A 72089-nucleotide genomic window follows, 5' to 3' on the forward strand; every position below is an offset into this window, starting at 1 on the left:
GGGTGCTTGACAGGTAGGACTCAAGCACCCATCGCGGCCCATCAGTTTGGGTCGTGACAAAATGGCATCCTCCGGAAGGCATAAATCCCGTATGGACATGTGAATAAGGTCTTCTCTCTGTCCTCTGGTGCAATGGAGATTTGGTTGTACCTTGAGTACCCATCCAGAAAACAAAAGTGGGACCTCCCTGCCAATCTGTCAAGCATCTAATCAGTGAAGGGAAGTGGGAAGTAGTCTTTCCGGGTGGCCAGATTCAATTCCTGTAGTCCAAATATATTCTCCAACCCGTGATGGTTCTTGTAGAGATCAGCTCATTGTTATCATTTTTACCACCGTCATACCACCCTTCTTAGGAACACATTGCACCGGGCTAACCCAATTGTTGTCAAAGATGCGGAAAATAATTCCCGCATCTAACCACTTAATGATCTCCTTCTTCCTCACTTCCTTTATGTTGGGGTTCAGCCTTTTTTTATGTTCCCTGGAAAGTTTGCGCCCCTCTTCTAGTAGAATTTTATGCATACAATATGCCAGGTTGATCCCCTTAATATCTGCCATGGTCCACCCAATGGCAGTCTTGCACTCCGTGAGTACCTGCAAAAGCTGTTGTGCATGCACATCTAACAAACTAGATGAGATAATAATAGGTAATGTAGAGTTAGGTCCTAGGAACGCATACCTAAGATGGGCGGGCAGTGGCTTCAACTCCAGCTTTGGTGGTTCTTCTATGGATGGTTTGGCTGGAGTAGTTTCTTTTTTTTCTAAGTGCAGGGGCTCGAATTCAAGTGATCTCTCCCAAAAGCCTCTGCCCTCAAGAGCCAGCACCCATTCTGCGAATTCTTCCTCATTCACCTCATCTATATTCATAAGACATGCATCAAGATGATCCTCAATAGTCAATGTCTCATCATCCTCTTCCACGATTACATCCACGGCATCAATAAGAGAACAATTGGTTAATTCACTTGGTGGCCTCATAGATTTATACACGTTGAATGTTATCTCCTCATCGTTCAACCTCATCTTGAGCTACCCAGTTTCACAATCAATGAGGGCTCGCCCTGTGGCCAAGAATGGCCTTCCCAAAATTATGGGAATTTCTTCATTCACTCTACAATCCAGAATCACAAAATTTGCAGGGAACACAAATTTCCCTACCTGTATCAACACGTCATCCAAAATACCTGAGGGTCTTTTCACAGTTCTATCAGCCAGCTGCAACAACATAGACGTGGGTCTAGCTCTTCCAATCCCCAACCTCTTATAGATTGCTAGGGGCATAAGATTTATGCAAGCCCCCAAATCACAGAGTGCCTTGGCAAAGGCAAAGTTACCAATGGTGCAAGGAATTGTGAAACTCCCTAGATCAGACAACTTTTCAGCAACTGGTCTAGTCACTACAGCATTGCAGGTCTGAGTTAGAGTCACTGTGGCCAAGTCTTGGAAGTCGAATTTTCGGGACATCAAGTCCTTCATCATTTTTGCATAACCAGGCATCTCCTTCAAAGCATCAATCAATGGAATATTTACCTAAATTTGTTTCAACATCTCCAAGAATTTCTTGTATTGTTCCTCTTTCTGGTATTTGGCTAGACTCTGTCGGAATGGTGCTGGAGGTCCCTTCTTCCCAGTGATTTGGGTTTTCTCTTTGTCAGACACAACCTCAACTACGGGTTCCTAGGCTGTCTCACCTTCTTTCTCAGCCTCAACCTATGAGTTGCTTTCTTCTTGAGCAGGTTGTACTGTCACCTCTGTCATTTTTTCTGAATCATCTAACTCAATGGGCACTGGTATAAGTGTCTCAGCCTTTCTACTTTCTGAATCATCTAGCTCTTGCTCCAAGTGTAGGTCTCTACCATTACGTAAACTCACTGCCATCAACTGCTTTAGGCCTTGATCTTTTGGATTTACCTAAGTGTATGCATGCAATGTCCCATGAGGACGATTATTCAAAGACATCGAGATCTGGCCCATTTGCACTTTAATATTCTTTATGGCTAACTCATATGCATCTACTCTTTAACTTATTTTTGCATTTGACACAATAACCTACTGCATCATTACCTCGAGTCTGGGAAACCCATCTTCCTATCTCCCACCATGTTGCTGCTGAGGAGGATGATAACCCTACTGCTGATTTTGGTTGTTGTACCCCTGTGGTCTTTGGTAGGGCGCCACATTATTGTGAGGTCGCATGGCTCCCATATTTCCATTGTTGTGTTGTGGCTTGACTGGCATGTATGGCTGATTCTGTTGGCCCCAATTCTGACCACCCTGTCTCTGGCCCCCATAATTAGACACATAATTCATATTCTCAGGGTAATGATGATGATCACTTTCTGCATTCCACTGGCTACCAATTGTCTAACTAATGCAAGATGTGCATAAGCCCCCATTGATTGTATCTACAATGTGCACCTGCTGCTTCTGCCTTGACTCTTCCACCTTTTTGGTGAATATGCTCATTTATGTCATTAAGGTGGCCATATTTTCAGCAAGAGTGTTGGCCGGATCTAAGTCCACTGAGTGAACTACTAGAGTGATCGGTGCATTCTTGGTTATCCACCCCGAATTCTGTGCCATCTTGTCAAACAGGATCTGGATTTCTCTTCATGATTTGCTCAAGAATGCTCCACCAGATGAAGCATCAACATTAGCCTTCACGCTATCTGTTAGACCCATGTAAAACCGCTGCCCCAACATCTGGTCTGGAATACCGTGGTGCGGACATATAACCAATATCCCTTTAAATCATTTCCATGTTTCTTACAATGTTTCCATTGGTTTCTGTCTGAAGCTCAAAATTTCATCAATTTGATTAGCAGTCTTGTTGGGTAGATGAAACTTATTCACAAATTGCTTGACTAACTCCTCCCAAGTCACGATGGAATTAATAGGGAGTGAATTTAGCTAAGTCTGGGCAGCTCATGTCACTGAGAATGGAAACAACAACAACTTTATTGCTTCCTGAATTACATTGGGTTGCCTTGAATTTTGCAGATTGATAGGAAATTCTTCAAGTGTTGTTGAGGATCTTCAATGTATGACCCCAAAAATAGTCCCTTGTTTTGCAACAAGTGCAACATGTTGTTTGTGATTTGAAAAGATTCAACCTGTATCTGCGGGACTAATATCGTTGTGACCAAATTCTCTGTTGTGGGTTGCGCCCAGTCATATAGATGAGCCTCTAGAACTAGAGGTGCCACTACCTGCGCAGTTGGGTCTTCCATGTTATCCCCGTTGTTGTCTTTGATGTTTACCTGGTCTGCCATGTCTAGTTCAGGTTGTTCAGTTGATTGTTGTTGTTTGTTTTTCCAGTTGGCCTGATTCAAGGCCTTGAAAACTTTCTCGGAATATGATAATGCTTCAAACACTTCACCAGTTCTCGATGAGTTTCTAGGCATGCACATGTACAACCAAGTTAGCAAACATTAAAATTTCAATGTATGGATTGATAATAAAGAAAATTGACTACACTAAGAATTTTTGTATTTCTTTCAATTGTAATTGATAACATCATTAATTCCCTGGCAACTGTACCAAAATTTGATCACGCCCAACTATGCCTTATAAAAAGGACAAGCGGTCGTTGCAAATATAATCTGGGTATTAGCCTAGAGTCAAATCCCACGGGGAATTAACCTACCAATTACTTTTGTCAAACTCACTCAATTCTCCGTAATCAACTTCCAGATATTTTGAATAACAGCTGGTGATATTTCTACTAACTATAACTGAATAAAATTAAGTAAACTAAAAGCTAACTATGACTGAGTTGTAAACAAATAAGAGAAGGATCTAAGGTTGTGATTTCCCCTATTGATGGAATCCCTTCATGTTATGTTTCGTATAGATTTGCCTAATCGTCTCTATCGATCATGAGCACTCTTCCTACCGTAACTCTCTCCCGAGTAATTACGACAATTTACTAAACGCATTCTCCTGAGTTACGCTAGTTGGCTTTTATTACAGCTCACTTAGATCTCATCCAAGGTTTCGTTATCCCTAATCCCACCTTTAAACCATCGGTTATTGATTCCTTATATACTTTGGGAGTGGTGTTATTCATCAACTACCAAAATATGAACTCTCTCCCGAGTAATACATATTAAATAGGCACAGCTAATTGAGGATCCTATCAATTAACTACAACAAGAATGTATATGAACAAATAGAGATTAAACTGGGCAAACTATATTAACACAACGAGAAGTTCATCCCTCAATAGGTTCCACCAAAACCCTAGACTAAATAATTAGCTACTTATAATCATGTTCATAATAACTATAGCAAAATTTATCATGAATGATAAAAACAAAAAGAAGAAAGGTAGAACTCGATGTTGAATTATCCTCCTTGTTTTTTGCCTCTTCTTGCCTTGAACAAAACCATAAAAACCTTGATATCCTCTTTTTGGGCGAGCTGGACCTCTTATAGGTTAAGTAGATTACCCCCAAACTTCCAAGATTACCCCTAAAATTTCTGCGCTCCAGAATGACTAGCGCGGCTGCGCTAGTGGACGCGCATATGGCATTCTATACTGTCTTGTTTCTTCTGCTCTAGCGTGGCTGCACTAAGGCCGCGCTCAGCCCACGCTAGAGTGGATCAACTATTTCTCTCTTCTTTTCTTTCTTCTTTCATATGTACTCAACTCTGAGGGGCTTTCCTTGCTTTAATTTAGCTCCGAACACTGTCCTGAGTCCTCATAAGCACGACTTGCTCCTGCAAAACATGAAATTTACAATTAGAGCCATTTTATCGTCATTTAACCTTCCTAGAATGGTGAAGCATAGTCAAGTTGGGGCATAAATAGTCGTCAAACTACATGAATCTAGCCTATTATCATTGATATTCTGGAGTCCATTCGAAATTGTCCTTCTTCTTCAGAAGTGAGAAGAAGTGATGACATTTTATCGAGGATCGAGAGATGAACCTGCTTAGAGCGGCCAATCACCCGGTTAGCCTTTGGACTTCTTTCACACTTGTCAGCTGGTCTGGGATGTCCTCGATGGCTTTTATCTTGTTGGGATTTACCTCGATCCCCCTTTGTGAAATCAAGAAACCCAAGAACTTATCGGAGCTAACCCCGAACGCACATTTTTGTGGTTGAGTTTCATGTTATGATTCCTCAAGATATCGAAGGTTTCCTAGAGGTGTTTTAAATGGTCACCTGCATTCAAAGACTTGACCAACAGGTCATCTATGTAGACTTCCATTATTTTACATATTTGTTTCTCGAACATCTTGTTTACGAGCCTCTGATCAGTGGCTCTGATGTTTTTAGCCTGAAGGGTATCACATTATAATAATGTGTGCCAAAGTTTGTTAGGAATGAAGTCTTTTCCTGATCCTCCGAGTTTATCTTAACTTGATTGTACCTAGAATAGGCATCAAGGAAACTCATTAACTCCTGCTTGACCGTTGCATCAATCATTTGATCAATGTTTGGCAGTGGGAACGAGTCTTTAGGGCATGCCTTATTCAAGTCTTTGTAATCTATGCACATTCGAAATTTGTTATTCTTTTTTGGAACTATAACTACATTAGCTAGCCAATCAGGATTTTTCACCTCCCAGATTGTACCGATGTCAAGTAATCGAGTTACCTCTTCCTTAACAAATATGTTTCTGACCTTGGTTATTGGGTGTTTCTTTTGCATCATCAGAGGGATGCTTAGGTCCAGGCTTAGCTTATGCATGACCACCTCTAGCGAGATACCTATCATATTTGAGTGCGACCATGCAAAACAATCAATGTTAGTTTTAAGGAAATCTATAAACACCGACTTGATCTTACAATTGAGTCATGTTCCCAAGTGAAATTTTCTCTCTAGGAATTCCTCAAACAAAGCTACTTGTTCGAGCTCTTCTGCCATGGACTTGGTTGCGTTTGTTTCTTTCGGTACCTGAAAGTATCTCAGTACCGATAGGATTCTGATGCCCCTTTGTCTTTATCATATTCGCTCGGCTTGGGAGTAGGCGTTGGCTCATGTAATTGCTATTTGTTGGGTTCCTTCCCCTTACTGTTGGAAATTGACATTGTGTTCATTTCTCTCGCTACCGGTTGGTCTCCTCTTATTTGCTTGATTCCCTCTAAGGTTGGGAATTTCAGTAGTTGGTGATATGTTGATGGTACGACCTTCATCTCATATAACTATGGTCTACTGATAATTATGTTGTAGCCCATGTCGTCGTCTACCACCTTAAATAAGGTGGTCTTCGTGGCCCCTTCGGCATTCACGGCAATAGGATCTCTCCTCGAGCTGACACACTTACCAAATTGAGCACGGCAAGAAGTTTTTTTGCCATAATGATACTTTCGGTTAATTTGGCTTGCTCAAGCACTCTCTATTAAATGATATTGGCTGAACTTCTTGGGTCAACCAAAACACATTTAATTTAGAAATCTAGGACATTAAGAGAAATTATCAGGGCGTCATTGTGTGGGAGAAAGAGTCTATCGGTGTCTTTCTCCATGAAGGTGATGTCGTATACGACGACTTTTTGGAGTCTTTTGCTGTGAGTTACTGATACCTTTGTTTTCTTAGCTACCGAGAAAGGTACACCATTGATCTCATCATCCCCCCAGGCAAAATCATATTGATAGTTAGTCGAGGAGGGTCTTCCCCTATCTTTGAGGGTTTTGCATTATCTCAATTGCGGCCATAATTGTTCTGGCCGGTCACTCAAGAAATCATTGAGATGGACGTTCTTTAATAACATTGCCACCTACTCATGTAGATGTCGATTGTCCTCAGTTCTGTGACCATGAGTTCCATGATATTCACACCATAAGTTGGGATCCCTGTGGCTGGGATCGGATCTGATTGGCCTTGAGAACCGCACTTCCTTGTTGTTTCTCATTGTCGATACCATCTCTACTATGTTGATGTTGAAATTATAATCTAACAACCTAGGATATGAGGAATCCTGGGACCCCGGTACCTCTTTTTCTTGTAGTGGTCTGTAATTCTACCCATGGTCAGTTCTTCTATTGGGAGAGAACCTATCTAAGGACCAGAACCCTTTGTTGTCGCGTCCTTCGGCTCTCGCGTAAGGCAAGAATCGGCCCTTGGAAGATTGTCGGTCTGCATCAAAGTCATCCTTGAACTTATCCTGGTTCTTGTCTTGGTCCCATCCCTTAGTTTATGTCGGGAGGCCGATCTGATCATCTTCTAATCATAGCGGTTATGGGCATCCGCCCATGTGGTATCTTGGAACTCGAGTAGGCTTTCCTTCAATTTTTGAGAGGCGTTGGAGCTTTTCGGGTTCAAACCCTTAGTGAATGCCTCCACTACCCACTCATCTGGTACAACTGGTAACAACATTCTTTCTTTCTGGAATCTGATCACGAACTCTCATAGCAATTTGTACTCTCCTTGTGCGATTCTGAATGTCTGCCTTCCGGGCTTGGACCTTCCTACCCCTGCATGGGCCATAATAAAATAATTTGCGAGCATTTCAAGAGAATCTATCGAGTGCTTGGGTTGAAGTGAATACCATGCCAGTACCCCTTTCGTAAGGGTTTCCCTAAATTTCTTCAGCAGAGCTGACTCAATCTCATGCTGGGCCAAGTCGTTTCCTTTCATTGATGTTGTATAGATTGTGATATGCTCCTAAGGATTTGAAGTCCCATCGTACATTGGCATATATAGCATCTTGAATAGTTTCAAAATCAATTCCGATGCTGCGTTCGGCTTAAACGGTAACTGTGTGTACTTCTTCTAATCTGGTCCTTCAAAACTGATGGTACGCCCAGAATTTGATCCATTCAGCCGTGAAACTCATTCGCGTTATGATCCATATGCTCACTCATTTCCCTCATGAATCTCATGAGTTCGGTATTGAAGAGATCATTACCATTGTTGTCACTGGATCCATTGTTGGTCCTTCCAGCTCCATCGAAGTTGACCTCACCACTCAGGGTGTTGTTATCAACTCTTTGAGCGGTTTGATTTGCAGGACGTTAGGAGGAACTGGGCCTCTTCCATATGTGTTGCTGGAAGCGCCTGATAATGCCTACTTTAGTTCTGTCATGACCTGGTCCTGCCTTGAGAGATGACACATGTTGGCCTTTTGCTGCTCTCTAAAGATCCTTACCATTTTCACAACATGCTTGTCGTCGGTGTCATCAGGAGTCGTCTCCCGCACATGTTAGGGATATCGTTTGCCATGGACCGGAGTTGCCACATCCTCCTCATTGTAGGTGTTACTAATTGAATCTTCATGTTGACATAGATTTTCATGTGCCTCAACATTGTGTATGATGAAACAAAGAATCAAATGAGTTAGTAACAGATGCAAGAATCAACTCAATTACGCAATTGCCTAAGCCCCACGATGGGCGCTAAATTGTTTACCCATAAAATGATACAGTTGAATTTGGTACATGGTTTATAGACAAGCAAATTTATTTGCCAGATGGTTCACCAATTGTGCATGGCGTTGACTCTTGTCGCATTTTTGAACGAATGCCTTTGCGTCTTGTTCCATCCGGGTCCAGTAGTATCTTGCCCTAACCAGTTTTAGCACCGATGAATTTGCACCTGAGTGGTTCCTAACATTCCTTCATGTACTTCTCTCATTAGGTAGTCTGAGGCTCCTTAACATCAGACCAATAGGCCTTGGAAGAATCTTCTATATAACTATCCACCCAAGAGGCTATAACGCCGCTTTGGTTCGTAGTGCCCGAGATGACTTTGGGTATTTAGGCAACTTGCCATGCTAAAGGTAATCGATAAACTCATTCCTCCAGTCCCATACTAGCTTGGTTGTGTTTACTTCACAACAGCCGTCTACATCTAGTACTGAATGCATAAGTTGAACGGCAGTGCCGGAATCAGATCCTTTCATCAACGTAGATAACCCCAAATTGGCCAATGCATCTACTTCTACGTTCTCTTCTCTTGGTATGTGTATGATTGACTACTCTTTGAATCGTGTAAGCAAAGTTTGAACTTTAATCGCGTATTATTGCATGCACTCCTCCTTTCGATAAAAAATTCCATATACTTGGTTTACTACCAGTTGGGAATCACATTTGATTTCGACAACCTTGGAGCCAAGTCCCCAGGCCAGCTCAAGTCATGCAATCAAAGCCTCATACTCAATTTTACTGTTAGTCGACAAAACAGTTTTATGGCCTGCCTGAGGATCTCCCCCGAAGGAGTAATTAGGACCACCCCGATCTCGGACCCTTTCACATTAGAAGATCCATTTGTGAACAAGATCCAAACTCCTTGTGTTATTATTTCCAACAACATCATCGCTTCTTTTGCAGCCGAAGGCAATAACCTAGGACTGAAATCAGCCACAAAGTCATCCAAAACTTGTGATTTTATTGCAGTCTTAGGTTTATATTCAATATCAAATTTGCTAATTTCAACTGCCATTTGTCCAACCATCCTAACCACTCAGGTTTATGAAGGACATTATACAAGGGAAATATTGTTATAATGGCTATCAGGTGGCACTGAAAATAAGTCCTAAGCTTCGAGAGGCGACTACGAGAGCTAAGACCAATTTATTGAGGTGCGGATAACAATTTTCCACTCTTGACAAAAATTTTCTAACATAATAGATAAGAGATTGCGTACCTTTATCCTCTCGGACTAGAACAACACTTACCTCTACCTCAGATACCGCTGGGTATATTAGCAGATGTTCGCCTTCTCCTAGATTTGATAGTAACGGGGGGCTCGATAGGTAACATTTCAAGTATTTTAAGGCATGTTGATATTTTGAAGTCCATTCGAAATTGCTCTTCTTCTTCAAAAGTGAGAAGAAGTGATGGAATTTTTTCGAGGATATAGAGATGAACCTACTTAGAGAGGCCAATCTCCAGGTTTGCCTTTGGACTTCTTTCATGCTTGTTAGCTGGTCTGAGATGTCCTCGATAGCTTTGATCTTGTCGGATTTACCTCGATCCCTCTTTGTGAAACTAGGAAACCCAAGAACTTACCGGAGCTAACCCCAAACGTGCATTTTTCGGGGTTGAGTTCCATGTTATGCTTCCTCAAGATATCGAAGGTTTTCTTGGAGGCGTTTTAAATGGTCACCTGCATTTAAATATTTGACCAACGTGTCATCTACGTAGAATTCCAGTGTTTTACCTATTTGTTTCTCAAACATCTTGTTCATGAGCCTCTAATAAGAGGCTCCAGCATTTTTCAGCACAAAGGGCATCACATTATGACAATATGTGCCAAAGTTCGTTATGAATGAAGTATTTTCTTGATCCTTCGGGTTTGTATTAAGTGATTGTACCCGAAATAGGCATAAAGGAAACTCACTAACTCGTGCCCGACCATTATATCACTCATTTGATTAATGTTTGGCAGTGGGAGCGAGTCTTTCGGGCACGCCTTATTCAAGTCTTTGTAATCTACGCACATTCGAAATTTATTATTCTTTTTTGGAACTACAACTACACTATCTAGTAATCGAGTTACCTCTTCCTTAACAAACCTGTTTCTAACCTCGGCTATCAGGCATTTCTTTTGCCTCGCCGGAGGGATGCTTGGGTCCAGGATTAGCTTATGCATGGCCACCTCTAGTGGGAATTTTTTCATCTCCGAGTGAGATCATACAAAATTCTCAATGTTGATTTTAATAAAATAATTAACCTTGACCTGAGCTCGGGATTGAGTCATGTTCCCAAGTGAAATTTTTCTCCATGAATTCTTCAAACAAAGCTACTTGTTCGAGCACTTCTGTCACGGACTTGGTTGTGTCTATTTCTTCTGCTACCTTAAAGTATCTCGGTACCTAGTGGGATTCCATACCCCCTCGTATTTATCATTTTTGCTCAGCTCGGGAGTAAGCATCGGTTCCTGTAATTGCTATTTATTAGGTTTTTACTGCTGGAAACTGACACTACAATCATTTCTCTTGTTGCTGGTTGATCTTCTCTTATTTGCTTGATTCTCTCTAGGTTTGGGAAATTTAGCAATTGGTGATAAGTTGATGGTACAACCTTCATCTCATGTAACCATGATCTATCGAGGATTATTTTATAGCCAATATCCACCACTTCAAATAAGGTGGTCTTCATGACCCCCTCTGCGTTCGTGGGCAGCAAGATCTCCCCTCGAGTTGTCACACTTTCTAGATTGAACTCGGCGATAACCTTTGTCGCCGCAATGATGCTTACAGTTAATTTGTCTTGTTCCAACACTCTCCATTGAAATATGTTGGTTGAGTTTCCTGGGTCAACCAAAACATGTTTAATCTTAAAATTTAAAACATTAAGAGAAATTACCAGGGCGTTATTTTGCGGTATAAGAAGTCCGTCGGCGTCCTCCTTCGTGAAGGTAATAACGTCTTCAGCGACTTCCCAGAGTCTCTTCATGTGGGTTACCGATATTTTTGTCTTTTTGGTCACCGAGTAGGTTACCTCATTGATTTCACTTACTCCGAAAATCATGTTGATGGTTAGCCGATGAGGGTCTTACTCTATCTTCGAGGGTTCTGTGTTGTCACATTTGTCGCCGTAATAATTCTTGGCTCAGTCGCTCAAAAACTCCCTAAGATGGCCAAAAGCGTTGCCCCCTCCTCGAGTAGATGGTGGCAGTCCCTAGTTCCGTAGGCATAAGTCCCATGATATTCACACCATAATTTGGGGTCCCGTTGGCTGGGATCGAATCTGGTTGGCTTCAGGAATAGTGCCTCTTTGATATTTCTTATCACCGATAGCAACTCCATGACGCTAACGTTGAAATTGTACTCTGAAACTTAGGATAAGTGGAATCCCGGGACCTTGATACCTCTTTGTCTTGCAATGACCTATTGTTCTAGCCGCGGTCGGTTCTTCTATCACGGGAAAACCTATCCGCAGACCGGAACCCTTTGATGTCGTGTCCTTCGGCTCTCTCGTACGGCAAGAACAGGCCCTTAGAAGATCGCTAATCTGCATCAAAATCATCTTTGAATTTATCCTGGTTCTTGTCTCGGTCCCGACCCTTGGTTGATGTCGGAACCTGAGATCATCTGTTATCCTTATATTTGATTCATAACGGTTTTGGACATCAGCCCATGTGATTGCTTGGAACTCGAGCAGGTTTTCCTTCAACTTTCAGGAGGCGTCGGAGCTCTTCGGGTTCAAACTTTTTGTGAGTGCCTCAGCTGCCCACTTGCATGGCCGATAACAACATCCTTTCTTTTTGAAACCTGATCACGAACTCACGCTACAATCAGACTCTCATTTTGAAATTCTAAGTATGTCCGCCTTCCGGGCCTGGACCTTCCTGGACCCGGCATGGGCCTTAATGAAGAAATCTACGAGCATTTCAAAAGAATCTATTGAGTGCTCAGATAGAAGTGAATGCCATGTCAGTGCCTCTTTCGTGAGGATTTTCCCAAATTTCTTCAGTAGAACCGACTAGATCTCAGGTTGGGTCTAGTCATTTCCTTTCACTACCATTATGTAGGTTGTGATGTGATCCTAAGGATCTGAAGTCCCATCGTACTTTGGTATGTCCAACATATTGAACCATTTCAAAATCAATTCTCGTGTTGAGCTCGTTTTAAACGGCAACTGGTGTACTTCTTCGAATCTGGACCCTTCAAAACTGGTGGTGCGCCCGAAATTTGACCCATTCGGGCGTGGAATTCATTCGCGTTCTAATCCATTCGCTCGTTCATTTCCCTCATAAATTTCATGAGTTCTGTTTTGAAGGAATCGTTATCATTGTCGTTATCAGATTTGCTACTGGTTTTCCCGGCTCCGTCGAAGCTGACCTCACCCCTTGGGGTATTATTCTCAACTCTTTGAGCCATTTGATTTGCAGGAACACCCTCTTCCACTTGCATTGTTGGAAGTTCCTAATAACGTCTGTTTTAGTTCCATCATGACCTAGTCCTGTTTGAGAGAGGACCCATTATGGCCTTTTCCTGCTCTCTCAAGATCCTTACTGTTTCCGCAACATGCTCATCCTTAGCGTCATTGGGAGTCATTTCCCACACATGTCAGGGATATTATCCGCCATGGACCGGAGTTTCTAAGTCCCCCTCGTTGCGAGTATTACTAGTTGAATCCTCATGTTGAGGCAGATTTTCGTGCGCCTCTGTCACGACCCAGACTAATGGGCCGTGACGGGAACCTGGTGCCTTACTCAACCGAGTACCAATATAACGTATCTTTCGTATCATATTATCATAGGTAATGAACCAGAAAGGTTGTCATGAGATGACTAGAATAAAGCATGAGGAAGTACTCTATACCGACCTATACATATGACATACGGGCCTATAAGACCAAAATGATCACTCGTATACTGAACATAGGCCGACAAAGCTATACAATCTTTCATAAACATGATATATATCTACAAGCCTCTAAGAGTACATAATATCATAAAGGTCGAGACAGGGCCCCACATACCAATCAATACATGTACTAATCATACTGACCAAATAAGCAACTCTGGAACAAATGAAGCGCACAAACACCTTCCGCTGAGCTGGTAGCCTACTTGGAGGACTCTCAACCTGTCTACCGGGACCTACGGGCATGAAACGCGGCATCCCCAGGCAAAAGGGATGTCAGTACAAATAGAGTACCGAGTATGTAAGGAATGAACATCAGTAAATGAAAGTCATGAGAGAAACATGAAGTAAAAGACTCGACATGTAAGTCTGAATAGCTCTGTAAATCATTTAAAATGTCATGCATATATGTATAAATGTCATACCATGCACATATATACGTGTAAACAACATCATCAAGCCTCTGAGGGCATCCCATCATATCATCTCGGCCACTGTGGGTAAATCATCAACGTATACCAGCTGATCAGGTGGTGGTGCGTATATAACGCCGTAATCTTTTTCCATATCCCATATACATATATATATATATATATATATATATATATATATATATATATATATATATATATATGTGTGTGTGTGTGTGTGTGTGTGTACGTGTATATAACGTCATATGATCATTAGGTCAATGTACACGTATAAATGAACGCAATGCATGAGAAGCACGTCAATAAATCTCTCAGAACGTCATAAGACCATTATGCCTCTGATTAAATCATGAAATAAACTTTATCAACTTACATATTTTCTGAGACCCATGAACAGACGATAGATTAATAAGACATATGGAGAATCAAGAACATAGGAACCTCTAGTATTTCTATGAATATAGTCATTTATGGAAGTTGTGCATTTGCTCATTTCGTTTGTATCGTATGGATCATATCAAAAATAAAGAAGGGATAGCCTTAACATACCTGAACCGATTCTCTTGACAATCGCTCTAATATATGCCTTTTGCGAAAATACATAACGGCGGATCGAAGTAGGGAAAAATTCGTATGATATTCTTGAGAAAGATTGTACCGAGCTTTTTTCGAATTTGCAATTCACGTTGGACCTTGTCGGGGTTCATAAGAATCCCTTTAGAGAATTCCATCATCCGTTATTAAGTAAACATTGTCATTTCCCTTTAATGATGTAGGGAGGTGGTTTCTTTAATCAAATAGAGTGGGCCCCATTTTAGGATGACTAAGCTTTGGCCTAAAGCCCCTAATATGCCACCTATTTTAATGACTAAGAGTCATTACTTGGGCTGCCACGTTAAGGAGACTAATCAAACTTATCCAAATAAACTAATTAATTAGTTAATCTCCCACTAAAATTACTAATTACTCAATTATCCACATAATTAAGAATTACCTCAAATTACTTAAAATACTACTCACTTTTAACATATTTTATATACCTTACTATCATGGTCATATGGTACGTTGTATGGCACTAGTCCATAAATACCGGGTATTATAGCTCGGACCCTATTTTATCCCAAAATGTCAAATTTCGACGAAACTCATTTTCTTCGATTCGCTTACCCTCTCACCTTCACGAATTTACTTATCACTTGTCTGAAATAGCATAATACTTATAACCTCAAAATAATCTTATTCCTGAGCTTAATCGACGAAACCTTAACGTACGAAAATGCGAGATGTAACATCTCATTTTCGAGCTTTCATCAATTTACTTATGGCATACTTTTACGTACGAAAACATAGGGTGTAACAACCTCAACATTGTGTGCGATGTTGGCATCGTTAGCTGCCTTTTTTCCGATTTTTTGCTATGAAACAAAGAATCAAACAAGTTAGTAATAGATACATGGATCAATTCAATTACGCAACTGTCTAAGCCCCACAGTGGCGCCAAACTGCTTACCCATAAAATGGTACAATTGAATTTGTTACGTGGTTTATAGACAAGCGAACTGATTTGATCCAAAAATGATAAATAAATTAGATTAAAAATAAGACTTAGCATAAAAACCAAAGAAATGGCAGATTTGGCTCCGGGAGCGATGCCACCGAGGACAAAAATAATAGCAATATAAAGCAGGAAATAAAGTTATATTATTTAGCTTGAGAATAGAATGTATCACAAGTTTTGCCCAAGATTTTGTATGCTTACGATGGTTGTTGAAGTCCCTAATTATAGCTAGCTATGCCTAGGAAACAATATTCGAGGATCAACCCTCTCTTAAATGACAATAATAGGGGCCATTGACGAATATATAACGGCATGTCATGAATGCTAAAGTTTTCTGCAACGGCTGCCTATTTAATATTAAGGAATATTCTTAATTCTTACGAACATTCTTTTTGCTTCCGTTGATCATGCTCCCTTCGGAATTTATCCGATACCAATTACAGCTGTTATCCTCGATCTTGGTTCTTACTCGATTCATCTTTCGTTTGCCTCCGATTTCACGTGTCACACAATCATTCGATTATTTAATGTAAAATTAATTTTACCCTATACAGTATGTTTGTGTGGTAGTTGATATGTCCCAACATATTTCTATTCATGACAAGCATTATTGAGTTTCGACAGTCAGGTATTACAATAGCAACAACTATGCATAATCGCAAAGGATGCTTAAATGACAACCAATTCTACCGAAACCTTTAAGAAAACAAGAAAATAACAACTAATTTTATGATTATCGTCTGTTTCCGTTTAACGACATACATGTTTTATAACCAATATGGCTAAATGAAAATAGAAATCTAAGGAGAGGTTCAACAGCACCATCAATTTGAATAATTCAGATTTTCAATCACCATCAACTATTTGCAGATACTATATAGAGTATTAAAGTATCTTTACACAACCAATCATTCATTGTTTACCTTTTTACTATATTTATACTATACATTCGCCTACTATTTTTAGATTAAGTGATTAGATTAACGACCATTTAAGTTAATTCTTTATATATTAATGGTAGTTGGCTTCTTGAGTTTTGCCTTTTGGTTAGGGAGCGCATAACTGTAGATGATGAGCACAAATTGTAATGTTTACAAAGTTCCAGCCCTTCTATGAGAAGTAGATATACTAAGATTAAGAACAACTGGAAGATTTCGTCAAATGCATGAACCTTTGTTGCAAAAATAAAGTAAAAGGTCTAACAAAGGAAAAAGGCAGGCTATCATATCATTTAAAAATATTTTGCACAATATAAAATTATACTCATTTGTTCTAATTTATTTGATGCATTTTGAATTTTGAGAGTCGAAATGAGTTTTTTTATCATGATTCTTTATATGTCTTTAAATATTTTAATTTATTAATTATTGAGGCTTATAGTACTTTTAAGGTTTAATGTGTTCCCAAATATGTAAATTTTATTTTTAAAAAAAGAAAAAATTCTATTCGCAATAAAAATTGAACAGTTTAATTCTCGAAATTCGAAATACATCAAATAAATTGGGACAACGAGAATATTAATCACCATATGTAACCCATAGCCCCAGCCTTAATTTCTGGGATTGTAATATGCTGTTGCTTGTTCCGTTATTTTTTGAACCATAAAGGGATAAAGTTAAGTAATTATTTTCAGAACTCTATTAATATTCACCAACTGAATTAGATAACTGTTTGTTTAACTTTATCTAACATGGCAGCATCCGAAATCGAATGGTAGGACGAATAAACTACTTCCACTGAAACCAATTGTAAGCATAAATATAAACAATGTGGAAGTAATCATTGGTTAGTAAAGAACAAGAAAGTCTGCATTTGGTAAAAGCAATCTTTTACATATTAATATTTAAAAAGAAAAATATTTATGAATTTACTTTTTTTTTAATTTACATGGAAAAACATTATACATCTGAAAAGACAACACTACTTCAATTTTACAGACGATTTTAAATTTTAAAATTACTTTTGTCAATAGTAATATATCATCTCCTATTGCTTCTTTTGAGCCGAAGGTCTCCTGGAAACAGCTTCTCTACCTTTCGGAGTAGGGGTAAGGTCTGCGTACATACAACCCTCCCCAGACCCCACTTGTGAGATTATACTGGGTCGTTGTTGTTGTTGTTGTTGTTGTTGTTGTCAATAGTAATATATCCTTTCTTTAAACTCAATTTCCAGACACTAACAATTAGATGTTTACACTGATAATGTAATTTTTTATATATAATAGATGTAATTTAATTTGTTATATTATCAATGAACTTATTATTTCTAGATTACTAATTCTATATGATCAATTAGCTATATGTAATCTAGGCCGAAGCTTAAGGGTTCAATTGAATATCCTTTGTCGAAATTTTATATCGTGCAAATAAGCAAAAAAAATTCGGCATATAGGTGAACTTCTGAAGATTTTAGGGTAAATCCCAAATGTGGTTACAAAATTATTTTAGTTCATGAGTTCAAATACAAGGTATAGTATTTTATTCATATGACGGCACCAATTATGTAATTAATTTCTTACACCATCAATACATTAATCATTTATCCAACTCCTTTACACCGGAAATACTTTTGCAGAATATATTTTAGAATATTTGTGCAATACATATTAATTATGATCCAAAACCATAACAAATTAAACTGCGTGTTTTTTTCTTTTTTGGAATGTGAAAACTGGAGATACCATAAATGCTTAACGGTACAATGAAAATTGTGTCGGCTAAATATGTTTAAAGAATCTAATCATTGTTCATCAAATACAAAAAAATAGTGAGTTGTGTGGGGTAACTGATAATTTCATGTAGGGTCCACTATTCCAGCTCCTCCAAGTGGAGGGTCACACACACTCACATACTTGGCTAAACCAGCTGTTTTTCCTTCGTATTCTCTCATTCAATAGTTGGAATTGTTCTTAAACCCAACAAGATCTATTTTCTCTCTCTCATTAGTCACTACAAATGAAAAAGGGTCGCTAAATATTAGAGGGGTCCAATTTTTTTCTTATCTTTTTGTTTCTTTTACAGAGGAGAAGCCACATTGTGATTCTTGATATAGAAAAAGCTACAGTCTTTGAACAAAATTGAAGCTTTCTGAGATCTCTGGAGCTCTAATTTTGCAAGGTATTATTCATATGTTTCCCTTTTATCAAATCAAGAAAATTTTAGCTACCTGTTTGATTTTTCTTTCCTTTTGTTTTCTTCAAGTTCTTTGCTGTTTTGGTATATGGATAGTGTAATGTTGATATTTTTCTGTGAAATTTAACTCTTTAGGAAAGGGAAGCTACTAATTGAAATGTCATAGTTAAATTCCTTCCCTTTTCAGAAACTTTTGTTGGGGTATAGGTTGCATTATCTTAAATCCTAGAAAGTTTGTATTTTTGGTTTTTGAAGCTTATAGAACTATTCAAAAAGTATTGAAAAGGAGAACCAAATTATGCATTGATGAGATTCTCTTGTCAGCCTAGTATTATGTATCAAGAATCTTGCTTGCTCTTATCTCTGGTTGAGAAATTAGATTTAGATTATGTGGGCTCAGCTAACTTGGTATGTTGGTTATACATTTAAGTATTATCCATAAATCTTTCAGTTACTGTTTCATTTTTCAACTTGTATCTTGAGGTGGCCGAGGGACTCTTTAGGGTAAAATTTTGATCTTCCATATACCGCACACACGCCACCATCCCTGGACCCCACTTGTGGGACTCTGTTGTTGTTGTAACTTGTATCTTGAGGTAATCTTAGCTTCTATAAATTACATGTACATTAGTGTAAAATTTTGATCTTCCATACAATACCTCATAATATTAAGTTGGATATTTCTACTTTTGTAATATTACTTAGTTTACTGAATTTCTAAAAAAAAAAAAGTTGAATCATCCCTAATGTAGTATGTATTGTCTTCTAAATGGGGTAATTTGTGCAGAAGATGGGGAAGAAAGGAAGCTGGTTTTCTTCAGTAAAGAAGGCTCTGAGTCCGGATCCTAAGGAAAAGGCAGAGAAGGTTATCTTGAAGTAACAATATGCGTTACTTTTCTAGCATGATATAAGGATTTTTTCTTTTTATCAAAGGTGCCTGACATTTCTTGATCTCAATTTCAGAAAGCAAGTAAATCGAAGAAGAAATGGTTCGGGAAAAAGCATCCAGTACCAGATTCTTCAACTTTGGTTGTTACTACTGTTTCTCCTCCTCATCCTGTTCCTCCAGCAGAAGAGGTCAAGCTGGCTGAAGTGGAACAAGAGCAGACTAAACATGTTTATTCTGTTGCAGTTGCCACGGCAGCAGCAGCTGAAGCAGCTGTTGCAGCTGCCCAGGCTGCTGCGGAGGTTGTTCAGTTAACTACAGTTAATCAGTTTTCTGGCGAATCCAAGGAGGAAATAGCAGCAATCAGGATTCAGACTGCATTTCGAGGATATCTGGTATGCATCTGTACTCCTATGCATTCAAGTGATTTTTCCATTTCCGGGAAAGTTTCTTTCAGATATTTTATGATAAACTTGATTCTCTCAGTTTAAAAAAAATGCAATAGAAGGCCAGGGGCGGAGCCACAAGCTTGCATGGTTCCGTAGAACCCAGTAGCTTTGGCCCAAACCTTGTATTTTTCTTCAAAACTAATTTAATATATTTAAATAATTTATCCAGATCCCAATAAACTGCCCTTTCTGAAATTCAGAACCCATAAACTCAAAATTCTAACTCTACCTCTGAGAAAGCTATATTGCTGTACTTGTGAGAACATGTAATAAATGATCTGGTACTGAGATATAACTTACCGTGGGGATTTCTCATTTGCAGGCCAGAAGGGCATTGAGGGCTTTAAGAGGACTTGTGAGACTCAAAACACTAGTTGATGGACCTACTGTCAAACAGCAAACTGCAAATACTTTGAAATGTATGCAGACTCTATCACGCGCCCAGTCTCAGATTAGTTCTAGACGGAGCAGGCTGCTGGAGGAGAACCGAACTCTCCAGAGACAGCTTATGCAGAAACATGCGAAAGAACTTGAGAGTTTGAGGGTCAGTATTCTTTTTTAATTCCACCTTTCTTTATGACATATCTGAGATGAATCTGTTTTCAAAATAAACGTGACGCCATACAATTGGTATTCAGTATTTTAGCGAAGTTCCTTGGTACATGCTAAATACCGAATTTATGGGGGCGCTGACGTCAAAACTTTCTGCAAGATGGAATTTGGTGTATACATTTGACCATCCTATCATTGCACACTGTATATTTTCGATTTTGGAGATATCACCAGAAGCAACTCATCTTAGGGTGTAATTTATCGATGCCTTTTTGTGTATTTAACGGCTCAGGATATTAAATATATTATTTTGTGCTATCAGCCAAGTTGATCCTCTTTTCTTTTTACACTTTTTTCTTTGGGAATTTTGTGTGTGTGTGTGTGGGGGGGGGGGGGTTTCTCGTTGTTTGTATACTGTGCATTCATATCCTTGCGGGAATGTATAGTTTTTAAATGCCTCTTGTCTTATTACACTTACCATGTGCTGTTTTGATAGAAAGGGGAGGAATGGGATGATAGTCTACAATCAAAGGAGCAAATTGAAGCAAGTTTGCTCAGCAAATATGAAGCTGCAACGAGACGAGAAAGAGCACTAGCCTATTCATATTCCCACCAGGTACTCCACTAATCATTCTTTTATATAGGACAATTAACATTCTGAAATAGGGCAGTCCACTGTGGGTTAGATGTATGTAACCTTGTACCAATATTCCAAGGTGATGTTTCTAGGAATCATATTTTTGCCTCACATTTGTACAGTCAAATATTAACAATGATGCTTACCAAAAGAAAAACCTCAAATTTTAATGATGATATTATTGCTGATATCTTGGTTTCATCTATTTTTGTTTTCTCGTATTAGCCAATACACAGTGCATTTCTTTAAATGAATATCTTTACATGCATTTCGGGCATGTACAGAGGAGAAGCCCAGATGCTTCAGTAAGGAAGTATGAGCGGCTGGTTGTGGAGGGCACGAGAAGAGGTAGAGGGTGGCCTAAGAAGTATCGGGGAGAGGTAATCAGGCAGGACATGGCGAGGCTTCAGATTTCCGAGGACATGGCACTTAATAGGAAGATGTGGAAGTCGAGGATTAGGGTTGTAGGTTAGGAGGTAGTTGAGTCTTGACTTACTTCGTACCGTTGTTAAAATAGTCTGGTAGGGTTTTTGTCTAGATAGTTAGTGGCAATGTCGTGCCTTATTATTTCGCTTTTCAGTGCCAAGACTTATTTACTAGTTATCGCTTTTGCTTTGCATCTTTCTTCTGGATTTCATGTTGTTCCTATTTTTTTTATGATTTCCGTGATGATACTGATATTGTCCTCTTTTGTCTTTTTGTCTTCTTTTTGTCCTCTTGTGCCGAGGGTCTTTCGGAAACAGCCTCTCTACCCCTTCGGGGTAGGGGTAAGGTCTGCGTACACACTACCATCCCCAGACCCCATTAGTGGGATTTCACTGGGTCGTTGTTGTTGTTGTTGAACCTACATTCTGAATTTGTGGACAGCTCTTTTCTGCTTCTACTGTTGACATGACAGCAAACCTGGAAGAAGTCGTCAAAATCTACCAATTTGTTGTTTATGGATCCAACCAATCCTCAATGGGGTTGGAGTTGGTTAGAGCGATGGATGGGTGCTAGGCCAACGGAAACCCAAAGCATGTCGGAGAAAGAACTTAAAAGTGATCACATGTCTGTTAGAAGTGCCAGTGTGAGCATTGCTGGAGGAGAAATTACCAAGGCATTTGCCCGGCATCAGCTGAATTCTGAACTCCCTTCTTCTCCATCCAGCCAAAAGCCAAACCGTCGTTCAAGCCGCCAGTCCCCTACTACCCCTTCCAAGCCAGGCCCTACTACCCATTCCAAGCCAGGCGCTTCTCCAACAGCTAGAAAACTAAAACCAGCGAGTGCAAGAGTCAGTGCAATAAACCAAGATGATGACTCACGAAGCGTGTTTAGTGTTCAATCAGAACGGAACAGGAGGCACAGCATTGCAGGGTCATCCGTAAGAGATGATGAGGAGAGCTTGGCAAGTTCCTCCTCGGTGCCAAGTTATATGGCTTCCACTCAGTCAGCAAAAGCAAGAACGCGGTTGCAAAGCCCATTGGGCATGGAAAACGGTACAACACCAGAAAAGGGATCAGCAGGTTCTGTGAAGAAGCGACTCTCTTACTCAGCTTCACCAGCCATTACAAGGCGGCATTCAGGCCCACCAAAGATCGAGAGTATCTCCACAAGCACAAATACTTCTATTGCTGGCGTTTACGCGAATGGAGTTGTCAACTGACTCATCTTGTCACAAGTATTAAAGCTGTCCCTCGGCCCTGCAATACCAGTTAAATGCAGAGAAGATATAAGGATTTGAAACAAGGCATTATTTGATCGATTCGTGCAACTTCAACTTCTGCATAAAATCAATATGAAGTCGTTACTTTATGTGTATGCCTGCGCGTACTTGCTTTTTAATTTATCAAAAAAAAAAAAAAATTGATACATGCTTTTTAATTTTTTTTTCCTCCCACGAGTGTTGATGATTTCAGATTGTGATAGTTGTGAATTTATTTTAGAGAAACGTTTTTTTTCATTGTGATTATATGATTCCATCTTTAGTATGTACACAATATAGTGAAAAGAGAGACTGTTTCTTTATTTAGTCAATGGACATTGTTGTTTTTCTGTCCTTAAATCAATTGGTATTTGCCTTCAAGAATTCTGGAGATGTTTGCAAAGATGGCCTTAAATCTGAATGTTAATCATAATAAGTTCTCTATGCTTTCCAACAGAACTTCAATTCGAACCTGGCCAGAACAAGTATCTGCAGTTCTGAAAGCCAGTTTGCCATTCCAGAAAGCAAATATTAATTAAAGTAGAAGCTCGATTAGAAAAGAAAATAACATGATTCGGAGGTAGCAGGTGTCATGTTGAATTAGTTGTGCACAACTGGTCCTGACATCACGATTATTAAAATAAGTGAAGGGGAACCTTGGTTTAATTGGTAAAGTTGCTGCCATGTGACCAGGAGGTCACAGGTTCGAGCCATTGAAACAGCCTCTTGCAGAAATACAGGATAAGGTTGCGTACAATAAACCCTTGTGGTCTGACCCTTCCTCGGACCCCGCGCATAGGATGAGCTTAGTGCACCGGGCTGCCCTTTTGACGTAATTCGAAAAGAAAACTGCATTGGAAATTATTACATATGAATTGGATATCATGTGAACCATCAGAATGAAAACGGATGACAAATTGAAAATGGAAACATGATGTGCTAACAATATGTGCTAGTGCTACTATCAGCAGTAGGATGACTTACAATTAGCCCTCATCAGTTCTTTATATCCTCTGTCTACAACAATCCAAAGCTTTAAGCAGTGACAAAAAAGGAGAAAAAAAATATAAATAATTGCTAATTAAAATTTAAATAAAAAAAAAAGGAGACATAAGTTAACAAGATATGGATTAGGATGCATCTGCACTTAAAAATTTCTGATTGATACAAATGTCAAAAACTAATAAACATTAAAAAAAAATTAATAAACCTAAACTTACTTAGACCTTGGTACATCTACCAAATCATGTTGATTTATCCTGGTTAAGTAATGAGTCAAGTTCCAAATATACATTACTTAACCATAATTAATTGATAAAATTTGTGCAAAGAAACATACTCCAATCATACAAATATACGAGGACGGGTAATTTTACTAGGTGATGCCAGATTAGATAGGAGTATACACAACACTGAAATGACTTGTACAAGAGCAATTTTTAGATCTTTTCCACTACATAATACAACAACAACATACCAATTACAATGTCATAAGTTGGGTCTAGGGAGAGTAGTGTGTACGCAGACCTTACCCTTTACCTGACGAAATAGAGAGGCTGTTTTCAACAGACTCTCGGTTTAAAAAAGGTAAACCTTTCTACTACATAATATGTACTATAAAAAATAAAATTATAATGCTAGATTATGTATTTACAAATGCTGTAGTTGTAACGTATACGAGAATAATTCAGTAAATAAATAAAAATTTGAAGAGATTGGCCTCATGTAAAATATTTATGCTTATTCAGCATATACAATAAAAAGTAATGTAATCATAAGAATTATAAATTAAGAAAATATTAAACACTTAATTACGACTAAGTGATAAAAATGGAGCATAAGAAATGGGAGTAAATTTCCTCAGCCGGAGTCCAATAAAATTAAGGACCCGTTTGGCCATATATTTTGCCAAAATAAATTTGGATTTTATTTGGCAAACACATATTTGGTCATAGATTTTGGTTATATTTTGGCAAAATCCTAAATCTCAAATTCAAAAACCAGCTCAATAGCTGGTTTTGGGCTAAAATATCATTATTACATTTTTCAAAAATTGCTCCAAACTTTTATATTTTATAAAAGAACCCACCATTTATTATTTTGTAACAATATTGCTTCGTCTTCTAGGTCATTTGATGGTGAATCATATAGTTCATTATAAAAATGATAATTTTGTACCAAATTTATTTATGTTAAGGAGTATGGTTTGTGATAATATAATTAATGTTATTGATAATGGTATTGTTGGATATTTGTGATAATTTTTAGAACTTATGGGTATAAATTATGTTTCATGTTTTTCCAAAATAAATTTGAGAAATATATTTTGAAAATTGATGTTCAAACACATTTTTATTTTCAAACTAAATTTTATCCAAATCAGATTTTTCAAAACATATTTAGAAATATAAGGCCAAAAGCTAGCAAAAGGAAGACATGGTCAAGCGCTTGTTCCCCGAGCGTGGGCATTAATTTTTCCCATATCAGCACTTTTATTATCTTCCATTAATTATTCTTCTTTTTCTAGTTAAGTTATCCATACACTGACAAATACTACAAACAAACATAGAAGTGAAAGAAGACAGTAGTGAGCAGTGACTTGGGAAACTGCGTTAGAGAGCTTAGCTGAAGCTAGCCTACCACTCTCCTGCTAACTTTTGTGTGTGTGTGTGTGTGTACGAACACAACCCCTCAAGCTCTTCACCCCCACTCTTCTTAGGGTTCTTTCTTCTGCTTCATTTTCTTGGTCCTTGAGCCACATTTTCTTTTTCATTTTTTTCACAAGAAAGCTGGATTTTCACTTGGTTGAGATCTTCTTGGTAAGTTTAAACCTGTTCATTTATCTCAGAAGTGTCAAATAAGGTTTGTTTTTTGTTCGGTCTTCCCTCTCCTTATATGAACTTTGTAGTTGCTGAGACCACTGATTTCTCATATGGGTTGGTTTCTTTTCTGATAAAGTTTCAGTCTTTGAGGAAACGTTGTGTTTGTTTTACAATGTAGATTGACATATGTAGCTTTAGAGCTCTAGATTTGGAGGCTTTGTGTTTTGCAGCAGATGAAACTGATTTCCTCTTCTTCTTTTTTGGTCTACTTAGAAAGGGCAATGAAGAGTTTCTAATTTTTTAGGTCTATATCACTTAACATAAACATGAATGAGAGAAAAATATTACTACTATCCAGGAGCTTTAAAGAAGTGTGTGGTAGGAAGGAAAAAGCTTTCTAGGAAATGTTGATATGATGAAAGCAAAACATTTTCCCATCAAAAGGAGGAAAATGACTTTCCTCACTTACATGAGGAAGTTATTTTCCTAACAACTACTATCTTAGTTTGCCTCAGCTAAAATGAAAATTATTTATTAATCTCTAGTAGTCAATAGTTTAATCAAAAACCCCGATTTGCTGATATTATTATTAATTTTTGATAATACATGTACAAACGCCAAGAAAACATCGGAGAACATTTTTCAGGAAATTATTTTCCATGGAAAATGACTTTGGTCACACCAAACACACCCCAAATTTATTTTGTTTTTTATATATTTAATTTGCTTTGGTGCTGCATTTGTTGTCTCCTTGCAACTTGATGGACTTTCAGTTTTTCCTTCTTTTTGGGAAGCATTATCTGTTTATGTTCTTAAAAGTCACTAGTGATAACTGTGTTGAATGGACACTTTTGAAATGTTTGCTAAAATATGGTTTCAAATGTCATTTCTTCTTATGCACAATATTGTTCCAAAAATGTTATTGCTAAACAGTGTAAGCACTGGAGTAAAAGTTGAAGTAGAAGTTAAGAAAGTTGATAAATGGCTTACATAATGATAGTATTTTTTTCTCTTGGATTGCAAATTTCTTCCTCCTATTGTAAGCTTGTTGGTGGGAGTGGAGGTAGTTTATAAGGTGTTTTGTTGAAGGGATAGTGTTGTTTGTTTGGTGTTATATCCATTTTGAGTGTTAAAGTTTTCAGATTCCTCGATGAACCATTATCTATTTACATACAATAACATTTCTTTCTTCGGCAATGAATCCTCTGAAATGTATCCTTTATTGTGGGTCAGGTGAGTCTTTGAAGAAAGCAAATTTAGTTTGTCTTCTCTACATCTACCGCTGAGAGGATACCAATATGCAGACACCAAAAGGAAGGTATTTCTAATTCATTCACTCTGCTTTTCTTGATCTTCCTTCGCGAGTAACTCAAAAGAAGAATGTGAAAATAAAGTGGTTATTGGTTATGTTGTTAGATCAATTCAAGAGTATCTATCTTAATAATTTATCTACCACGAATTCTTAGTTTTAGTCCCTTTTATTTCATTCTTACATAGCCAAATTGACTTCCAAAACAGCAGATGATGACTGTCTTGAGCCATTGGTCCTTTGAGTGTTATACTGCTCTGCAACAGTAAATTAAAAATACTACAGTCTGAAGAAGCTAATATAGTTGTAAAATATATTTTTGAGATGTTCATAACTGAACTGTGCTACGAAAATTAACATGCTATTGGGTGTTCAAGAAGATCAGCTTTGCTATCTCCGGAAAAAGAAAAGTGAAGTATATTAGAGAAGATTAGATTCCTTTCTTTCATTTCCTGAACTGTCCAGCTTCTACGTTATGTCGTTATCCAGTTGTTGTATCTTATTTGTTTGTTATAGCTGTATTTAAATTTCCAATACGTAGCCTATTTCTTTGGTTAGTTAGCTGGGGCGGCTCAAGTGTAAATGGGGCGTAAAGCGAAAGTTTAATATGTGGCCTAGATATTTATAGAAATGTTATATTATATATTTTTATTTAAAATCTATTCTTCTAGCTTTTTGAGATGCAAAGTTGTTAATAATTTTGTTATAATCGATTTTTTCTAGTAATTCCTTTTAATTTTGATCTTAGATAAGATTTTATGATATAGCCAAGCCATTTAATCTTTCTTGAGACATTGTTGATCTTAGATAAGATTTTATCAATTTTAATTTTGAAAAACTTCTTTCTGCTGAAGCAACTATTAACATTATTCTATAAGCAATATAAGCATTTGGAAAAGAATCAAGTCTTTTTATTTGATTGAGTATATCGATTAGAGTATTATCTTCTACTTCTAGTATTTCTCTTAACACTTTTAACTTGGAAAATAAGTCTAAACCATCAATATCTGAGTGATTGTTGTGTTTTAAGGAACCTTCAAGGTTAAGACAATATTTCTTCAATTTCTCATCATCTAATGATCTCAAATTTTTACCATTAAATAGGAAACCAAAGATACTTTCATATACTTCAAACTGTTCAAATCTATTTTGAAGTGAAAAAATGGCTTGATCTACTATATATAAGAAGTAATCAACTCTAAAAGATTCTTCAGGAGACTTTGTGATTTCATTATCAACATTCTCACCAAACTGTTTCTTTCTATGTATTACACGTTTATTACGAAATTCAGGTTCTATATTCATCTCAAATGCAATTTCCTTAGCTGAAATCATGGCATTTGTAAATCCTTCTTCTCTATATTTTTCAAAAAAAGAAATTAGACCTCTTAGTTGATATATGGCAACATCAATAAGCATATCTTTTGATTGTAAACTTTTGCTAACTAAATTAACAACAAATAATACATCATACCAAATAGTCATGCCCAATAAAAATTTAAAATTTTCAAGCTCATAAGTTGCTGGACAACTTGCTTCACTTTTTGTTTTTGGATCCTCACTAACTTCTACTAATTTTATTAAAGCATCTCTTATTTGCGGAGACTGGAATCTTATTGCTTTAATACTTTCAATACGACTTTCTCAACGTGTTTGTGATAATGATTTAAGAGTTAGACTGGGTACACTATCTTTTAAAATTTTCCACCGCTTAGTGGAAGAAGAAAACAATGAATATATACGTTGTACTACTCCAAAAAATGATATTGCCTTCGTACAAGAGTTAGCCATGTCGCAAAGTACCAAACTTAGATTGTTACATCCACATGGTGTATAAAAAGATCTAGGATTTATATCGAGAAGTCTTTTTTGCACTCCTTGGTGTTTTCCCTTCATATTGGATCCGTTATCATATCCTTGTCCTTTTATATTATCAATATCAAGTCCAATATTTTTTATTTCATCTAGAATAACTTCAAAAATACCTTTTCCACTTGTATCATCCACTTTTAAAAACTCTAAAAAATATTTAGTAATTTTTATTGGAGTTGATGAAATATCCACACTTCGTAATATAAAAGACATTTGTTCTTGATGGCTTATATCTGGGGTGCAATCAAGTATGATTGAGAAATACTTTGTTTCTTTAATCTTTCCAATAATATTATTCTTAATTTCACTTGCCAATAAATTTATCAATTCATTTTGAATATTATGTCCGAGGTAATGATTTTGAATTTCATCATATTTAATTCGCCGAATATGTTCTTGCATGATAGGATCAAATTCTACAATCATTTCAATAAGACTTAAAAAATTTCCGTTGTTTTCTTGATAAATCTTTTCTTTTTTTCCCCTAAATGCCAAATTATTTTTACGAAGAGTTTTTATGACGGCAATAATTCTTGACAATACATTTCGCTAGTGCTCTCTATCTCTATTAATTTGGTCTTGCATATCTTTATCAATTGTTTTATTTTGCACAATCTCATTTCTAAGTCAATCCATTAACTCATATTAATAATATGTCCGTTCGTTGTTTCATGAGTTTTAAGCTTAGTACTAATATTTTTCCAATCTCTACTACCTTCACTAGCTAGTTTACTAATACTAGCACTAAAATTTGTATTAAATAGCTTGCAACAAAAACAAAATACTCTATCAAAATCTTTGGAATAAACCAACCATCTTCTTTCATGTTTTTCCCCATTTGCTAATTTTTGAAAATAATGTGTAGTAGAAAAGTGCCTCAAGAATTTATCCTTTGGAAAATCTATATCAGTAATTCTTGTTGGTTCCTTTTCTACTAATAAATCTCTCAACTTTGTATCAATATTAGTCCATTGACTAGGATTATATATATTTTTATGAATGTTATTTTTTAATTCATTTATTAGTTCTTGATATTCTTGAGAATTTTCGTCAGATTTCTCATAAACCTCTTCTTCTTCAATTTGGATTTTGTTATCATCTGACTCAACTAAGTTAGTGACTTGTTCATCTACATAACATTCTCCTATATTTTGCGATATAGTTTTTTTATTGTTAGTCAAAAATTTGTCTAAGAGCTCCTTTCTGAGATTTTATTAAATTTTCAACTTTTCTTTTCTTTTGGATTTTTGAATAACCAGATGCATATTTTCTTGTTGACATATTTATATTCTAAAAAAAATTAAACAATATGTACAAATTAGAATTAATAAAATAATAAATAACAAATAAAAATAATACTAGAAAGTTAGAATAATATTACCCGATAACTAACTAAATCAAGAAATTTGAAGACTTTGAGTCGTTGATTCCAATTCCAAAATATCCAGTTATTGACTGAATCTAGTAGAAAGAATTAAGAAGATATTAGTCAAAGAAAGGAAGAAGACGTCTCTATAATGAAAGAAAGAACAAGAATGATATGGATTGTATAGAGAAGAATTGAAACGTTGGGGTTGGGTATGGTCAATTACTTGGAAGAATAAAAAGTAAAGTTGTCCAATTAAATTAAAGTGACAACTATATTTTCTATTATTTTAAGTTTTAATTTATTAATATATTTAAAGTTTTTCTTTCTTTTTATATAAAAAGTATAAAAGTATTATATACATATATTATTGTTTTTAAAAAAACCTATAAAATTATTCCTAAAAATTGGGGGCCTAAGGCACTTGCCTTACCCCCTATGTAGTTAGAGCCGGCCCTGTTAGTTAGTTAGACTTTCTCTGTATATAAACTCATCACTGATTCAATTAAAAGAATGCAACAGTTTCCCATCTTTCAATATATGCCTCTACTCTTTAAGGTGACCCTGAGGGGAAGAATGGTAGAACAATAATTCAGAGTTCCATTTTGTCTTTTCATGTTGCAGCTGCAGATATTTGATATGTTATCGATCTTTGAAAATCTATTATTTAAACATCTACTTATAATACAATACAATAGAAATACTTTACCTCAGTTCTGTAAAGTTAATCTGCATGGCAGTTGTGAAATCATTCTCTACGTCTGCTGATAGTTCATGTCTTGTCTGCACTTGTTGTTCGCCTTCTCACATGTTTTTTGTCTGAAGGACCGTCTCTATTGAGGTGCCACAAAGGAAATCTCCAGCTACACCAAAGACAGCTCGAAAGCTCGGAACTTCAGGGCCAGATGTTGATTCTGTTTCATCTCTAAATCCAGCAAGCAGGACACCAAAAGACAAGAGTCCCAAAGTTGTTGGTCGCCGCCAGTCACCACGAAGTCCAGCAGTAGAGGTACTTGAGTAATACATTAAGCCTGACTTTCCTTGCACAATATCTGTGGTATATCAAACTTGTGCAAATAAAAATATTCCTTTATTAAGCTTTTAATTGTTGCTGTTTATCTCATTCTTTTAATTGGCAGTTAGAATATACCCTTTATGCTTATTAAAATCCGCAGAACCCTCTGCTACTGTTTCTTTCTTTGGTCAGTTTTTTCATTCTGTTATGGTGGAAATAATTGTCGTGCATTCATTAAACACAGTGCTCCTGCTATCTTGTTTTTCCCTTTAACTGCTGTCGCCTGTCTGACTTGCTGGTTCAAGGCAGTTGCACTGTTTGATGCAAACTTACTCTATTTATGCAACTTTAGAAGTTGAGAATTCACAAACTTTCTCTTGCTTATACTATTGCTGTTTTAGTAGCTATATTCCTACTTAAAAGTCCTCTAGTGTTACTAAGATGCTCATTGTTCTTTTGTAATACACAGCAGAAGCGTCTCGGCAGAGTGTCCGATTTGGAAGACCAGCTTGCTCAACTCCAAGAGGAGGTGAAGAAGGCAAAGGAACAACTCAGTTCATCAGAGTCATTGAAGAAAAAGTCTGAACAAGAGGCTGATGAATTCAAGAAGCAGATTGCGGCCATGTCAGAGAAGCTTGAGGAGTCTGAGAAGCCGCTGCTTGAGCGCTCAGATTCTGAGGAAGCTCGACTCCTGGAGCTACGCAAGATCTCACAAGATCGGGATCGAGCATGGGAATCTGAACTTGAGGCTGTACAAAAGCAGCATGAATTGGACTCTGCCGCTCTGGCTTCTGCCATGAATGAAATCCAGAAGCTTAAACTGCAGCTCGCTAGAGTAGCTGATTCTGAAGCTACTCAAGCTCACCATGCTGAATCAGCTCATGCTGAGACCCAAAGCTTAAGGGTAAAACTGAACGAAACCGTTTCATTGCTTGAGCAATTACAAATCCAGTTAAACAAAAGCAAGGAATCTGAAGCTAGTGTACTTGAAGAAGTGAGTAAAGCTCAGTTGGAGCTAGAAGTTGCAAAGCTGACAGGCGACACTCTATGCTCGGAAAGTTTGAAGGCAATGGAGGCTTGCAAATCCTTGTCATTGGAGTTGGAACAGTCAAAGGTTAAAGAGGCTGCACTGGAGGAACTTGTCAGCAATCTCCAGTCTGATCAAGTGAACAAAAGCATGAACCTGGTAGATCCTTCAGAAAGTGGAATTAATGTGGAAGCTGATGAACTCAAAACTGAGCTCAGTAATCTTAAAGATGAAGTAAATGAACTAAGAGCTGCATTGGAGGATTCCGAGAGAAGCTATCAGGAGGAATGCATCCAGAGCACCTTGCAGATAACAAGTGCTTACGAGATAGTGGAGTGTACAAAGTCTGAATCGATTCAAAGAGATACTGAATGGAATTCAAAGTTAAATGCTGCAAAAGCAGATATGGAAGAGTTAAAGGGGACACTGATGAACAAAGAAGCTGAACTACAAAAGATTTCAGATGAAAATAAGGGCCTAAATTTACAGGTTGAAGAAATACCGGCAGCTGACGGAGAAACTGAATTACAAGATGAATTGAAGAAATCAGAGTCAATCTTGGCAGATTTAAGGGCAAGTTTATTTGATAAAGAGACGGAGGTGCAGAGTACCACTGAGGAGAATGAGATGCTGAAGTCTGAAATGAAGAAGAGGGAAATGGAGAGTACCAAAGTGAATGACGAGGTTCTTGCCTTGGCAGAAGCTGCAAAAACTTCTGAAAGAGAGGCCCTGATGAAGCTGGGGTATTTGACTGAGGAAGCAGATAAAAGTAGCAGAAAAGCAGCACGGGTCATTGAGGAGTTGGATGCAGCACAGGCGGCTAACTCTGAGATGGAAGCTGAGTTGAGGAGGTTAAAAGTACAATCTGATCAGTGGAGAAAAGCTGCTGAAGCAGCTGCAGCTATGCTATCAACTAGCAATAATGGAAAATATGTTGAGAGAACAGGCTCTTTAGATTACCACACTATTGGTGGAAAGCTGCGTTCTCCATTGTCTGAAGATATGGATAATGATTACTCACCCAAGAAGAAGAATGGCAATATGTTGAAGAAGATCGGTAGTTTATTAAAAAAGGGCCACAAATAGATGCATATCGTGCAGGTTGCTTCCAAATGAACATTGTTCTATTTCTCTTATCATCATTGTCTAGTTCTTTCTAATTCTTGTTTTTGCTAATATATCTACTATTTTTCCTTCACAGGTATTTTTACTGAGCTTCAGCCTCCTGGAAAAATCTCTTAGCTGATTTTTGTAAAGCTATTCCAAAATTGATGAGGCCTCTGTGATCTCACCTGCCAATACTCATATGCTTCCTTAGGAGATAGTAGAAAGCAATGTAACTTAATTCGAAATTTTCAGTTTATTTTGCAGTTGGAGCTTTCACATATAGACTACTGTAAGTTCCAACATGTTCTACTAAGTGTAATGAATCCCAGGCAGTTGATTAATCGTAGAACTTGCTGTGTCAGTTACTTTAGATTTTTATAATTTAAAGATGGCAATATGGATGAATTCTCAATGTAGATTGGAACTAGTGTGTGCTTCATATAAGCACCTGTTTTTTGGATAGTACTTATATATTGAAGAGCATTAATAATTGTAGAAAAATTTAAAGGTGTGGTCCTTTGTTATTTTTAAAATAAGTATTTGGAGTAATTTCATAAATCTGAACACTTGCTTGAGGATACATGGGATGTTGCTAACTCTTCTACTAGATTTAGGAATCAAATTCATCACTTCCATTCTAATACAGGTTCTCAAGGCATTTACATTCTCAATCAAATAAAAACAAAGAAATCTTTATACATATTACTAGAAGTTATAATTTTATCTAATTGTACAATTAAAGACGTTTGAGTCCAAATTTCTAGCTAATTAGGCTTTGATACATTTTGAGTAACTTAACCAAAGGTCTCGAGTTTGAGTCTCTGGGTATGAAGTCGTCTTTGTTAGGGAGCACTTTACCCCTAATATGGGATTTCCTGACGCGAATTCGGATTTAATCGGGCCTCAATGTAGGTACTGAACACCAGAAAAGTAAATGGACTAAAGCACATATTCTTTCAAATGTCTAGTGCCATTATCTTTTCTTTTTTGTCAATTAATTCCCACTTTCTTTTTTCTTGTTTAAATTTTATTATTAAAAAAAAAAATTAGATCATAGAGCATGCAAATTTCTTGCGCATCTTTAAACAGAATCTTATCTATTTACTTTTAAAGATGTGAAGTAAGGAAAATAAATTGTCTTCTTGAGAAAAAAAGTAGAAACTCTATCAAGAAAAAATTAAGTTTAATAATTTTCTTTTCGATAGATCTAAAAAGGTCATTTTCTTAAATTTAAAATTGTAAAGAGGCCATGATGTACAAATAGCACGAGTTTCTCGAGGGTTTCATTTGGGCATATTCGATTATGGAGAATTAACTTAAATAGTTGTCCTCAATTAGACCTCATTTGTTTGCACTTAATGGAGATCTGAATCTTAATCATCCAGATCTCAGAAATTAAGTGCATTTATTTTTAAAGTCTGAATCTTTAATTATTAAGTTTATTTGTTTTTTTTACTTCACAACTGATAAAATTGATTGAATCTACACAATAATGCAACATGCAAGTGAATCTGAGTGAGAGATCTACAATAGAGATAGAGAGGAAATGAGATGAAGAAGGAGCTCTGTATTTTCACTTAAGAAGAGGAAGAAGAAATACACGTGAGGGTGGGCCTTTTATAACAGCCCACCTCTAATTGTCTTTAACATCTTTTCCTTTAAGAACAAAGCTTTCTAATCTTTACATCAAGCTGGTGGGTGAAATACATTAAGCACACCAAGCTTGGACAAAAGAAAATGATGATGTGCTGATCCTAGACCCTTGGTCATAAGGTCAGCCTGTTGTAGACTGGTAGAAATGAATTGTGGTGCCAATTGTCTAGCCTTGATTTTTTCTCAAAAAAAATGGCAATCTATTTCAATGTGTTCTTTCATGAAAGATGGGACTGGCTACTATTTGTAAAGCAGCCTTACTATCACAATGCAGAGGAACTGGTTGATGGATATGAACTTGAAGCTCCTTCAACAGTCTTAGAAACCATGTAATTTCTGCTCCTGCTGCTGCTAGACTCCTATATTCAGCCTCTGCAGAACTTCGACTCACAGTCTGCTGTTTCTTTGACTTCTAGGAAAGTAGAGAATCACCCAATTTGATGATGTATCATATGATTGATCTCCTAGTATTTGGGCAGGAGAACCAGTCAGAATCACAATAAGCAGATATGTTGTTGATAGGACCAGTACTTAGCAACATTCCAAGCCCTGAAGCTGATTTCCCATATCTGACCACACGCAATGCTGCATCCCAATGGGATTGTTTGGGCTGTTGCATAAATTGGCTAAGTACTTGAACTGCAAAACTAAGGTCTGGTCTAGTAATGATTATGTAGAGTAGCTTCCCAATAAGTCTTTGATAGCTTCCAATGTCTTCCGGTTCCGCATCCCCCTTGACTCCTACATGCTTGTCATAGTCGATGGTAATCAATTTCTGATTCAGTTCAATGGGAGTAGAAATTGGTTTGGTTGCTGCAAGTCTAGCTTCTAAGATCAATTGCAAAGCATACTTTCTCTAAGTAAGCAGTATCCCTTCATTTGATCTCAGAACTTCTATGCCAAGGAAATAACGAAATTCTCCTAGGTCTTTCACCTTAAACGAGCCGTGTAGAGTCTGTTTAGCCTCCTCTATCAGTTCTACATTACTGTCAGTTATAAGAAAATCATCCACATACACCAGGATTATAACAATGTGAGGACCTATTTTCTTAGTGAATAGAGAATGATCTTGAGCACTTTGAGAGTAACCACATTCCAGTAAAGCTTCAGTAAGTTTAATGTTCTATTACCTTAAGGCCTGTTTAAGGCCATATAGAGATTTGAGTAGTTTGCACATCTTATTCTCCCCTTGTTTCTGGAAACCCTGAGGTAAGTCCATGTAGACTTCCTCATAGATGTTTCCTTACAAAAATGCATTGTTCTCATCCATTTGGAACAAAGTCCAACCTCTTGATGTTGCATGCTGATTACTGTCCTCACAGTTACCATCTTTGCTACCGGAGAGAAAGTTTCATGATAATCGAAACCTTCTTGTTGACTATAACCCTTTGCCACTAATCTATCTTTGTATATCTCTATTTCCCCATTTGCTTTGTACTTGATCTTGAACACCCATTTAGATCCTATTGCTCTCTTACTTACTGGCAAGTTAATTATCTCCCAAGTAGCATTGTCCTCAAGAACCTTAATTTCCTGTGACATTGTGCTATCCAGTTCTTGTTCCTGCATGCTTCCTTGAAGGATTTAGGTTCAACCTCTGCTGCAAACATTCCTAAATAGGCCTGGTAATTGTTAGATAAATGAGTGTAGGATATAGAGTTGGAGATATAGTATGGCTTGGACTGTGATTTGCATGTGGTAATGTAATCTTTTAGCCAAATAGAGGGTCTTGAAACTCTGTTGGATTATATGGTATGCAAATTATCATCAAGTAGTTGGCTTGTGTCTGTTTGATCCTCAACATCATCAGTCTCTGCTATTAGACTCACAGCTGGTTCAGAATCATCCACTGCTGCTTGTTCAATGGAGGCTGCTTGTTCAGAATCAGCTACTGCTGATGTGGTTTCTGAATCTACTGTTGTCACTCCCTCATTTGGAAGCTGCTCTTCAGTAGTTGAATGAAGAGCAGGTTGGTCAGGCATAAGTTCAGTTGGAACAACTGATGGTGTAGTATTTGGGAAGAGGTCTTCTTCTTCAATTTGCATTCCTTCCTTGAAAGGAAATGAATATTACATCTCTGTTGACAAATATTCTTCTGCTTTCTAGATCATACGACCTATACCCTTTTTGTGTTTCTGAATAGCCAATGAGAATAGATCTCCTTGTCCTTGGTGCAAATTTATCCCATCTAGGTAAATTACTTGCAAAACAAAGACATCCAAATACTCTTAGATGGTCTATTTTTGCTTGTTTTCCATGCAACACTTCATATGGACACTTCCCCTGTAATACTCTTGTGGGTAATTTGTTTATTAGATAGGCAGTTGTTCTTACACAATCCCCCAAAACCTTATTGGCACTGAGCTTTGGAACTTTAGTGCTCTTGCCATTTCCAATATATGTCTATGCTTTCTTTCAACTATACCATTCTGTTGATGGGTATATGGGCAACTACTTTGATGGATTATTCCCAAGGAAGCCAACAGTTCATTACATTGAGAATTAAAAAACTCAGTACCATTATCTGACCTTAACACCTTGACAATCATACCAAACTGATTTTGAATTATTGTAACAAAGTTCTTTATTACAACTAATACTTCAATTTTTAACTGAATCAAACACACCCAAGTGTACCTACTATAGTTATCAACAATAGTAACAAAGTAATGCTTTCTATCATATGTAGGTACTCTGTGAGGTCCACATATATCTAAGTGAAGAAGTTGAAAAATTCCAGTAGAACTAGTACTACCAACAGGAAAATTTTGGCCTACATTGTTTAGCTAGTGGACATATTTGACAGTCCTCTTGTATATGCACATCAACTATATTCTGTAACTTTGGAATATGTTGCATTGCCTTCATTGAAGCATGTCCTAACCTTAAATGCCAAAGTTCAGTTTCTTCTCCCTTTCTTAGGAAAACTCCTGCAGCTGCCACTGCTATGTTCTCCTTAAGCAAGTAGAAACCATTATTCTCTCTACCAATCTACATCACTCTGTCACTGTAAAGATCTTGTAATATATACAGAAATCAGGGAAGAATGTGGCTGAGCAACAGAGATCCTTTGTGAGTTTAGATACTGACAACAAGTTAAGTTTAAAATCTGGCATATATAAGTCATTTTTTACTGCCTTATTGCCTATATGGAGGCCTCTCCTGTGTGAGTTATTTGAGATTTTCTTTTAGTAGGAAGTTGTACTCCATGTTTTCCTTGGTCATCTGCTCTTCTAATATTGTTTAGAATATTCTTAAAGTGTATGACATGATGTGTTGCCCCTGTATCTATTACCCAATCACACATACTTGCATCAGATAACAGAGAGACTATACCTGTAAAATTATTAGAACTTTCTGTAGTTGTTGGTTTGGACAACAACCTCACCAGCTGTTGATATTGTTCTTCTGTGAAAAACTGTCCTTCTCATTGTATCTGCACATTCATTGGTTTCCCTTCCTCACTATTTGCATTCATATTCACATTGTTAGCATATACCTTTCCTCCTGCAGGTTGATTCCTCCTCTTGCTCTTAAAGTCGGCTGAATATCTAATTATTTTGAAGCAATTCTCCTTAAAATATCTTTTATATCCACAATGTTCATAAATGACTCCAGCCTTTCTTGCTCTAAAGTCCCGGCCTTTCCCTGCTCACATGGTGAGTGGTTCTATACGTATCAACAACACCTAAAGACCTCTGACTTTCCTCTTGAGTCACTATGGCATAGGCTTCATTAACAGTCACAACAGGCCTCTTAGCTAACACACTATTTCTTATGTTGCTATTACTTTCATTTAGCCCCATAAGAAATTGCAGCAAACGTTGAGATCTTAGGTGTTCTACTGAGGGTTGAGATACTTCACAATCACACGAAGACAGTGGTACTAACACATCTAATTCATCCTACAAGTCCTTCATTTTTGAAAAATGGCTAGTAACAGAGTCAGTACCTTGCCTTAGGGTTGTGATAGCTGTCCAGAGGTGATAAATCCTCGTCAAATCTGATCGATCAAATCTCTCCTGGAAATCATTCCACATTTTTCTTGCATTAGAGGCATAGATGATACTCGATATCAATTCACTTGATACAGTGCTCCCAATACATGACAACACAATCGCATTACATTTTTCCCATTGTTCAGCCAATCTCCTCTGTACATACTCTTCACACAAGTTCCATCCACAAACCCTAGCTTACTTTTCCCCCGGAGCGCTAATTTCATCGCTCTACTCCACAGAGCATAGTTATCTGGCCCTGTGAGTTTGAGCTGTATTAGGACAAGTCCTGGAGCATCTGAGTATTGTAGAAACAACGGATAATTGTGATCTAGAGATGCAACTTCATTTCCCGCCATGGCTGTCTGAAATTCAGCTTCGTCGGAGCTCTGATCTTCTGTATTTTGCCTGAATCTCGATGAAATCACGATCATGATACCATGATAAAATTGATTGAATTTACACAATAATGCAACATGCAAGTGAATCTGAGTGAGAGATCTACAGTGGAGATAGAGAGGAAATGAGATAAAGAAGAAGCTCTGTATTTTCACTTAAGAAGAGGAAGAAGAAATACACATGAGAGTGGGCCTTTTATAACAGCCCACCTCTAACTGTCTTAACAGCTTTTCCTTCAAGGACAACGCTTTCTAATCTTTAAACATAGGTCCCGCAGCTTAGTTCATGTACAATTAGTATGTTTCTTAATAACAACCACTTAATAAGTCCTTATAGGTGTGTATGAATAAGATCTATAACAAAGATTTAATTTCATTAATATGCTATCATCCACATTTATTATTAATTGCCACAACTGCCTACCATTATCAACTATTACCATGTCACCCACTACCACTAAACTCAATCACCACCACCACTACCACCTCCTCAATCATTGCCACCACCATTATCGACAACTACCCCCAGAATCCTCATTACCCCCACCACCATCATTCTCAACCACAAACTCATCCACCTCAACTACCACAACAAACCACCCCATCACTATCAACAACCATACCCGACACTGCCCATCATTATAAACTACCACCACATTCCTCAATCTCAACCATAACTACAACCACCACTCACCATTATTAATTATTACCACATACCGTCATCATTCTCAATCATAATAGCCATCACTACCAATTACCACTAGCGACTACTCAGAATTACCACCACCAAAACCACCACCAATCACCGCCTCTAGTCTGCATTCACAAGCATCACTGTTAGCAATCACCACCACTAACTACCATATTTTTTAAAATATATATGTTTTATTTATAGAGTATTTGATTAATTAGTATTTTATTTGAATTTTATATTTATTAATTTTCAAATAAAGATAAATTTTATATTCAGATATTAAAAAAACAGTCTTAATCATTTAGTATTCACCTTTTAATATACATCTTAATATTCAGATGTGTATTCAGATTCAAATATATTAATCTTAATGCACATCTTGATATTCAGATGTGTATTCACATTCAGAAAAAAACAAATGAGGCCTTAGTGTCTCCCAAATGGATGAGATTTTACCTTGTGTATTGCAAAAGAGCTCCTCCCCACGCACTCTCTTAAAATAAAGAGATGGCTGAGTTCAAGTTCTCATAGCATACCACCAAGGGGGGATGCTCTTCCCTTTAACTAGATTGGGTTTGAGACTTGGTTATGGAAAAAGTCCTTGAAAGGGACCCTATGCGGTGCGAATCCGGATATAGTCGGTCTGGGATATCGGACACCGGACATCGGGTAGGAAAACTAAAAAAGTCCGAGTATCTTTATATTTCTGGAAAAGTGAGAAAGTTATTTTAACAAAGACAAATACAGGCAGTCCTTGTTTCACAATACCAAAAATTTTCAACGGGAGCAATGAACAACAAGGATTGAAAAATTAACAATAGAAAACTATCCATGTAAGCCAAATAACGAGGAGCATGAGCATCAACAAGTTGGAGAAGAGCAGTTGCACAACACAAGGATGTCGTCATTGTCTCCAATATCACAGGTTCGTCATCTTATGCTCATCGAATTTCAGATTTTAATGGTGATGGTGACGTCAATGTTTGATCCCAATGATTCGATGACCTACTTGTTTAAGGTGCAATTTGAAATAACCTCGGGATAGGAGGATGCTTCTATCTATCATAGACTGTGTTCGACCAAAAAATGTTGGACTTTTTTATTGAACTAATTAAATAAGAAGATTTGAGGCAAATCCTAGCCAAAGATAATTTGTCCTAGATACGAGATAGGAGATAAGAATAAGTAGGCATAACTAAACATAAAATTTAATTATAACAATGATTGCATCTTGTCGCATAAGAAAAGGATGATGATTTTGATGATATTAAACGACAACGAAGAATACATAGATAAAAAGTGTCACCGTTCTTGAATAAGATTGACCCTCATACATTTGATATAATGCATCTAATGATGGATAATGAGGATCTAAGCTTCCTTTCTCCTTTCTCCTTGACCAGGAGCCCGAGATGAATTATCTCTCCTTCTCTCTTAAGATATGTCTACCTGTGTATCTGAGTTTTTGTCAGCCCCCCCCCCCAATTACTCTCTCCCCTCATATTTATACAAAAATACTTTTTTTATCCAATGGTCCTTAATCGGAATACTAAGTTCTTGAAATATCCTGTGGAATATTCCTCTAGAAATGTCTAAGGATTGAACTAGTCGTTCAGGCTTAATGGAGTGCTCGACCTCGACCGCAGCCGAATCACTCGTTAGTGTATTGCTTCTCATACGTGACCTCAGATCAGTTAGCTATTGGTCGTCCTTCATTAAGTGAGATTCTTCTGTTCAGATTTCAACCTATACAGTTAGTCCCTCCGCTCGTCGAGGTTGCCTTTGGGCGAGCATGGTGGGCAGACTACGCCAGTTAGCTTTTTTGAGAAATCTGAGAACATTGGGCGAAGAGTGATTCCCCTTTGTTGGCGAGGTGGAGAGATGATTCTTCAAAAGTCGTGCCAGGCCGTTACGTCAGTTTGAAATGACACTTTCTTCATGCGTCATTATGGCGCACGTTCCCCATACATTACATCGTTTCCCTCGCTTCTTCCGTTTCGAAGTTAATGAGGCGGCATTTGGGCTTTCTTGATTGGGGTGCCTGTGTCCTTATAAATAGGGATAGGCACTCCTCATTTGAATTGTTGTGTTTTTAAAGCCCTTGAAGCCCGAGTTCTTTTCTTCTTCGAATTTTCAGCTTCTGTGTTTTCTTCCATTCCTTAGTATCCTTTGCTACTATTACCTCCTTCATCTTTGTACTTCTTCTTCCCGCAATCAAAAAAATGGCCAACACTCCCTCTAATATTATGATGTTGGTTGTGGATGCATCTCACCATGAGGAAGGGGTGGCCATGGCGAAAGATGAAAACTTTCCCACTGTGGACGAGATAATCCCACGCTCCAGGAAGGTTAGATCAGACTTCAAAAGCCTGTCTGAGGATGAACCTGAACTTGTTATCTCTACTGTGGATGCGGAAGCGATCACTGCGTTTAGAACTAAGTGGCAAATCTCGATCCATGTTGAAATAGTTCCTGCTGGTATTGATGTAGTCCAAACACACCGCCCGAGGTACTGCGCATTTTATGCATACCCATTTGTCGTCGGCTACACGCTTCCTCTTTCTTTTTTATCAGAGGATTTTTGCCTCTTTTACATTGTGTGCCCGGCTCAGCTCTCTCCGTATATGTAAAAGCTTTTCCTCATACTTATCAAATACGGGGAGTTGTCCAGCCGTGGTATTTCTCTACGCCATGTACTGCCTCTTTGCCCCAAGTTTTTAAAGCGGCACGATGATTCATATGCGCCATCGGGGGACTAACGGGTTGGTGGAAAAGATGGACGATAAAACTAATCATCACTTTTGGGGAAACTTCTTCTTCGTGAAGATGGCGCACGTGGTATCGAACCCCAGCGGATTCCTCGAGGAGTGAAATTTTGCTCATAAGTGTTTCCCTTCTAAAATGACTGTTGTTTACTTTGGGGGTAATCTGATCATTCTTTTTCTTTCTTTGTAGCCCAACGGGATCCTCTTTCACTAGTTGTAGACATTCGCGACTGGGTGATTCGGGTTTTGCCCCATATTATGGGGATTCACGAGTGGTTGCATTTCCATAAGAGGTTCAAACGTAAACCTGTGGTTGGTGAGTCAACTTCGGCTTCGATTGCTAGCTCTTATACCATTATTTCTATCCTCTTATCTCTCTTTTTTGTTTACAGGTCGGAGGGCGGCAAGGAGGGCGAGGGCTCCTACGCCTACTTTCTGCCAGTTGGGTATCTCGGCCAAGCCTATTCTTGCTGTGGCTACAAATAAACCCGCTCAGACCGCTGCTGTCTTGCAAATTTCGACTCCCATAGTTTATTTTGTGGACGAGTCGTTGGAGGATGAAGAAGATGGGGCCCCTTTGAAGAGACGAAAGATAGTGGCTGAGACCGAGGGACCTTCGAGAGGTGGACTCGCGTTAGCGGTGTCCAAACTGGACGGGGTACTGGATTGGGCGTTAAGACCGTGGCTCATCCAATCTGGAGTTGGCTTTTTTGGAAGAGGAACAGAGCTCGGAGGTCGCTGCAATCATTCCTAGTGGTCCGTTGACTTCACAATAGGCCCGCCCCTCCTCTTTAGACAGCGAGAGGGCAAAGGGCATGGTTGTAGATGACTATGAGTCCAGTTCGGATATTGAACTCGAGGACATAAGAATGTTTGAAGAGGGGTTCACTCGGGTGGAAACGGGAATGGACAGTTCCTCTATCGTAATCGAGATTTCCCTAGACTTAGACTTGTTGGGGGACACAGTAAGCCCGGTGCCCTAATTTGTTGTTATTTGTTCTGCTATCGAAAATAGGGCCCTTCAGGAGATCAGCGATGCTGGCCTGTCACGGGGCGTAGCCGGAATGGCTTTGAGGCTGAGTTCTTTATTGCGTTCTTCGTTTCACGTCTTCTATTCTTGCTGACTTCTCGTGGTCCTCTTTTCTTTCCTTAAACTTTCATTTTGGAGATTGAGAGTCTCCGCCGCAAGGAGAAGGAGGCGGTCGTCTTCCAGAAGGTAGTTTCAAAATACTGTCGATATCGTGACAAGTGCGGCAAGCTAAATGCACGACTTAGGGAGGGCGGCGATCCTCAGTCCCTTAGGGAGGAGTTGGAGCAAAAGGATGAGGACCTGATGTAGTCCATGGGCAGATGCAACAAACTTGAGGAGCTGCTTAGGGCTAAAGAAGAAGAGCTCAAGGTGGGCAAGGGAGTTTCGGGTGAGTGTGCTGATCTTCAGGCGAAGGTGGTCGCAGTATTGTGAAGAGCATGAAGCGAGGAAAAGTGACAACCCCCATTTCGCTTAAAGCGAGAAGTGAAACGCTCGCTTTTTTGAAGTGAAGCAAACTTTAAAAAAATTAAAATAAATACTATGCAGTAATTAAATTAAAATAAAATAATAACTAAGAATAAAGGATATAAAAATTATAGGAATGGCAGTAATTCTCTATTAAAACTGGGCAGAGAAATAAGAACCTAAGGATTGGCATCAATTCTGAGAAAGCACCGAAGGTAAAAAAATTCGCCAGCATTTCGCTGCTATTTGGAAGTTTAAACAGTGAAAGAAGAAGAAGAAGAAGAAGAAGAAGAAGAAGAAGAAGAAGAAGAAGAAGAAGAAGAAGAAGAAGAAGAACATACTTGTTGTTGTTGAAGACTTGAACTTGAAGAAGAAGAAGAACCCTAGTCGATGTTATCAGATGCTCTGCCTTAAAACCCTAGTCGTTGTTGTTGCTGTTCTTTTATAAAAGACACAACTGATTTCGTTTTTAATAAAATATGTATGGGTCTGATTTAAAACACAGAAGCGGTCGCTTCCTTCGCATCGCATCGCTTGATCGCTTCTCGGTTTTTAGTAGGAAGCAGTCGCTTTTTTATACCTGAGTCGCTTCACCCATATGAAGCGTGCACCTTCTCGCTTCGCATCGCTTCTCGCTTAAAGCGAGGAAGCGGGCGCTTTTTTAAACACTGGGTGGTCGCCCTACGGGCGGAGCTTGAGCAGAGTGATTCTAGGGTCACCAGTCTAAGTGTTGAGCTGGTGGAGAAGGCGACCGAATTGGAGGGAAAAGTGGCCGAGTTGGAGAGAGTCGAAGGAGCCCGGGTAGCGGCCTTGGTGAGGGTTGCGACATCAGAGGATTCTATCCGCGTTCTTGGGTCTGAGCATGCAATGGAGATGGGGACGGCTACTCTGAGGGAGATATGACTTGATGAGAGAATTGGCGAGCTTGAGGGAGAGGTCTCGACCTTGGGTGATCAAATTGTTGCTCTCGAGGCTGAGAGGGCTCAATTGTTGGTTTTGACTTCTTCTGTGTCCACCTCTGCTAACGTTCCTTGCCATTTGTACGAGATGTGGATCCATGCTGAAGCTCAGCAAGATATATATATAAGGGCTTGTTGGCATGGGGGAATGTTCCGGAAGCTGCTTTTGAAGAAGTTCGTGTGAAAGCGCGTGAGGCCCTGCTTGCTTGCGGCTATGATCCCACAACACCGGAGGCCGATGGGGTTGATGAGGCTGAGGACGGTCTTGCCTTTGATGATGACCGTTCTGATGGAGAGGGTGACGGTGGAGGTGACATCGCCGAACCTAGCGGGGAAAGAGATGATGGCGTGGATGGGGGTGATGCTGAGTGAAACCTTTGTACTTTTAACTTGTCCTTTTGTACTTAGTTTTTTTTGGTACTTAGTTGGTTGAGTGGAGTTCCCTTTTTGGCCCTTTGTAAGGCACTATCTCATTTCTTTTTCTTTTCTTTTTTTTGAATAAAGCAGCTGGTTCGTCTTTGATTGTATGTCTTTGGCTCTTTCTTTTCTTTTCGGATTTCTTGGATTTGCTCGCAATAAGTCCCTGACTTTTGGTAATCGATTCAAGCGGGGTCGAATTTGACCTGCTTATTCGGACAAGGTCGAACTTGACTTATTAACTCGAGCGAGATCGTATTTGGTATGTTAATTCGAGCGAAGTCGAGTTTTGTATTGCCAATTTGAGCGAAGTCCATTTTTACTTGTAAATTCGAGTGAGGTCGGATTTTGACTTGCCAATTTGGGCGAAGTCCATTTTGACTTGTAAATTCGAGCGAGGTCGATTATTTTTCCTGTGTTGGCATGACGTGTAAATTTGGTGGAGTTACGTAAGAATTCCGTATGTTGTTTTGCTTATTCATTTATTGGAGAAGGTTACACGTTACTGTACGATCCGTAGATACGTTCGAGGAGTCCCGGTCTATCTAGTTCTTTCATCGCTCCGCCTAGAAAGGTAGTTGATAAACTGGGTGATGAGTGTCACACTCAAGCTGGGATGGCATGTGGGCGAGATCAGATTTTAACTGGTTGTGTCGTCGCAGAGTTGCTTTGGCGAGTGCATGGATGGGTTTTACGCACTTGTGCTCTTTCTGAGTACTGGAGAGATTCGTATGTTCTTCCAGCTGGTGATTCGGTCCTAGTCTATTCAGAATTATCCCTTTATGGCGTTAAGTACCAATTTGTTGGAGAGGTGGCTTCACTCATCCGTTGCTTGCAGGATGATATGGCGTGGAGAGTGTTGTTTTGATAATGTTTGTTCTCTTGTTCGCATAGTTGGGAGAGTTTTTCTATTCGCATCACATTCAAAGAAAAATAATAAGTTAAACCCAAACTAAATTGTTTGTTACCTCGGCCTAATTGGTTGACGAGTGGAGAAGGGCGTTGTAACACGACTCATTTTGACCCATACTTGAATGCTGGCTTCAGATATGATCCTGGCCCCGTGCTTGGCTTCACCGTCAGTCGAATCTGGGCTCTTGTGGAATGACAACTTATTTTTCCCGTTGGGATCTCGAGTTCGAGTCCCAGTCTGATCCAGTCCCAGGCATACAAAAATAAGGGGAACATAAATCATACCGCAAACACACTGGCAAGGTAAGCTTGCTATTTCAAAGAATTACACTATAGCTATCATTTCTTCCTAAGAGAGAGAGAGGGCAGTGTGCATAAGTGTAGATTGGTATCTGACGTTAATATAGCAATAAGATGGTGGACGTGCTTAGTGCGTAGTGACCATAATTCTATTTTGACAACTCACGCTTACGACATACCAGACTTACCCCTTTAGCAAGACGTGTCTTTCACGTAGATATCAAAATATAATTTCGTTTTCGTGCAATGATCTTACCTCGGTTTGTCAGGCTATTTAAAGAGTTTGCCTTAGATCTAGAGGAGATTAAAATTTTGGCTAGAAAATCCCCACAGACGGCGCCAAATTGTTCGACCAAAAAGTGTTAGACTTTTTTATTGAACTAATTAAATAAGAAGATTTGAGGCAAATCGTAGCCAAAGATAATTTGTATTAGATCCGAGATAGGCGATAAGAATAAGCAGGCATAACTAAACATAAAATTTAATTATGACAATGATTGAATCCCGTCGCATAAGAAAAGGACGATGATTTTGATGATATTAAACGATAACGAAGAATACATAGATTAAAAGTGTCACCGTTCTTGAATAAGATTGACCCTCATACATTTGATATAATGCATCTAATGATGGATAATGAGGATCTAAGCTTCCTTTCTCCTTTCTCCTTGACCAGGAGCCCGAGATGAATTATCTCTCCTTCTCTCTTAAGATATGTCTACCTGTGTATCTGAGTTTTTGTCAGCCCCCCCCCCCAATTTACTCCCCCCCCCCCCATATTTATATAAAAATATTTTCTTTATCCAATGGTCCTTAACCGGAATACTTAAGTTCTTGGAATATCCTGTGGAATAATTCTCTAGAAATGTCTAAGGGTTGAACTAGCCGTTCAAGCTGAATGGAGTGCTCGACCTCGACCGCAGCTGAATCACTCGTTAGTGTATTGCTTCTCATACATGACGTCCTCGGCTTGGTTAGCTCTTGGTCGTCCTCCCTTAAGTGAGATTCTTCTATTCAGATTTTGACCTATACAGACTGCAGATGGGAGGAAGAAGAGGACAGCACCAAAAGCTCATCCTTAGATGTTGCGAAGAATTAACCTTCATCAGCGAATAACATATGACAAATGAGAATGGAACTTCGGTGGTTGCAAATGAGCAAGGGGCTGCTGATCCATTTGTTAGAGAGGATCAAGAAGTTGTTTAGGATCAAAATTATTAATGTTTTCCAACTTTTTTTTCTGAACTGTTAAATAATCGCCTATGTTATTTTTGATGGTCAAGTTTAAATTTGAAAATCGCCTTTCCTATACTTAGCAATTTCTTATGAAAAATGTAGCCGGTATAAATGATGTGTTCAAGCGTACTCTTTGAGGTCAATGGATATATACTGAATGGATAGCTATTTCAAGATGCTGTTTGAGCATGAGTAACTCTTAATCTTACGCAATAATTTGTTGTTGTCGAGGCAAAACTAATGCATCCAGTTTCTGCACAACATGCTCTATAGAATTATCTTGTGAAATATAACCATGGAGCCGAGGGTTTCTTGGAAACAATCTGTCAACCTGCACAACATAAGGCGGGTAAGGTCTGCATACGTATTACCCTCCCTAGATCCCACATTTGGGAATATAACCATCGGAAGCGGACTGTCTGTATGTTGCTACTGATTAATGACCCCTATCCCTCTTATTCTATGTGTATTAGTTTCAGTTTTGGAAATCATTCAACTATTCTTTAAATTGAAAGGGGGAACTAGGAGAGGGAAGGGTGAGGAGTTGTAATAGTTGTAAGCATTTAGTTCAGAACTTCAACCAATGTGACTGAACAGCAGTCGGTTTTCTGTGTCTCAAACTGTGGCTCTGCTTGTAATATGTCTAGTTTTAGGCACTTTAAATTTCTAATTTCCTCGTGTAAAATTTTCTTTACATATCTTTTGTTGGCTAAGGCAAAAGGTCTACTCAATGCTCTAATGCTATAGACGCTCTTTCCTTCTCACTTTTCGGTTAAACACATCTTTATACATACAGCATTGTCATTAGTTCTTAAGTATAGGTGCAAGATAATCCTTTCTTCCATATCTTGGGGCTTATTACAGCAAGTATTAAGATTTTCAGTTATACTAGCACCGGAATTTATGCAGCCTTAGATTCTCCGGCGTTTTTGGTAACCCCAAAGATTGTTATTCAACAGTTACTTCAAACATACATGCGCTTTGCCAGCTACTTTATCATAACTCTCTTAGAGAGTTTCAAACTTAAAAATGCAACAGTTTTGTTAAATGCAGCATTTCAGGTCCAGGCTTCAATCTCTGGAGCTACTACTATAGGACTTCTTACTGTGTGATGGCCATTCTCTTCCTCCCAAGTGATTGAACCAGATTGTGCTTGATCTTCAGCAATGCCCTTGTAATGTATGGTTAGAGTGTAGTCCTGCTTCTGATTTTTCTTCTCAAACACCAAGGTCTGTGAAAAGATAGACATTGTCGAGTTTTTCGGTGCTTTCACTTTTACTTTATACGTAGCTGCACCAACTCCAACATTTGTGACTGTCCTCTTGAATTTCTGCTCCAACCAAGTGTAGTTCCCATAAGGGCTAAAGAGAGCAATAAATGAAGGGTAATTGATATGATTGGATGGATTTGAGCACTTGTGCTGAGCTGATGAGCTAGCAATTGTTTTGAATTGCTCTACTTTCAAATTCATAGAGCAGAGAAGGTTCACATAGTCTTGTGGAGTGGCATCATATATTAGGCCTGGATCAACTGCACGGTTTGGATCAACGACTCCTGCTCCCATGGCTAATGATGTAGCATCCTTGTTATCATCCGCTGTTTTGATGGGTTTTTCAGTATTATCCAAAGGATTGGCAGTGGTCATCATGGCAGAGCGAATAGCTGAAGGACTCCATTCAGGATGTACTCCTTTTAGCATCGCAGCAATTCCAGCAACGTGAGGAGTAGCCATGGAAGTTCCTGATAGAAGACGGTAATCACTATACAAATTTGTATTGACACCAACAGTTGCAGCTGAAACGTTCGATGGCCATTCTGCTAAAATTAACACTCCTGGTGCCATAATATCTGGCTTTGCAACTCGCAGGTAGCTTCTAGAGGGGCCTCTCGAGGAAAATGCAGAAACGACTGGAGCAGGCTTTACATCAATATGTGTTTCCTGGAAACTGATGCTGGCTTTAGGTTTAACACTTTTGATTGCATAATCTGTTACTTGTTTCCATTCCTTGCTGCTAATGACAACTCCAGGAATCAGAAAATAGTTGGACGTCATAAACATAGATTGCGGCTCCAAATCCTGACTCTGAGATGGCCTCTATTTGATCAGAGACTGGTAAGTCTTCTTGTGCAGTGCTATAACAAATCATGATGCTACGTTTAGCATTAGGGACTTGATATAATAAGTTAGATGAATCACAAGTAGATAAACTTCCATTGTTAACCAAATGAAAATCCTTGATCATGGTTCTCACTGGAAACAAGCTAAATCCAGTAATCTTTAAGCCATTCCCAAGAGTTAAAGTCCCTGAAAATGATCGGTCAGTACTGCATGATGCCACGGTAAAGATCCAAGGGACTCCATTGGTTAAAGTTCCCATTTCAGGGCCATCATTTCCAGCTGAAGCAGTGACTAAGACACCCTTATCATAGCACCGAAAGAAGCTATTGCAATAGAATATTTATACAAGGGAATATTAGACCATCCATACGAAATGGTCAGTATGTCAATACCATCTGCAACAGCTTGGTCCATAGCAGCAATTGAATCAAAAGTAAAGGTTCCTTCGTCAAAGCTAAACTTATACACAGCTATCCTAGCTCGTGGCGCGATACCTCTTGCTGTTCCAGGAGCATATCCAAAATATGAGGCTCCTTCAGCAAAACTACCAGCAGCAATGGAAGCAACATGAGTGCCATGACCATCAGTGTCTCTGGCTGAATTCATTGAAATATTCACACTAGGATCATTAGCCAAAATCCCCTTATTGAAATAATTAGCTCCAATGAGTTTCCTGTTGCACAATGAGGTTCCTGGCTTGCAAACTCCCTTCCACTTTTTGGGAATTTCGGACAATCCATCATCCCTGAAACTGGCAGATTCTGGCCAGATTGGTGATTCAAGTACACCAATGATAACATCTTAACCAAAACCAGATTCTGGCCATAGACCAGAAGCAGGATTGAGCTTAAGAAACTCAGAAGTACGAGTAGTGTGAGCTTCAACAGTCCTGTCTTTATAAGCTGAAAGAAAACCTGGTGATTTCTTGAGAGCTTCAAGTTCATCTTTAGACAAAACAGCACTGAAGCCATGAATTACATTGTCATAAGAATAAAGAAGCTTTGGAGTGACCATTTGGAGTAGTGGGAACATCAATCTTGATGTAATCAATAATGGAGGAACGCCAGTTTTGGTGACTAGCAAAGATCTTAGGCATAAAAGACTTGTCCAAATGGACAATGTAAGTAGACCTCTAGGCTGAGGTTCCTAGAAACAAAGACAGACTAAAAAAGAAACCAAGAAAATGGGAGAAGAGGTACTAATGTATCCATTGTTCTATATTTCTACTTGTGGTTTCCTACTATATACAGAGCCTCCTTTAAATACACATGTTAAGAAACAACCATGTTTGGCTGGTTTTGTAAAAGTAGATAATGCAATTTGATTATTTGAGAAATTGGTAAGCATGTACTTCTTGCTATAATGCATGTACTTCTTGCTATAATGCATGTACTTCTTGCTATATATCAAGGTTGTAAACGCTAAACACATCTTGTATTTGGCGATTATTATTAGAGATACTCAGCAATCAAGGAGCACTGTGGATTTCTAGCAAGTGGCACGTTAGACCCAAGTTACTATCGAGAAAATGACCCTACCATGTTGTGAATGATTGGTAAATATTCCATATTGAAATGATTTTGTAGTCAATCAATCATATTGGAAGGGTCATATTTTTCTAATTTATGCATGCCCACTCAGTCATTCCACCCCTCTCCCACCTCTCTATATATGGAAAAGGGCCAAACTGTCCCTGAATTAGCGGTCAAGGCTAAATATACTTTCCGTCCATTTATCGATTTAAAAATTCTCCCAATGTTATCTTTGCGGCTTTTTCACCTAACGGTCGACTTGAATTAAAAAAAAAAAGTTTTATTTAAATTTCACGTGTCATTTTATTACTGGTCCAATTCAATTAAATAAGTATTTTTTTTTTTTTGCTAATTTATAAGAATCACAAAGAAAGAAAATATTTTTTGATAAAATTTTGTTTGTAATCTTTTACCAACAACATAATAATACATTGTGCATATATAAATAGATCTATACACATACAGAAAAATTATAGAATTACAATATGTTAAAAACGAAAGCAACTAAACATCATAAATGAAAGCAGGCTAAGTATCATGATTCTTTCATCGGTCTTCTAATTTGAAATAAAACCAGGTTTTGTTCAATTTTCATAAAAGAATAAAGCAGTGAGAACTGGCATTCTAGGAAAAATATTGGCCACAAATTGAAATTATCCATAAGAAATTAATGTTGACCATTAGGAGCAATGAATATGCGTAATTTGATTTTTTGGTTTGCGAAGGATCGGATGTCCAATAATTAATGGTTCGTCGATGACCAATATTACCATATCAATTTCGGCTAATTTGACCATTTGGATGTTCACGAAAAAGTATTAGGTCTTAATATTAAAAGGAATAAAAAGAGGGAGGAAGTAAAATAAAAATGGTCAGGAAAATAACTTTCCTGGAGAGATTTTATGTTTTCAAGGCGGGTTAGTGTTTGGGTCAAATAAGTTAGAAAACTGGGTATTTTATGGGGGATTTTTGAACCGATAGATGGACGAAAGATATATTTAGCCCTGACCAATAGCTCAAAGACAATTTTGGCACCTTTTCATTTATTTAGTTGAATTAGACCAGTAATAAAATGACACGTATAATTTAAATAAAACCTTTTTTAATTCAAGTTGATCGTTAGGCATAAGGGTAAAAATGAGTCGAAAATATAACGTTGGGGACATTTTTGGCCCTTTTCCGCTCTATATATTAGGCGCATAGCTAGAGGGACTCCGAACCCTTCTCGTCAAAAAAACATGCCGTATATATAAATTTCGTTTTTTCCCTAAATTCCTTTCGTGAATATCTGGCCTCCTTAGCTATCTGACACTCGACTAAGCGCTCATTAGATTTAGTTCATGTAGAAACAAGACCTCGTTCATAAAATGAACCATTTACTTGTACTTTTTTCCAATTCACTATACCATTTCTTGCATATGTAAAAACTAGGAGTTGATTGTTCACACCATATTATGTCGACAAGAATCTATGGAAGTTTCTTTGACCAGATTACTTATATTTTCTACTAGGATGAAGAGAAAGTAGTGTAACTCGTTGATTGAATGAATTCTGCTCTTTTCTAGGAGGCCTTTCTCTATTGTTACTTTTGATTAAAATGCTGATAATTTTGTAACCCTTGAGTGAATATCAGACTTGGGTAAGATTGAATCATAAAAGGGTGCTATTACTTTGTATTTTGTTATACTTTGAATGTTCTTTCTATGATACAATTGCTTCACTGTACTGTTTGCTGAACTAAGATGCTCGTGTAAAGAGATACCACAGTAGCTGCCTAGGACATTAGAGGTTAATTTCTAATGTGTGGGGGTGGGGTGGGGGTGGGGTGGGGGTTGGGGTTGCAACTTGCAAGATGCTAGGGAAACACCAGGAACACAACAGGGATGAACCAAAATTCCAGTGCAATATGCCTAGATTAAAAATAGTTGTTCAAGAAAGTAGTAACTCAAGACAGCTAAAAGTACATGGCAACAGTATTTTGGCAAAATGAAAAATTAAGATCTTGGTTTCTCCTTTTTCTCCTTGAAGAGAGCCAAGAGAGAAACACCAGATACCTTCACCACCTTGAACCTGACACCAGGAATATCTCCCACGGCATGACCCTTTCGACCAAATCCAGCAATCAATACCTCATCCTGCAACTCCAAAAATAAACGGATAGGAACTAAGAAATCTGAAAAACATTTTGTGCGTGGAGATATGTGGAAGCAAAGGACTCACATTTTCTTCAATGTAGTTCAAACAACCATCATTAGGAACAAATGCAGCAATCTTCTTTCCATTTTTGATCAATTGAACCCTAGCACATTTACGAATAGCAGAGTTGGGCTGCTTAGCCTCAATACCTCTACAATTTCAAAATTAACTGGTTAGATACAAGGGCTTTTGAAACAGAATGGCTAATGGATAAGTTATCAAACTCGAGTAAAATAGAACTACTTACATCTTCTCAAGCACAATGCCTTTAGCGTGGGATGAGCCAGCAAATGGCTTCTTCCATTCATTTCCAAGATGGGACTTCTTGTAGGACTTGTCAGCCCATCTTTGTCTTCTACGGTGGGACTTCAGCTTGCGTCCAGCTCCCATACCTCGTGTCTTCCTGAAAATTTTACCCTATTAAGAGACAACTCGCGTAATGAACAGAAGCATATGCTTTCTCACTTTCACTAATATATTCTTAATTACATCAGAACACCTCAACGATTAGTCATTGTTGGGGGAATGACATATCGTAATAGAGAACAGACATTTCAATGCAAAACCAACATATCAAACTATAAGAAACAATGATCTTCCAATTGCTAATTGCCTTGGTATCTTAGAATTTGTCTCTAAAATCCAGGAAGAAGCACATCAAATTTCTTATTCCTAATCTTGCAGAACTCCTGAACACGACAAGCAATTTCCTTACAAAGCTCTTTAAGTAACAAAGAAAATAAGATCTGCTATTTTTATTTTGATAACTGTCCGAGCCAGCTTATGTGGACCTCGACTAATTCCACGGAATACCTACTGCCTCACACAGCAACAGGTGGTAACTCCACAAAAAAAGTTTGCTAATTTTTAAAAGCACCATCAATTCGTGCAATAAATCTACTGTTCCTATAACCTCCACGTCCACCGTTTTCAAATTACAACCTTCTAGCAATCAGGCACTTCAAAAATTTTACACGCTCAGTAACTCGATTAACAATTGTTACATATTGGGCATGGAAAAGCTATAAAATCTGCATTACATAGTTTATTCATATAATATATCCGATATAATTAGAAACATTCATTTTTAAGCAGACAACAATAGAACCCAGATTCCAGGATAGGCAAAAGGGGAGAGAACTATTAGGAATCGATTAAAAGAGGACCAAAACACTTAGACTTGAAATGCAGATATAAAGTTTTCACATGGAAATAATGCAATTTGAAGATGACTGTAACACATAGAAAATGATTAAAGGAGAAAAACAACAAATCATACCCCATGTTTGCTGAGTGAAAAGAAGCTCAAACTTCAGACTAGGGTTTGAGAGGTTGCAGATGAGAAGAGAAGAGAGAGCCGCTCATAAAACCCTAACCTTTATTGAAGTTGTGTTTTTGAATTATTGAATGAATTGGAGCTCTTGGATTGGGCTTCTCGAAATTGGGCTGAAGAGTTTTGGGCTTCTGTAATTATTGTTAGAGAAACTTTCAGAAACCACTATGTTTCAGTGGTTATTAGCTAGTTGTAGCTGTCATTTACTATATTAATTCTTATATTTATGTTTTCAGATTTTTTAGAATGTATTTGATGTATTTAAGCTACTATATTTATGAATACAATAGCATTTCTAGGCGTGAAACAGGGGATTACAGCTAGACAGATTTTTGTATTCGATTGTATTCACGGCGTGAAATAGGGGATTACAACTAGATAGATTATTGTATTCGACTTTATTCACGATATGTATTTGTGAATACAGTAACATAAATTGCGCAATTCATGGTCTATTCAGTTGTTTTAAACGGAAGTGAATCAATTAACATAATAGACTCCTAATATAGCTCAACAAACTCAATTATAACACACAAAATTTGTATTTCCAGTTATAAAAAAGATTCTCAACCGAAAAATATCCCAAAAATATATCAATATTCAGAGAAAAATATGCTGAATATTTTTCCCAGCTGATAAATACAACAAAAATAGAGAATTTGAATACATATATACATCTGAATACATAAATTATATTAATTAAAAAAATATATGAATACATTCATGAAATACAACGAGATAGTGAATACAATGAAATACATGGAATACAGTGAGATACATTGAAATACAATGAAAAAAAGACAATGAATACTATAAAATACAGCAAGATACATTGAAATACATTGAAATATATTAACAAAAAATTCAAATTGCTCAGCCCAAACTCCGTCGTCTTTGTTCAAAAACAACCCTAATATCGTCTCGTTGAGAGGGCTGGGATTCTGATTCGAAACGCAATTGTTCCTGTTACCATAATACTCTCACATGCGCGTCAAAAAACCTATTCTTTACAATTGAATTTGAATGGCGTTTGTGGATTGGGACGGAAAACCCCAGATTGGGCAGAACCCTAGAACGACGAAGAGAAGAGGAAGATGAAGATTTATATAGAGTTTTGTTTCTTGTGATACAATGGGCCAAATTTTTGGACAATGAAATTTGGGCTGCTGTGGTAGATCGTAGGGATATTTATTGAGAAATTTTCACAAACCCTGGGAAAGAAGTGTTGGCTCTTTCATTCTGTGTAGGGATGACTTGGTAATATAAATTCCAGATTGAGAGTCAAAACTACCCGTTTCGATCTGTATTTGGAAGAATTGTGGTTATATTCATGGAGAAAGACTGGAGTTGAGAGAGAGGGAGGGTGGAGAAAAATCTGAAAGAATGAAAGAGAAAAATAATACAAAGCGTATTTTATGGCGTAAGAGTAGGAGGTGACCATAAATAGATATTTGGCTATAAAAATCAAAAGGTAGCTATGGAATATAATTTTTTAGAAGGGTATTTATTAAAAATAAATAAGATATCAACCATTGCTATAGGAGGTAAAAATTTCTTATTATTATTATGGAAAAACACGAATGACAGGAAAAATGACAATATATAGCCGCTCTCAAAATAATAGCCGAATATATATATATGTTATATATAAAAATTATACAAATTTTATACACTTTTTTCGGCTACTTAATGCAAATAGTTTCTGGTGTAGGCTAAAAGTGATAATATCTCAAAACGATATTGTATAGTCACTCTTAAAATAATAGCCCAAAAAAATTGTAAGTTATATATGAATTTATTTATTTTTACAAAATTTCATATATTTTTATGGCTATCGAATGTAAATAGTTTCTGACGCATGCTAAAAGTAATCTTTGTCCGAAATTATTTTTGCATTTTCTTTTTAAATTTTCCTTTTATAAGATTCTCTATATTTTTGGTTTGTTGAAAGGCATACTGCTTATAGTCTTTAGGCAAGCTAATTAGCAAAAACATCAATGATTTCAAGGATAAGCAACGATCTTAAATAATCTGTCTTACTCATTGGAAAAGCTTTAGATTCGTATTAACAAGTAACAACATTCTTGTTTAGGTATAACAGTACTTATTAACAACACTAACGGTAGAGAGGCGGATCGAAGCTTTTAAGTTTATGGGTTCGTGTCGCAATTTCAAATTAATATACAATAATAATTGGATTCACAAATAGATATTTAATAAAAAAATTTAACAAAATATATGGTTTACGCAAAAGTTACTGGGTTCTCCGAAACCCATATATTATACTCTAGATCCGCCCCTGACTGTAGTAATAATAGTTTTTACACCTGCTAACTGTTACAACCAAAATACTTTTACGGCAACTAAGCACACCCCGATGATATCTGTACCGTAAAGATTCATCATGAATTGATTAGTTTTATATTGACTTTTAATTTATTGCAATCCTTCTCTTTTATACGGGCATAAGACCGACAATGTAAGCAAGCTCATATTGATAAAGTTTTCACGTACCCAACAACAACAACAACAATAATAACAACAACAATCCAGTGAAATCTCACTAGTGGGGTCTGGAAAGAGTAATGTGTACGCAGATCTTACGCCTACCCGAAGGAGTTGAGAGGCTGACCCTAGAATACCACGATGTGATGAGCCACTCAGCCAAGTATAACGACCACTCAAGGGTTAAAAATAATCAGCATTTTAGTCAAAAAGTAACACTAGAAAAAATCGTCCTACAAAAGATCCAGAATTCATTCTGTCAACAATATAATTTATTTACACTCTTTTCTCTTCGTCCTGCTAAAAAGAATAACTTGTGATATGCTCAATTAGGGGTGATAAATGGGCGGGCCGAGTCAGAATGATTCGGGTCGAAAACGGATAATGCAAAAATGAATAAATTATCATACCTGATCCATATTTAATATAGATAAAAAATGAGTTAATCGATGGATATACACATTATCCATGACTTCTTGAATATGATCACTTTGGGAGAATTCCTAGTCTCCTAAACTTGAGAAACCATAATTTGAGGTTTTACAAATTTAAAGTTAAACTTATTAGTTATCCATTGGTTATACATTTTCTAAATGGATAATATGTTTCTTATCCATATTTGACCTGTTTTTAAAAAGTTCATTATCTAACCTATTTTTTAGCAGATAAATATAGATGAATGACTATTTTTTTAACCATTTTGCCATCACTATACTCAAGTAATTTTCATAAATTGCTCTCTAACATAATATGAGTAAATAATCAGCATTCAGCTCCCCTCCTTGACAATGACATATGTGAGTACAGGGAAAATTAAACGAATAGGAAAAATAACAACAATAACTCAGTATAATCTCACAAGTCAGGTCTAGCAAATTGAAAAAAATAGAAGTAAAAATTTATGTGCTTACGATAAAATTGCCACCTAATATAGAAGGGATGGAATGAACGGGTTGGTATGCAAATATTGAAAAAGTTGACCCTCCCAAAATGATTGATTGACTGCAAAAACATTCGAATACAGAACATTTACCACTCAATCACAATATGTTAGGGTCATTTTTTTGAAAGTAAGTTGAGCCTATCCTCAATAATGCTCTTTGAACGCTAAGTTTCATCGCCATATACAAAATGTGTGTTTGTCTAAACAATATAACAACCCATAGATATATACTTTTCTATTATTAGTGAAGAATCTTGAATGAATGTAACTAAATTTGAGGGTTTTCTCACTCTTATCATGTGTCTCACATTTGAAGGACAAAAGAGATAATCGATAATTAATCGACGGATTAGACACCAAAATCGTTAAAGAAAGAGAGGTGATGATTAATGTAATCTTTTACACAAGACTTATGATGAAGAAGAGAGAGGTTTGTCGTGGTGAATTGATTAATTGAAAGACTTTATTGGGATTTTGTCAGACTTAAGAGAAGATTATTGGTATTATTTATACTTGATAAGCTATAGTCAAAGATTTCTTTGCGGTCCATTTTCTTTCTTCACTTATTTGTCTTTTGTGAAAGACAAACGGTCTTTCATTACTTCTTTTCTTCTTCTTGTATTGAATTGCTCTTTGTTGGGCTTGTAAAGAGCTAGTAAAAGGGAGTGGTCTCACGCACATGAGAAATTGGTCTTGAAAGCAAAACGGACCGATTTGCCCCCCTACGCGTGAGATATACGTGATGCCTAATCTAAATCTGATTTTGCTAAAATTTATTTCTCATTTTTTGAGCTTACCAGAAAAGGTGTTCAAATACATGCTTACCAGAATGTCAAAATTCATTCTCTTTGAATTGAATTTTGTAAATCCAATTTAATTCTCCTTCTTATAACAGCTCTAGCATCTTATCTATATTAGGAGCTGTTTTGTGAAGTTTTCAAAAAAAAAAATACCTTCATCTTCTCTTCTTCTTCAATCTTCTACGCGATTATTTTGTGCAAATTTCAAACTGTCAGCTATGAGTGCACGTGTTTGAAAGTGTTGTGGAACCTTGAGGACTGACCATTCTTAACGAATTGCACATGAGTAGCTTTTGTAAGTGTTATGTGAGTGGGAAAAGATATTTTTGAGAAACAATCTCAAAGCACTTCTTCTTCATAGAACCTTTTTGAAGAAAAAATAACTCTTCAATAATGTCCATAGTGTTATAAAATAAAAGTAATGCAGTAAAATGTAAATAAGAAGAGATAGAAAGAAGAGAGAAGTGGTTTTTTCTTTCACTTTGGTGTATTTTTCCATTGCAATTACATGACTCTTTATAGGCATAAAAAGTAAAGATGATGGACATAAAGTAGGAAATTTAATCTTTAAGTTATTCACAAAATGGGCATCCAATGTAGCATCCAATGTAGTATCCAAAGTAGTATCCAATGTACAAACTATTCATAACACTCCCCCTTGGATGTCCATGTAAGATAATATGCCTCATTAAAAACTTACAAAAAAAATATTGGGATGTACATAGTTATTTATAATATGCATTGCTTGCTGCCTCATTAAAAACCTTACCAGGAAAACCTAGTGGGACAAAACCTTGGTTAAGGAAAAGAGTACAGCGTGTAGTTACTGTCACACCTCCTTTTTCCGCCCCCGCGAGGGTACAAGGAGTTTTTTCCAATTAAAGGACAGTCGAAACGGGATTTGTTTATTTATTTCAGAGTCGCCACTTGGGAGATTTAGGGTGTCCCAAATCACCAGTTTAATCCCGAATCGAGGAAAAGAATGACTCCATATTACAGTCCGCGAACCAGAAATCCGGATAAGGAATTCTGTTAACCCGGGAGAAGGTGTTAGGCATTCCCGAGTTCCGTGGTTCTAGCACGGTCGCTCAATTGTCATATTTGGCTTATTTATCTGATTTTAATACAATTATGAACCGATGTGCCAATTTTAACTCTTTACCACTTTATTATTATTATTATTATTTTAAAAAAAAATTGTGAACATCGTTTAAAACATGTCTTTGGATTACGTCACATGAAATGCACCCGCAATCCGGAACACATTTTTATTCAATGTTTTAGGATTTAGATTTGGGTCGCATGAAATGCGCATCCGAGTTTAAGAAGGTAAAATTAATTAAATCGCGCCTAAAGAGTCTAGCGTATCATTATTTTGGGTAGGGCCGTGAAATTTGCTAAAACGGCTCCTCCCTAATTCTAAGCGATTAAATGTACATTTATTGAGGGCCCCGCAATCTATACATTTCATTAAGCGAGGCTCATCTCATTTATTTGGACAAATCTTAAAACGACTACATTTTTCTATAAAAATAAGTCTCTAAAATAAAGAAAGAAAATCCTAATTTATTACTAGCTTTTATTATTTTAAGAAGACATGACATGCTAATTGCTTGATTAATACAAATATTGATGAAAAAGGAATTTCACTCTTAATTTCGAAATTATAAATAAAATAAAAATTCAACAACTAATATTCAAAATAAACAAATATAGCTAGATTAAAACTCAGCATTGTTATTTTTTTTAAAAAAAATTATTGAGATTAATTATTCACAATCATTTGAAACTAGATTTAACCATAATTACTAAAGCTTATTAGAAAGTTTATTAGACTTAAACGTTCTCTTAATCTTGCTTAAGCTCAAGTCATGCCTTAATGCCTAATTTACGATGTTTAATTTAAATTCGTGTCTTAGCTAAATTTAGCTACTTGTTCATGATCAACCTATAATCTTGAAGCCTTCATAACTAGTGAATTAACCTATTTTGCCGAACTGATTTATTACATACTAACTTATGATATTATTTTCTTATTCCAGTTATTATTTAGTAATTCATGAAATAGCTTAAATACAATCAACAAAAGGAACAAAGAAATAAAAACGAAATTAAAACTTCAAATTTTCATTCTTCATATGTATTCACGCTTCATATTTCGGATTACAATAAACAGCTTTTCAGTTGTGTACCTGATATTGGAAGCAAAAGAAAATGAATATGAGAATCAGCAACAGCAGTAAAATCAGTACAACACAGCAACAATAGCCCAGCAACAGTAACAACCCAGTAACAGACCGGTGGAGTAGTAATCCAAAAAAAACAAAAGCTTCCAGCTTTTATGAAACAACAATTAATTCTGATTTCAAACAACAAAAGAAAACAGAATATTTTTTTTTAGTTTTTTTTTATATTTGAAAGCTTAAATATTTTTCGGAATTTTCTATCTCTTAAATGTTCAGCCTTTTTCTCTCTCTTATTTTCAGATTTGTTTCTCTCTCCCGTTTTTTTTCTGTATGTGTATTTCTCTTGTCTTTTCTTTTTATTCTGATTTCAAGACTTCTTATAACCCCTCTCATAAAATCTTTCCATTAATTAAAATCAACCCATTTTCTCTACCAAACCCATTATCTTCCCACTCATTCCCATTACATTAAATAACATATCACACCACCCCATTTCATTTTGTCCCCCATGCTTTATTTAAAATAATGCAAGATTCCCCTTTAAATTAAATCTTGTCCCCCCTTTATATTAAATAATCATATCACAACCCACCCCATTTCATTTTGTCCCCCATGCTTCAAATAAACAATTACAAAATGTACAATTCCTAAACTACCCCTTCCGACCTTACTGAAATTACCAAACTACCCCTGAACGTATTACAAATTTAGCAAACTACCCATCAGCTATAACACATCAATTAATCAAACTTAACCAAAATATAGACAATATGATCAATTTCTAACAATGTTCAAACAACAATATGAACACGGATGAACATCATAACAACAATATCACATGAACATGATTTTAACAACATTTCAACAACAAATCACATGAACACAAATTGAACAACCAAGAACAACTAAAATTTGATTGAACAATATTTTAGCAACAAACAATCCTATTTTTGGATTCAACAACAACAACAAACAAAGTATGAAGATTTCTAAATTCAATCATATTGAACTTAAAATCAACTCTAACAACATTACAACAAACAATTCTTATATTAAACTTTAAACAAGATTATGAGAACAATTCAAGCAATAATCATAAATGGTAAACAAGAAATCAAACTATACAAAATTCGGATTCAAGATCATCCAAACAAAGTATGAACATGAATGAATCTATTTTAAGACAACAAACATGACGGATTAAACGATTAAAACAATATATTCCTTTAATACAACTAAATTCTTTAAACAAATAACAAGATCGACGAAGAAACAATTATGAACTTAAACTTGAACTTAACAATATTAACAATTTCTAACAATACATAAACACATGAAACAAATTGAAGAAATAGTTGATTAAATTTCAATTTGAATCTAACAAACATCAAACTAACAAATACTTACTTAAACAATAATACAAACATGAAATAAACATGAAAACAACTAATTAAACTTCTATTTTGAAATCTGAAAATTAATTTTAACAAAGCACATGAACATGAACAAACTAGAAAAATAATTTCAACGATGAACAACGAACAAAACAAGAATTGAATTCTTTAACGATTTTGGATCCGGAAAATATCAAACAAAAATATGGACAAAAATAAAACTCAAAAACAACTAACCGGAGATGAATCAACGACGAACTTTGATTGTAAACAAATCTGTCCGAGAACGAATCTCGCACCAAGATAACTTGACGTCGAAGACGACTACGAACGAACGACCAAAGAAGGTGGTCGTTTGGCATCGTTTAAAACAAAGAATGGCAGCCCGCCACAAGCAGAAGGCAGCAGCAGCAATACTGCTGGAGCAGCAGCACGAAACAGTAGCAGCAGCGGTGTCGGAGAAGATGCAACGACAGCCATGGGAGCTCGAGTTCGAGCTCGATGAAGCTCGTCCATGGCTGGACGCGGCGGGCAGCAGTTGTGGTGGTTTGTTTGGACGACACAGCAGCAACATGAAGGATGAAAAACGCAGCAGCAGCAGTGTTGGAGAAGAAGAAAACGCAACAGCAGGAGGAGAAGCAACTACGGGCAACAATGGTGGCGTAGAAGTTGCTCGACGAACTTGAAAAACGCAGCCATGGCAGCGAGGGGATGTCGTGGGGGTGAGAGTGGTTGTGTTGTGTGTGTGTTGACGTGAGGGGGGCAGGGGTGTGAGGGGGGAAGGTCTGCCATGGGAGGAAGGGATGTGAGCTTGAGGAAGAAGAAGAAGATAGGAGAGGGGGGGGGGGGGCGGATGGTTTAGATTTTTAGGGTTTTCTTCTCTTATTTTTTTTTGTTTTGTTTTTGTTTTGTAAAAATGAAAGACAAATGGGGTTTGAGTCTTTTGGGTTATGGACTGGGTCGACCCAGTTCGAAATGGACTGGGTCGTAGGGAAGATTGGACCAATTTTTGGGCCTGTGGCTTGAAATTGAAGAAGAGGCCTAATTCCGACTTTCTTTATATTTTTGCTTTCTTTTCTTCTTTTATTTCTCTAAAACTAAATTATAAAAATACTTAAACTATTATTAAGAATTAAATTAAGTTATAAAAGCGCAAATTAACTCCCAATAACAATTAACGCACAATTAAGTATTAATTAAGCATAAAATTGTATATTTGGACATTAAATGCTAAAAATGCAAACGATGCTTATTTTTGTAATTTTTTAATTTTTGTAAAACAAATTTAATTACTAACAACTATAGAATTAAATCCTACATGCAAAATGCGACATATTTTTGTATTTTTTATTAATTTATCAAATAAACACGCACATACAAATACAAATAATTATTCAGAATATCACAAAATATCACAAAATTGCACACCAAAGAAAAATCATTTTATTTTTGGATTTTTTGGGAGTAATTCTCATATAGGGCAAAAATCACGTGCTTACAGTTACTCCCCCTGATGAAAAATCACTTAATGTCTCGAAGACGACGCATACCAATCTTATATATTAGCTTTTCAAATATTGAGGTTGGTAACGCCTTAGTGAACAAATCAGCCAAATTATCACTTGAACGAACTTGTTGTACATCTATTTCACCGTTCTTCTGAAGATCATGAGTGAAAAAGAATTTCGGTGAAACGTGTTTTCTTCTATCTCCTTTGATATATCCTCCTTTCAATTGAGCTATGCATGCAGCATTGTCTTCATACAATATTGTTGGAATATTCTCTTTCGAAGAAAGACCACATGTTTGTTGAATGTGTTGAGTTATAGATCTTAATCAAACGCATTCCCGACTTGCTTCGTGAATGGCTATTATCTCTGCATGATTTGAAGAAGTAGCAACCATAGTTTGTTTTGTCGAACACCATGATATGGCTGTACCTCCACTTGTAAATAAATAGCCTGTCTGAGATCAACCTTTGTGTGGATCAGACAAATATCCTGCATCTGCATAACCAATCAATGATGGCTTGGATTCATTTGAATAAAATAAACCCATATCAATGGTCCCTTGGAGGTATCTGAATATATGTTTAATATCATTCCAGTGTCTTTGTGTTGGCGAAGTACTAAATCTTGCCAATAAGCTTACTGAGAAAGCTATATCTGGTCGGGAATTATTGGCAAGATACATTAATGCCCCAATTGCACTAAGATATGGTACTTCGGCACCAAGAAGCTCTTCATCATTTTCATGAGGTCGGAATGGATCTTTCTTTATATTAAGTGATCTCACAACCATCAGGGTACTCAATGGATGTGATTTATCCATATAGAATCGCTTTAAAATCTTTTCGGTGTATGTTGATTGATGGACAAATATTCCATCTTTCATATACTCAATTTGTAGACCAAGACAAAATTTTGTCTTTCCAAGATCTTTCATTTCAAATTCTTTCTACAAACAGTGTACTATTTTTGGAAGCTCCCCAGGAGTTCCAATGATATTTAAATCATCAACATACACGGCGATTATAACAAATTCAGATCCAGACCTTTTTATAAAGACACAAGGACAAATTGGATTATTCTTGTACCCTTCTTTCAACAGGTATTCACTCAGGCGATTGTACCACATACGACCTGATTGTTTCAATCCGTATAAAGATTTCTGAAGCTTTATTGAACAAGTTTCTCTAAAACTTTTATATGTTTCTGGCACTTTAAATCCCTAAGGTACTTTCATAAAAATTTCGTTGTCTAATGATCCATACAAATAGGCTGTAAAAACATCCATTAGATGCATATCAAGTTTTTCTTGCACTGCCATATTTATGAGATACCTGAAGGTGATAACATCCACTACAGGAGAATATATCTCCATATAATCAATTCCAGGCCTTTGGGAAAACCCTTGTGCCACAAGTCGCGCTTTATATCTAACGACTTCATTTTTATCATTTCGTTTTCGCACAAAAACCCATTTATAACCTACTGGCTTTATGCCTTCAGGTGTTCAAACTATGGGTCCGAAGACTTCACATTTTCCAAGTGAAGTTAACTCTGTTTGGATAACGTCTTTCCATTTTGGCCAATCATTTCTCTGTCTACATTCATTGACAGATTTTGGTTCAAGATCCTCATCTTGTTGCATTATTTCAACAATAACATTATAAGCAAAAATGTTATCGATAACAATATTATTTCGGTTCCATCTTTTCCCGGTTGAGACATAACTTATTTATATCTCTTCATTTTCATTATTTTCAGGTACCTGGACCTCTCCTAAGGTCTTATCATTTGTTACGCCTTGGGGCTCTTCTTGAGCCACTACCTCTGTGTTATGTTCACTTTGATCACTTGCTCCTTTTCTTCTTCGAGGATTTTTATCTTTAGAACCTGTCACACCTCCTTTTTCCGCCCCCGCGAGGGTACAAGGAGTTTTTTTCCAATTAAAGGACAGTCGAAACGGGATTTGTTTATTTATTTCAGAGTCGCCACTTGGGAGATTTAGGGTGTCCCAAGTCACCAGTTTAATCCCGAATCGAGGAAAAGAATGACTCCATATTACAGTCTGCGAACCAGAAATCCGGATAAGGAATTCTGTTAACCCGGGAGAAGGTGTTAGGCATTCCCGAGTTCCGTGGTTCTAGCACGGTCGCTCAATTGTCATATTTGGCTTATTTATCTGATTTTAATACAATTATGAACCGATGTGCCAATTTTAACTCTTTACCACTTTATTATTATTATTATTATTTTAAAAAAATTGTGAACATCGTTTAAAACATGTCTTTGGATTACGTCACATGAAATGCACCCGCAATCCGGAACACATTTTTATTCAATGTTTTAGGATTTAGATTTGGGTCGCATGAAATGCGCATCCGAGTTTAAGAAGGTAAAATTAATTAAATCGCGCCTAAAGAGTCTAGCGTATCATTATTTTGGGTAGGGCCGTGAAATTTGCTAAAACGGCTCCTCCCTAATTCTAAGCGATTAAATATACATTTATCGAGGGCCCCGCAATCTATACATTTCATTAAGCGAGGCTCATCTCATTTATTTGGACAAATCTTAAAACGACTACATTTTTCTATAAAAATGAGTCTCTAAAATAAAGAAAGAAAATCCTAATTGATTACTAGCTTTTATTATTTTAAGAAGACATGACATGCTAATTGCTTGATTAATACAAATATTGATGAAAAAGGAATTTCACTCTTAATTTCGAAATTATAAATAAAATAAAAATTCAACAACTAATATTCAAAATAAACAAATATAGCTAGATTAAAACTCAACATTGTTATTTTTTTTTTAAAAAAAATTATTGAGATTAATTAATCACAATCATTTGAAACTAGATTTAACCATAATTACTAAAGCTTATTAGAAAGTTTATTAGACTTAAACGTTCTCTTAATCTTGCTTAAGCTCAAGTCATGTCTTAATGCCTAATTTACGATGTTTAATTTAAATTCGTGTCTTAGCTAAATTTAGCTACTTGTTCATGATCAACCTATAATCTTGAAGCCTTCATAACTAGTGAATTAACCTATTTTGCCGAACTGATTTATTACAGACTAACTTATGATATTATTTTCTTATTCCATTTATTATTTAGTAATTCATGAAATAGCTTAAATACAATCAACAAAAGGAACAAAGAAATAAAAACGAAATTAAAACTTCAAATTTTCATTCTTCATATGTATTCACGCTTCATATTTCGGATTACAATAAACAGCTTTTCAGTTGTGTACCTGATATTGGAAGCAAAAGAAAATGAATATGAGAATCAGCAACAGCAGTAAAATCAGTACAACACAGCAACAATAGCCCAGCAACAGTAACAACCCAGTAACAGACCGGTAGAGTAGTAATCCAAAAAAAACAAAAGCTTCCAGCTTTTATGAAACAACCATTAATTCTGATTTCAAACAACAAAAGAAAACAGAATATTTTTTTTTTAGTTTTTTTTTATTATATTTGAAAGCTTAAATATTTTTCGGAATTTTCTATCTCTTAAATGTTCAGCCCTTTTCTCTCTCTTATTTTCAGATTTGTTTCTCTCTCCCGTTTTTTTTTCTCTCTCTGTATTTTTCTCTGTGTGTTTTTCTCTATCTGTATTCTTGTTCTTTTTTCTTCAAGACTTCATATATATAACACATCTCATAAACCTTTTAATCAATTAAATCAATACTTTTTCTCTACCCAACCCATTATCTTTCCACTCATCCCCATTACATTAAATAAACATATCACACCACCCCATTATATTTTGTCCCCCATGCTTTATTTAAAATAATGCAAGATTCCCCTTTAATTTAAATCTTGTCCCCCCTTTATATTAAATAATCATATCACAACCCACCCCATTTCATTTTGTCCCCCATGCTTCAAATAAACAATTTCAAAATGTACAATTCCTAAACTACCCCTTCCGACCTTACTGAAATTACCAAACTACCCCTAAACGTACTACAAATTTACCAAACTACCCATCAGCTATAACACATCAATTAATCAAACTTAACCAAAATATAGACAATATGATCAATTTCTAACAATGTTCAAACAACAATATGAACATGGATGAACATCATAACAACAATATCACATGAACACGATTTTAACAACATTTCAACAACAAATCACATGAACACGAATTGAACAACAAAGAACAACTAAAATTTGATTGAACAATATTTTAGCAACAAACAATCCTATTTTCGGATTCAACAACAACAACAATCAAAGTATGAAGATTTCTAAATTCAATCATATTGAACTTAAAATCAACTCTAACAACATTACAACAAACAATTCTTATATTAAACTTAAAACAAGATTATGAGAACAATTCAAGCAATAATCATAAATGGTAAACAAGAAATCAAACTATATAAAATTCGGATTCAAGATCATCCAAACAAAGTATGAACATGAATGAATCTATTTTAAGACAACAAACATGACGGATTAAACGATTAAAACAATATATTCCTTTAATACAACTAAATTCTTTAAACAAATAACAAGATCGACGAAGAAACAATTATGAACTTAAACTTGAACTTAACAATATTAACAATTTCTAACAATACATAAACACATGAAACAAATTGAAGAAATAGTTGATTAAATTTCAATTTGAATCTAACAAACATCAAACTAACAAATACTTACTTAAACAATAATACAAACATGAAATAAACATGAAAACAACTAATTAAACTTCTATTTTGAAATCTGAAAATTAATTTAACAAACAACATGAACACAATAGAAAATTATTTCAAAGATGAACAACAAACAAAACAAGGATTAAATCATTTAACGATTTTGGATCCGGAAAATATCAAACAAAATATGAACAAAAATAAAACTCAAAAACAACTAACCGGAGATGAATCAACGACGAACTTTGATTGTAAACAAATCTGTCCAAGCCTCGACCAAAGCTCGAACGAAGGACGACGAAGACGAAGAAGAAGTAGAAGCAGCGGCGGAGGAAGGAGGAGCAGCGGCAGCGTCGCGGACAGCCATGGCTGCTCGTCGCAGCTGGACACGGGCAGCAGCTGGTCGTCTACTGCTGCTGCGTTCAGCAGCTTATGGAGAAAATGGAGCAGCAGTTCGGGAAGCCATGGACGACGCAGAGGCAGCAAGAAAAAGCAACAAACATGGCGATGGGTTGACGACGAAGACGCAGCCATGGACGAGCCTTTTGAGCTTGACATGGAGAAGATGGGCTTCTTGGTGGTGTGTGCGCTTGTGTCGAAGGAGATTAAGCTGCTGGAGCTTAGCCATGGCAGCCATGGATGTGTGTTTTAGAGTTTGGAGAAGAAAGAAGAAAAGAAGAAGAAGAATGATAGGGGGGCGGATGACTTAGGTCATTTTTAGGATTTTTTTTTTTTTTTTGTTTTGTTTTGTTTTGTGTCTTTGAAATGCAAGATAGGGGTATTGGGTCTTTTGGGTTATGGACTGGGTCGACCCAGTTCGAAATGGACTGGGTCGTAGGGAAGATTGGGCCATTTTTTGGGCCTATGTCTTGAAATTGAAGAAGAGGCCTAATTCCGACTTTCTTTATATTTTCGCTCTCTTTTCTTCTTTTATTTTTTCTAAAACTAAATTATAAAAATACTTAAACTATTATTAAAAACTAAATTAAGTTATAAAAGCGCAAATTAACTCCCAATAACAATTAACGCACAATTAAGTATTAATTAAGCATAAAATTGTATATTTGGACATTAAATGCTAAAAATGCAAACGATGCCTATTTTTGTAATTTTTAATTTTTGTAAAACAATTTTAATTACTAACAATTGTAGAATTAAATACTACATGCAAAATGCGACATATTTTTGTATTTTTTATTAATTTAGCGAATAAACACGCACAGACAAATACAAATAATTCTTCAAAATATCACAAAATATCACAAAATTACACACCAAAGAAAAATCATTTTATTTTTGAATTTTTTGGGAGTAATTCTCATATAGGGCAAAAATCACGTGCTTACAGCTGCCCCTCTTTGCCCGAAGACACGAAGGGTTTTCGTGCAAAGATAAAGCGAGCGATTTTTTGCCCATTCGAGTACTCCGTTGAAGCATTTTTTAAAAAAGATTTGACCGAACCTTTGCTTCAAAGGTTTCCTACATATCCTGGGCTAAATAGGAATCAGGTCAATGTAGTTCGGAAAACTTTGGTAGCTGGGACTACCGTTGGACTGCACTGTTACTGTTGTTGCATGCTATTACTACTGCTTACCGATCTCCTTGTTACACCGTGCTTAAAAGAAAACAAGAAGCTAGGCTAGACTAAAATTTGTTCTTGTTGCCTTGCTTTCTTGTCGGCTTGTGTTTCCTCCGGTGCTTTTCTTCCGATGCTTTTCTTCCTTTTGACACATGGACTTGAGTTTATGCTGGGACCTCTTGTTGCAACCTTCTGCTTCCCGGTGCTGGGGATTTTATTGTTTACTGCTGGGGATTCCTGTTGTAACCTTCCGCCTTCCGGTGGGGTTACTGATTCCAAACTCTGTAATACAAGACTAAAAAGTTGCTTCAATGCAAAATTATGAAATGTATGCCCGCATTATACTGGTGGGCGACCTAGAGCTGAAAGTATTCCCGCATTTTACTGGTGGGCGACCTAGAACATGAATGTATTCCCGCATTTTACTGGTAGACGACCTAGAACTGAAATGTATTCCCACATTTTACTGGTGGGCGACCTAGAACTGAAATGTATTCCCGCATTTTACTGGTGGGCGACCTAGAACAGAAAGTATTCCCGCATTTTACTGGTGGGCGACCTAGAACTGAAATGTATTCCCGCATTATACTGGTGGGCGACCTAGAACTTAAAAGTATTCCCGCATTCTACTGGTGGGCGACCTAGAACTGAAATGTATTCCCGCATTTTACTAGTGGGCGACCTAGAACTGAAATGTATTCCCGCATTTTACTGGTGGGCGACCTAGAACAGAAAGTATTCCCGCATTTTACTGGTGGGCGACCTAGAACTGAAATGTATTCCCGCATTTTACTGGTGGGCGACCTAGAACAGAAAGTATTCCCGCATTATATTGGTGGGCAACCTAAAACTTAAAAGTATTCCCGCATTCTACTGGTGGGCGACCTAGAACTGAAATGTATTCCCGCATTTTACTGGTGGGCGACCTAGAACAGAAAGTATTCCCGCATTTTACTGGTGGGCGACCTAGAACTGAAATGTATTCCCGCATTTTACTGGTGGGCGACCTAGAACAGAAAGTATTCCCGCATTATACTGGTGGGCGACCTAGAACTTAAAAGTATTCCCGCATTCTACTGGTGGGCGACCTAGAACTGAAATGTATTCCCGCATTTTACTGGTGGGCGACCTAGAACTGAAATGTATTCCCGCATTTTACTGGTGGGCGACCTAGAACTGAAATGTATTCCCGCATTCTACTGGTGGGCGACCTAGAACAGAAAGTATTCCCGCATTATACTGGTGGGCGACCTAGAACTTAAAAGTATTCCCGCATTCTACTGGTGGGCGACCTAGAACTGAAATGTATTCCCGCATTTTACTGGTGGGCGACCTAGAACTGAAATGTATTCCCGCATTTTACTGGTGGGCGACCTAGAA

General features: G+C 37.1%; 3 protein-coding genes, 1 non-coding gene and 1 pseudogene across 6 annotated transcripts; 3 read left to right on the top strand and 2 right to left on the bottom strand.

Moving 5' to 3' along the window:
- Positions 1-2713: 2713 nt before the first annotated feature.
- Positions 2714-2820, top strand: LOC142181367 (small nucleolar RNA R71). Its single transcript, XR_012710035.1, has one exon. It is a non-coding gene; the product is annotated as a small nucleolar RNA R71 (small nucleolar RNA).
- Positions 2821-18095: 15275 nt separating this feature from the next.
- On the top strand, positions 18096-22974 carry LOC107803685 (protein IQ-DOMAIN 3). Of its 2 annotated transcripts, none has more exons than XM_075254066.1 (6): positions 18096-18370; positions 19173-19250; positions 19349-19666; positions 20043-20264; positions 20769-20888; positions 21808-22974. In XM_075254066.1, exons 2-6 carry the CDS (start codon positions 19176-19178, stop codon positions 22552-22554), a joined length of 1482 nt encoding a protein of 493 aa, XP_075110167.1. In that variant the 5' UTR covers positions 18096-18370; positions 19173-19175; the 3' UTR covers positions 22555-22974. The 2 variants fall into 2 exon arrangements, with proteins under 2 accessions (XP_075110167.1, XP_075110168.1); XM_075254067.1 differs by having other exon boundaries at positions 18111-18370; positions 19176-19250.
- A 2170-nt stretch (positions 22975-25144) lies between these two features.
- LOC107811881 (interactor of constitutive active ROPs 2, chloroplastic) lies at positions 25145-33452 on the top strand. 2 transcript variants are annotated; one of them, XM_016636872.2, is made up of 5 exons: positions 25145-25412; positions 26649-26733; positions 30788-30971; positions 31450-33105; positions 33206-33452. In XM_016636872.2, the coding sequence occupies exons 2-4, from the start codon at positions 26714-26716 to the stop codon at positions 33088-33090; spliced, it is 1845 nt and encodes a 614-aa protein (XP_016492358.1). In that variant the 5' UTR covers positions 25145-25412; positions 26649-26713; the 3' UTR covers positions 33091-33105; positions 33206-33452. The 2 variants fall into 2 exon arrangements, with proteins under 2 accessions (XP_016492358.1, XP_016492357.1); XM_016636871.2 differs by having other exon boundaries at positions 25146-25412; positions 31447-33105.
- Positions 33453-48864: 15412 nt separating this feature from the next.
- LOC107811879 (subtilisin-like protease SBT3) lies at positions 48865-51684 on the bottom strand (annotated as a pseudogene).
- A 1789-nt stretch (positions 51685-53473) lies between these two features.
- On the bottom strand, positions 53474-55203 carry LOC107811880 (small ribosomal subunit protein uS12). The gene is made up of 4 exons (XM_016636870.2): positions 55065-55203; positions 54033-54188; positions 53810-53936; positions 53474-53724 (listed from the first exon to the last, which is right to left on the bottom strand). Exons 1-4 carry the CDS (start codon positions 55067-55069, stop codon positions 53584-53586), a joined length of 429 nt encoding a protein of 142 aa, XP_016492356.2. The 5' UTR covers positions 55070-55203; the 3' UTR covers positions 53474-53583.
- Positions 55204-72089: the final 16886 nt, after the last annotated feature.

The sequence above is a fragment of the Nicotiana tabacum genome, chromosome 5 (assembly GCF_000715075.1).
Source record: "Nicotiana tabacum cultivar K326 chromosome 5, ASM71507v2, whole genome shotgun sequence".
Taxonomy (NCBI): domain Eukaryota; kingdom Viridiplantae; phylum Streptophyta; class Magnoliopsida; order Solanales; family Solanaceae; genus Nicotiana; species Nicotiana tabacum.

Excerpts from the sequence above, each read along its gene's own strand:
- LOC107811881 (XM_016636871.2), top strand. The coding sequence starts at position 26,714 with ATGCAGACACCAAAAGGAAG. Across the intron at positions 26,734-30,787 it reads ATGCAGACACCAAAAGGAAG|GACCGTCTCTATTGAGGTGC; the intron begins GTATTTCTAATT and ends TTTTGTCTGAAG. Across the intron at positions 30,972-31,446 it reads CACGAAGTCCAGCAGTAGAG|CAGAAGCGTCTCGGCAGAGT; the intron begins GTACTTGAGTAA and ends TGTAATACACAG.
- LOC107811880 (XM_016636870.2), bottom strand. Across the intron at positions 53,937-54,032 it reads GGCATTGTGCTTGAGAAGAT|AGGTATTGAGGCTAAGCAGC; the intron begins GTAAGTAGTTCT and ends TTGAAATTGTAG. Across the intron at positions 53,725-53,809 it reads TGAACTACATTGAAGAAAAT|GATGAGGTATTGATTGCTGG; the intron begins GTGAGTCCTTTG and ends TTGGAGTTGCAG.
- LOC107803685 (XM_075254066.1), top strand. The coding sequence starts at position 19,176 with ATGGGGAAGAAAGGAAGCTGGTTTTCTTCAGTAAAGAAGGCTCTGAGT. Across the intron at positions 19,667-20,042 it reads CTGCATTTCGAGGATATCTG|GCCAGAAGGGCATTGAGGGC; the intron begins GTATGCATCTGT and ends TCTCATTTGCAG. Across the intron at positions 20,265-20,768 it reads AAGAACTTGAGAGTTTGAGG|AAAGGGGAGGAATGGGATGA; the intron begins GTCAGTATTCTT and ends CTGTTTTGATAG.